This window comes from Quercus lobata, chromosome 4 (assembly GCF_001633185.2).
Source record: "Quercus lobata isolate SW786 chromosome 4, ValleyOak3.0 Primary Assembly, whole genome shotgun sequence".
Classification (NCBI taxonomy): Eukaryota; Viridiplantae; Streptophyta; class Magnoliopsida; order Fagales; family Fagaceae; genus Quercus; species Quercus lobata.
The window spans coordinates 49402337-49474425 of NC_044907.1; the positions used below are offsets into that span (position 1 = coordinate 49402337).

Genomic DNA, 72089 nt, shown 5'->3' on the forward strand with positions numbered 1-72089 from the left:
GTTTGGTGGTGACGCTAGGTTTGGTGGTTATTTTCTTCTTCCTTCTTCTTATTCTGGCGCACTGGGTTGTTGTAAATGTCGGGGAAGAGAAGTAGTTTGATAGAGGAGAGAGAAAAAAAAAGAATAAAAAAATCATTTACACATGAACAGTAAACGTGTATATATGCACGGTTATTGTTCATTTACACAGCTGTAGTATATATTTGCACATTTTTACACAGATTGATAGAGGTGTTTTTTGGGTTAAAATATGCAAAATTGAGCACTTTTTGCATTTTACACATTTTTGCAACCACTGATGTGGTTGCTCAAAGCAAAACGAGAAAAACGGAGCCATATCTTTGTTGAAGGTTTACTCAAAAGTCAGCATCGCTCTGGCAGCTCTTTGTTCATCTCTACTTTTGTCACTTACATTTGTTTTATTGCAAAGTTCACATTAGCATCTAAGGTCTGTTACGTACTGTTTTAAATTTGGCAATCTTTCTCCTACTCTAGCTGTTGTTTGTAAGGAAGATGCCCCATCTTTGTCTGTTGTTTCTTGAATAATATATTGCAAATTATCAAAATAAATAAATAAATAAAAGCAATGAAATATTTCAGTTTGGTTGAACATTCAGCCAAAAAAAAAAAAAAAGTTTGGTTGAACAAAAATAAATTTGTTACGCCCAAAATATTATTCCTTCCAAACATGCGTGTGCGGTGATATTTTGTTTTAGGAAACTATTTTTTGAATAACTATTTACCTATGCAAATACATCAAAAATATGTTGCATTCACTCTGAGAAAAGAGATCTTCTCCAAAAATAAATAAATAAATAAATAAAACACTGAAAAAGGAGTTATAGTTAATATTCCATTACCTTAACAACACAAGTATAAATATACATTACTTATGTAATAGCAATTTTTTTTTTTTTTTTTTTTTAAATGTCCATTGTCCATCAAACTTCACACCAAAAAATAGGTGGTGAGTCTTATCATCATTTTCAAACAATTATGGCTTTAGATTTATCAAAAGTCCTAAAAGAAATTCTACTCTAGCATAATCTAAGTGTATATATGTGTGAAACTCCCTCCTAGAGATTTGAACCCTGCCCTTACCCCCCCCCCCCACACCCTACAAGCACTTATACTTGTGGAGTGACCATCGCATTAAGAGTATGCGGCGGTAAAAAGCCAAAAAGTTAATTCAACTAGTTTTGTTCAAGAACAATGAATTTTTTTCTAGGATTCCATTCCAGATTTTAACAACTACATTTATTGATTGAGCCTTCTACTCCCAGTCGCAAAAGGACTTGAGTTCCACTTCAAAAGCCCGAAGCATAAATTTGACCAATGTTTGTTCCAGCACAAGAAATCTATCCTAGACTCCATTCTGATCATTGACACCTAAGAAAATAGGCTCAAATGGGCTCAAGTTTCTCCTCAGAAGCTAGCCTAGAGAGCAAATTTGTCCAATTTTTGTCCATGAACAAGGAATCATGCTTGGGACTCCATTCCGAAGCTTACAACTTCAACTAGGGTCACAATTGGGCTCAATTTTGAGGGGAGGGCTTCAACATATGAAAGAAAAAAAGGGGAAGTTCAATTTAATGGAACACCAAACATCTATGGAGAATTGTAGTGCAAAAATCGTGTAGTTAAAGATTTGTTTTTGCTCCCAATTTTTACCAATTTTAGGGGTTTTATCTTACCAAATTGGTGCCTAGTTTCGGTTGAACCAGTTCAATCGTCTAGCCTGGTTTTTAAAACTATATATGGGCCTTCCCAATTCAATCAAAGATTGCAAATTGATGGGGTTCAAGTAATAGTCAGTAGTGATGGTATTTTTTTCCGAGACATCATGGTTATAATTCTAACTCCACCTTCCACTCCTTGTTGTCTACCTATCTGAAATTCTCAATTAACTTTTAATTCAACTCCTACAAATATCTTTAATAGTTGACAATTTATTTAAATATTGGGATCTGGATTTGGTACAATAGTTAGGGTTATTTAGGGGTGACAAAATCAACCCAAAGCCATTTGCCCATCCAAACCCACTGTCAGGTGCAGTTTTTGTGCGTAGTCACGTGTCTTCCGTTGAGGCGTGACTCTGCTAGACCTGGATTGGTTTTGGGGAGTTCAAACTGGAACTCGACATTGGGCCATATAGACCAATGGCTTTCAATGCATTTTTAAGCCTACAAAATAGATAAAGCCCAAAGTCTTAGAATCATGATAATGGTTGAAAAAAATAAATAATATATTTAATTGAATAGCTTTGATTAAATGATTAGTTGAATATCATTATTATGTATATTAAGTGATGTCCAATATTAGAAAGTAATTAATTAAGTGTCATATGTCCAGTAATGAGATGAGTCCAAAATAGTCCATATCTAGCAACGGTTCATGGTTCATGTTCAACATAATAAGGTATGTTCAACAGTGGTCTATGTCCAAATAATATATGTCACATAGTTTATATCCAGCTATGGTTTATATCCAAATAATTTATGTCCAACGGTGGTTTATGTTCGAATAATATATGTCCAGCAGTGGCTCATGTCCAAATGATATATGTCTAGTGGTGGTTTATGTTCAAATAATATATGTCTGGTGGTGAGATAGATTCAATTTATCATTATATATGTTCATTAATGAAGCATTAGTGAATCCATGCTTATTAAATAGTTAGACAATATTGAAGTGGTTTGCGTCCAACGGTGCAATAGTGATGAGTTAACGTATACTTAATAATGTAATCTTGAAGGTAGAGAAATATTGACTTATCTTGTATGTTTCTAACTCCAGCCGTATAGCATCACTTTATTTTTTATATGATTTGTGACTCCAGCCGTATAGCATTGATGAGCTGATAATATTTCAGTGGCATAATAATAAGAGTACAACGGTATAATGATAATGAATTAAAATATACTCAATATTATAATTTTGGAGATAAAAATATAATGACTTATCTTCATAGTTTATGGCTCCAGCCGTATAACATCAGTGAACTTATAACATTTCAGTAGCATGATAAAATGAGTCCAGCGGTACAATGTGTTATTATGAATCCTTTCATGGTGACTTTATAATTGAAGGGGAAAAATGGGTGCAACTGGAGGGAGAGAGAATATGTCTAGCTGTGTGCATAGGCTGGTTAAGTTTATCCACTTTATCATGCACTTAAATGATTTTCCCCATGTAATACTCTTTTAGTTTTTAGTCAAATACGAGTGATATTGCCTTCCATAAGAAGGACTTCTAGTATTAGAAATTTATGTATTTCGTGATGAAGTTTTAGAACAAGAGAGTGAGAGTGAGAGTGAGAGAAAGATGAATAGTGGGTGTGTTAGTTTGTGGCTTGGTCCTCTTTATATAGAACCAAGAATGTAATTAGATTAGAATTAGTTGAAGGAAAATTTAGCAAATAAGGAAAAGTATTTGACAAAGTAAGTGATTTCATTAGTGGGTTTTTGGTTTTTAGCCAAATAAAGAAAGTTTGAAACTTTAAGGTTGTTGTTGGAGCTATACAGCAGTTGACATAGCAGTACATCAGTAGCTGCTGCAGCTGATAGCTTTACAGCAGTAGTTATCCTGACAAAGCTGGATGATGTCAGCTATGTGAGGTCTTCTACTGGAGAAAATATTTTGCATTAAATTCATGGGTTTGGCTAAAAATGGTAAGATAAACCTTTATGAGATCTTCCTATTTCTGGTACTACAGCTGGAGGCTAAGGATCTTAGCTTAAAATGGTAGGATTTCTTTTATTGGATATTTGCTTCTTTGGGTATGGCAGCAAGCTGCTGGGAATGGGCATTAAAGGGTTGATGATGTCGCTTTGGACATGTGTCAATTGCCTAAGCTGCTCCTAGAACTATTGCGGTTGCTGCTAGAGCTACTGTAGCTTTTGCTGGAGTTAAGGCAATTTCTACTGGAACTATTGTTGGTATTTTTGGCTAAATTTCATCTTTTGGAAAATTATATGATTAGTCCATGGTTTTATTACAACATAATTTGGTAAGTAATAGACTCATTGGTTGATATTTGATGAAGTTTTAGAGATGTAATTATGGTCTCTTTGTATTGTGACCAAATCTTGGAGAGCAAGGAGGGCATTTAATGTTGGACGAGACATTATATAGAGATAGTTAATAAGATTTAGGGATGTGTTTGGTATTGATTTAAATAATATAATTTATATGATATAATATAATTAGATTATATGATGAACATTAAGTTTTAGGTAAAGAGCAATGGGGAGTATTATCATTTTAAATATTATATGATATAAGAGGCTTACCAAATGTTATCTATTGCACATTGACTCGTCAGAGTTTAGGGAATTGGAGAAGACACGCTAAGTAACATGTTTCCATTATCAACTTTGAACCGCTGGAGTTTTACTAAACATACTTCTTGGCCCTCCAAACCATGACTCTCAAAATTCCCCCGATGAAACTCATGAGCTTGGATCATGAGCCGAAAATGATATGATGTGCCATGAGCTTGAACCATGAGTTTTGATGAGATAATATCACCATGGGTATTGGATCATGGGCTTTGGCTTCGTTTTTGGTAATTATGGGCACTTTTGGGCTTTGAAATAAATTTACCCAAAATCCATGATAATATTGATGTGGTGCAGGTTGCCAATGAAATAAAGTCATGTGGTGTGAAAATTTTGTCCTCAACACCCACCCAATAATTAATTCGATTAAATGAGTATTAACCTAATTAAACTCAATTAACATTAATGTTAATTGAGTTTTAAATAAGTACCCAATTAGACCCAATTATGATCCAAGTATCATTTTTACAAATCACCAAATTCTAAAATACCTCAAAACCACCCACTAAAAAGACCAAAATACTCATGAAACCTAAAAAATTACCAAAATACCTCAAAAACTATAAAAAAAAAATTGATATAAATATCCTCAAAACCTAAAATTTATCAAAATACCTCCCTAAACCTAAAAAATGACCGAATACTTCCTAAACTAAAAATGACCGAAATACCTCCAAAGCCTAAAAAATGACCAAAATACTTCCGAAACTTAACAAAATAACCAAAATACTCCCGAAACCTAAAAAATGACCAAAATACCCCCGAAACCTATAAATGACCTAAGTACGCCCTAAACCTAAAAATTGACCAAAATACCCCCTAAACCTATAAAATGACGAAATACCCTCGAAACCTTTATAATGACCGAAATACCTTCGAAACCTAAAAATGACCAAAATACCCCCTAAATCTAAAAAATGATTAAAATACTCCCAAAACCTAAAAAATGACCGAAATACCCTCAAACCTACAAAATGACCAAAATACCCCTAAACCTTTAAAATGACCAAAATACCCCCTAAACCTTTAAAATGACAAAAATACACCCAAAACCTCTCAAATGACCACAAATAACCCGAAACCTCTAAAATTACCAAAAATACCCTGAAACCTTTAAAACGGCTGAAATAGCTCTAAACCTCTAAAACAACCAAAATACCCCTCAAAATATCTAAAATAACCAAAATACCACTAAACTTATAAGATGAACAAAATAAACCCGAAGCCTTTAAATTATCAAAATAGAGGTTTGGGGTATTTTGGATGTTTTGAGGGTATTTTCGTCAAATTAAAGGTTCTAAGAGTATTTTGATCCTTTTGTAGGTTTCGAGGGAATGTCGGTAATTTTGTAGGTTTTAGGGGTGTTTCATTAATTTTTAGATTTTGGGGCTATTTTCGGTAATTTTCTAGGTTTAGGAGGTATTTAAGTCATTTTTTAGGTTTCAGGGATATATTGGTCATCTTTTAGGTTTTAGGGGTATTTCAGTAATTTTTTAGGTTTCAGGGTATTTTGGTCATTTTTTATATTTTGGGGTATTTTAGTTATTTTTAAAATTTTGGAGGTATTTCGATCATTTTTTATTTTGTTTAGGTTGTATTTTTATCATCTTATAGGTTTAAGGGGCATTTTTGTCATTTTCTAGGTTTCGGGGGGGTATTTTGGTTATTTTTTAGGTTTAGAGGGTATGATGGTCAATTTTTAGGTTTCAAGGGTATTTCAGTAATTTTTTATAGGTTTTGGGAGTATTTTGGTAATTTTTAGGTTTCGGGAGTATTTTGGTCATTTTTTAGGTTTTGGGTTATTTTGGTCATTTTTTAGGTTTTGGGGGTATTTCGATCAATTTTTAGGTTTTGGGGGTATTTTGGTTAATTTTTAGGATTCGGGTTATTTTTTTTTTTTTTTTTTTTTTTTTTTTTTGTCGTTTTTTAGGTTTATGGGGTATTTTGATCATTTTTTAGGTTTAGGGGGCATTTTGGTCATTTTTAGATTTCGGGGATATTTTGGTCATTTTCTAAGTTTCGAGGGTATTTCAATCATTTTTAAGTTATGGGGGTATTTTGGTAGTTTTGTGGTTTTTGAGCATATTTGGTCTTTTTTAGGTTTAGGGAGTATTTTGGTAATTTTAAATGATTTTACGAGTACTTTGGTCATTTTCAAGTTTTAAGGGCATTTTGGTAATTTAGATTATTGGTTAATTGGGTGGGTTAGGGTTTATCCAAAATAAATGGGTTGGGTTAGGTGGCAAATGAGTTTTATGTGCCCAACTCAATTATTCCAACTCTAAACCTACCCAAACCCACCTATTTGACACCCTTATGTGGTGTTTGGTATTGGGTAATATTTTAGGATTCCCAAAAATGTTTAAAGATTTTCATGTTTGGTTACAAATCACGCTAGGGATTTAGATGCCAGGGGAATTTGGATTCCCCCTTTAAGCCCATCTTAGTAGGAATGTAGATTCCCTTTAAAACAGGTGAGTATCCAAATTTCTAAGCTTAAAGGAAATTGTATTTTTTATAAATTGACAATGTTAACCCTTTTTCCTTATCATTTAAGCAATTAAGATAAATATAAAACAAATCATCAATATCTTTTCCCTTGTCTTTATCTTTTCCTACCAAAACAAGATAAACAAGATAGACAACTCTGTTGATATATTCTTTAACAAAGTTCTATTTAGGTTTCACCTATGGGGAAAAAAAAAAGTTTGGAGGGGACCTTCCATTATTGCCATGTATTCACTTTTACTGTTGTGTGTGTGTTGCTCAACAAATTATTAATGGATTTATTTTCATGAAAATTTGTTAATGTATCTATTCATATCTCAGATCTTGGTTTTGTTTAGTTGCTAAAAATATAGACCTGGATTGGTGGCTTCATTTGTTTTTTTTTTTTTTTAAATAATGTTTTTTTATTATTGATTAATGGCTTTATTTCTAGATTCATATGTCACAGTACATGTCAATAATTTGTATCCTATTTGGTGCTTTTGATGTTTGTTATACAATGATACAAAATGTGTAGATTTTTAATTTTTAACAACCCATCATATTTGTATGCGCGTTTTGGGTTTTGAAATGTATTGGAAGGTCTTTTAAAAATTATTATTAAGAGTAAAGCATTTGAGAATCTAAATAGTTATTTTTGTATTGTACTTATCATTTTGAAATGTTAGACTACAGTTTTAATGAATTTGTCATAATTAATTGTTTATATTTTGCTTTTCATTATTTATTTAGAGGAAGATTTTTTTTTTTTTCAAGGCCTTGATAGTTAACACATTCAAATATAAGGATAGAATGGGAAAAATAAATAATTCATTTAAAATTCTTGGGAATAAATCAAATATTATTATCTCACATTCCTAAGAATCTTAAAATTGTTTACTAGTTAGAATGACGTGGCATGGATGCAAATGGAACATCAAGTTTGATGCTACCCACAGCAACAACAAATTTATGTAGTTCATTGAAACCATTATGGCTATCCCCCACCAACTCTAGTAGAGTTTTTTTTTTTTTTTTTTTTTTTTTTTTTTTTTTTTTTTTTATAGAAAATTCACATTTGTTTTGGGTAGTAATAAGTAATAACTGTTGGATATTTTTATAAAAAATATTATATTCATTTTAATACTCATTTATGTGTATCAATTATCCCTTAATGTCAGATACGTTGATTGCTAAATGTTGAAATTCAAATATAATTTAAAATTTGAATAGCTTTTGTCAATGGTTTTAATTAGGAAATTTATGAACATTAACGTGATATTAATATCATAATTGCCAGCATATTTGGTTTTATTATCTTATTTGAATATGACATAATAACGTCATATATGAAAGAATTTCAGCATTTAAATGTACAGTTATTGCTGAATTATTTTATATTACCATATATACACAAGTGTTTACTATATTTATGTATATTTGAAAATTGTATTACACGGTTGGCTTTTAGTCTTCAGCCACTTTATGAGACATTAAATGCATAGATCATGATTCCTTCTTTTCTTGTTCTCAACGTACAAAAGGTTGGCAAAGACTTGATATCCAGTCTATATAATATTATATATATATATATATATATATATATATTAAGAAAACCATTGATTACATTATTAATTTCAATAACTTTATGACCATTTAATCGATATCAAACCCTTTTGATTGTTTGGCTAAAGATAAGTTATAAGTCCGGCTATCCATGTATATGGAAAGAAAAAAAATGTTTCAGATACACACATTTTAATTTTGAATTAAAAAGCTGTAGGCTTTTCAAAAACAATTTTTTGTCTTAAACACTTACTATCTATTGCTTCTTACTACTCACAAAATATTTTATCTTTTACAAAATTTTATGGGAAAAGAAAGTACTATAGAGAGTTTATATCCTACGAGCAGTGTAGGCTCGCAAGGATAATCAGCAAAGGTGGCTGGGTTGTTGTATCCTGGGGACAACGTGCAAAAACTATTTGTCTAACTACATCGGATATACCGTATACGGCACGATTTGTCTCAAGACAGTGACTTGGTCCACGCCTCATCTCTGCCACCTATTTTTGGTAAATCAAATTGTGTAATTTTCAAGGAAAATTCAGGTATTATCTCTTCTTTATTTCCAACAATAACTCTTGACATTATTTGGAATTTATGAAACCAAGTCTAATGTGACACTTTGCCACTAAATATATGGGGGAAATAGTGCAGAAATTAGAGAGTGATGACTAATGAGTAGAATTGAGTGAGCAAAATTGTGGTGCAGCCATGTGCACGAACAAGGCTTGTCTAGCTATTATTACAACGAATTATATAGGTTAGGGAATTAAAGCTTGGGCTAAAATCATTGGCAAAATTGATGAGGATAAAAGGAGAGCTTAAACCACACGGACATAAAGCCGACGGTTTAATACTTTTTCTTTGGGCGTAGCAGACGGTGCTTATGCTGACGGTCATAGTATCAGCTGACTCCGTGGTTGACGACTCAAATGCTGACGGTATAACAAAGGTGACGGAGGAAAATTGAGGCTGACGAACCGGGCACAAGTTTACTTGCTTTCCACGCTAGATAATATTTAAAGGATCCCCATAAGGAAAAGATCCCGTAAAATACGCTCAAAAGGACTCCTATAAGGAAAGGACTTCTACTCCAAGGTAAAGAGGTCAACCTTCTACTAGTATAAAAGCCCAAGCATCCTCACAAACTAAGGTACGCATAATTTACCCTCTCTAGCACTCTAGAGCAGTGAGAATAGTTCTAACTTGACCTTCGGAGGGTGTTTGGCCGGTACCACACCGGTACTCTCTGCTAGGTTCTTCCTTTTCGTTGTGCAGGTGCCGTTTGATCGTACGAGGAACGTGTGACTCACTGGTGATACTATTTTCGGCATCATCAGTTGGCGCCGTCTGTGGGAGCGTAGCACGTTCTCGCTTCCTAGACAAAAGAGTTACATGGTACTCACTCGCTCAATGGCGACTACCAACGACGCTCAAGAAGAAGAAGCCCCTACGACTGCTCTTGAAAGACAGGTGAGGACACTCGCCGCTGCCGTAGAGCGCCTCACCAAACAAAATCACGACCTAGAAGAGCAACTGAGACAGAAGAATGCAGCCCCCAACAACCAAGGAGCAGATCAAGAGGGAACTAGCGCCGACAGGAGAAATCAGGAAGGCCCCCAGGCCAGCAACGCCCCGAGCAAACCAGAACGGCAGAACACGAGCATCCCCTCCCTCGCAGAGATTGCTCCGCCACTTGTTATCGCGGAGATGCAGGCCATGAAGGAACAAATGGAGGTCATGATGAATGCTCTCAAGGGACGAGTATCAAGCGACCTGGACGACCTTGTCAACCGAACTGACTCGCCGTTCACCGCCACCGTCAACTCCTACCCTTTACCAAGCAAATTCCGCATGCCACAGATAGACAGTTATGACGGGGTCAAGGACCCGCTGGACCACCTGGAGACCTTCAAGACCCTAATGCACCTTCAAGGAGTAGCGGACGCCATCATGTGTAGGGCCTTCCCTACAACACTGAAGGGCGCAGCGAGAATTTGGTTCAGCCGACTGGCACCAAACTCCATCGGCACCTTCAAAGAGCTCAGCGCTCAGTTTACCGCACACTTCATTGGAGGCCATCGATACAAGAAGTCTACAGCGTGCTTGATGAGCATGAAACAGCGAGAAGATGAAACTTTAAGGGCTTACATCTCCCGCTTCAACAAAGAGGCACTCTCAGTCGATGAAGCCGACGATAAGATCCTTGTTGCGGCATTCACGAATGGCTTGAAGAAGGGAAAGTTTTTGTTTTCCCTATACAAAAACGACCCTAAGACCATGTCGGAAGTGCTTTACCGCGCCACGAAGTATATGAACGCTGAAGATGCCCTATTAGCTCGGGAAGAGAAGCCCAGGAAAAGAGAACGACAAGAAGACAATCGGCAAGACCAAGGCCGCAAGAAGACAAGAACAGGAGACCGGAGGGAAGAAAGACGCCCTAGACCAATGGGGGGAAGGTTCACAAGCTTCACTCCGCTAACAGCCCCGGTGGATCAAGTCCTTATGCAAATCAAGGACGAAGAGGCTCTGACGTTCCCAGGAAAACTGAAAAGCGACCCCAACAAACGTTCCAGGGATAAGTATTGCCGTTTCCACCGCGACCACGGCCACGACACGGCTGATTGCTATGACCTCAAGCAGCAGATTGAGGCCCTTATCAGACAAGGAAAGCTGCAGAGATTCGTTAGCAAGGAGAGAGCGGATCCCCCCGCACAAGACCAGCACCCCCGACGGGACAATGAGCGACCGAGGCCTCCGATCGGGGATATCAGGATGATCGTAGGAGGAACGGCTGCCGCCGGGTCATCCAAGAAAGCCCGCAAGACCTATCTTCGGATGGTACAAAATGTTCAGCTGACGGGAGTCGTGCCGAAGATAGCACGGAGAGAAGGTCCCATAATCGGATTCTCAGAGGAAGACGCGCAACGCCCTCACCATCCACATGACGATGCGCTCGTCGTCAGCCTGCGTGTGGGGGACTACAACATGCACCGGGTGCTGGTCGACAATGGCAGTTCAGCGGATATTCTATACTATACAGCGTTCCAGCAGATGAGGATCGACAGAGAGCGGTTGATCCCAACCAACGCCCCGCTTGTTGGCTTCGGCGGGAGCCGGGTATTCCCATTAGGCGCAGTCACATTATCCGTCATTGTAGGCGACTACCCTCGACAAATAGCCAGGGACGTGACATTCTTGGTGGTCGATTGCTCATCAGCCTACAACGCTATCCTCGGGCGACCCACGCTCAACTCATGGAAAGCAGTAACCTCCACCTATCACCTAATGATCAAGTTCCCGACTGATTACGGAGTAGGCGAACTGCGCGGGAGTCAGATGGCCGCACGCGAATGCTACATAGCCATGATGGAAATGGAGGATCAGGTTCAGGCTTTAAGCATAGAAGAGCGCCGGACGGTAACAGAGCCGGTCGAGAAGTTGGAAGAGATACCCCTTGACAATTCCGATCCTAGTCGAACGACCAAAATTGGAACGCTCGCTAACACCACGATCCGTCAGGAGCTCGTAACCTTCCTCAGACGCAATCGGGACGTATTCGCGTGGGATCATGAAGATATGCCGGGAATAGATCCTTCAGTCATGGTGTATAGGTTGAACGTATCGCCCGCCTTTCCACCTATCAGACAGAAGAAAAGAGTGTTTGCCCCCGAGCGAGACCGAGCCATAGCAGAAGAAGTCAGAAAGTTACGGGAAGCAAGTTTTATTAGAGAAGTATACTATCCCGACTGGTTAGCAAATGTGGTGATGGTCAAGAAGGCGAGCGGGAAATGGCGGATGTGCGTGGACTTCACCGATCTCAATAAGGCCTGCCCCAAGGATAGCTACCCCCTCCCGAGGATCGATATCCTAGTAGACTCCACGGCTCGACACCAGCTGCTGAGCTTTATGGACGCCTTCTCGGGGTACAACCAAATCCGAATGCATGAAGCCGACCAAGAGAAAACGTCGTTCGTAACCAGCCAAGGCCTCTTCTGTTACAAGGTGATGCCCTTCGGCCTAAAAAACGCAGGCGCAACGTACCAGAGACTCATGAACAAAATGTTCCCGCAGCAGATTGGGAGGAATGTCCAAGTCTATGTGGACGACATGTTGGTGAAAAGCCGAAAGGAGGAAGATCATCTAGGAGATCTCAAAGAAACATTCGACACACTTCGCTCCTACAATATGAAGCTCAATCCAGGAAAGTGTGCCTTTGGAGTAACGGCAGGAAAATTCTTAGGATTCATGGTGTCTCAGAGGGGCATCGAAGCAAATTCGGACAAGATCCAGGCCATCCTGGATATGGCACCACCAAGAAATGTGAAGGAGGTACAAAGCCTCAACGGAAAGATAGCGGCACTAAACAGGTTCGTGTCAAGGGCTACGGACAAGTGTTTACCCTTCTTCCGAACATTGAAGAAGTCCTTCGAGTGGACTGACGAATGCCAGCAAGCGTTCGAAGAACTGAAGGTTTACCTTTCCTCCCCACCATTACTAAGCCCGTCGCAGCCAGGAGAAGAGCTTTTTCTCTATCTAGCCGTCTCCCCCGCGGCAGTTAGCGCGGCCCTGATCAGAGAAGAGGAGAAAGTACAAAAGCCCGTATACTACGCAAGCCGAGCGCTTCATGGGGCCGAAGAAAGATACCCGCCCATGGAAAAACTTGCCCTGGCATTGATCACGGCAGCCCGCAAGCTCAAACCGTACTTCCAAGCCCACACGGTGAACGTTTTGACCGATAAGCCTTTAAGGCGAGCAATGAGCAGTCCCGAGGCTGCGGGACGATTGGCATTATGGGCTATAGAACTGAGCGAATTTGATATTCAGTACCGCCCGCGGACTGCCATCAAGGGACAGGTCGTCGCCGACTTTATAGCTGAGTTCACTCATGATGAAGACAAGGAAGCAGCAGAGTCCCCTCAATGGAGTATATATACGGACGGGTCATCCAACAGGCAAGCCGCAGGGGCCGGCATTGTGCTATTATCGCCCGAAGGGGACACCATCGAATGTATGGTCCGTCTCGACTTCCCTGCCACCAACAATGAATCAGAGTATGAGGCTCTGATAGCAGGGCTCGACCTCGCCAAAGCAGCAGGAGCCGCGAGGGTAGTCATCTACTGCGATTCACAGGTCGTCACTAACCAAATCAATGGAGACTATGAGTGCAAGGGCGAAAAGATGAAGAAGTACCTTGGTGAAGTAAAAGCGAGAGTGGCTGACCTAGAAGCTAAAGTTGTCCAAATCCCTAGAGAAGAAAACGAGCGGGCCGATCGCCTAGCGAAAGCCGCCTCAGCAGAACAAATGGTCATCCCTGGTAATGTACTCTCCTTCATACAGCTTTCTCCGCTAATAGACCTCAGCAACATGCAGGAAATATGCTCCGACAAAAGCTGGACGACGCCGTTAGTTTCATACTTGAGGGACGGGGTCTTACCAGACGAAAAGGAAGCCGCAAGAAGACTTAAGGTCCAGGCAGCGAGGTTCGTCTTGATAAAAGATGTCCTTTACAAAAGAGGTTTCTCCCGACCATATCTAAGATGCTTGGGTGTGGAAGAGGCAGACTATGTCATGAGAGAGGTGCATGAAGGAATCTGCGGAAACCACTCAGGGACCAAATCGTTGGTACACAAGCTTGTGCGAGCAGGATACTATTGGCCCACTATGCAGAAGGACGCCGAAGCCTATGTCAGGGCCTGCGACAAGTGCCAAAGGTTCAGCAACATTATTAGGCAACCAACCGAAGAGCTGACCCCAATGACGGCCCCATGGCCGTTCGCACAGTGGGGCTTAGATATCATGGGACCCTTCCCTACAGCAGCACGACAGCTAAAGTTCCTGGTGGTAGGCATCGACTATTTCACAAAATGGGTGGAAGCTGAAGCATTGGCCACAATCACGGAGAAAAACGTACGAAGCTTTGTTTGGAGATGTATCATATGCAGGTTTGGCATTCCTAGAGTCTTCGTCTCGGACAACGGACGGCAATTCGACAACGACCCCTTTCGAGATTTCTGCTCACAACTAGGAATAAAGAACCACTATTCCTCCCCCGCCCACCCTCAGGCTAATGGCCAAGTCGAAGTAACGAACCGATCCTTGCTCAAAATTATCAAGACCCGGCTCGAGGGGGCAAAGGGTATATGGCCCGATGAATTGCCAAGCATATTATGGGCTTACAGGACGACAGCAAGGACACCCACAGGAGAAACACCATTCCGACTGACATATGGAAATGAAGCGGTCATTCCAGCAGAAGTTGGGCTCACAAGCTACAGGGTGCACAACCACGACGAAAACAAAAATGATGAGGCCATGCGACTACAGCTGGACCTAATAGACGAAATCAGGGCAATAGCAGAACAAAGGCTCGCTCGATACCAGGACCGTATGGCTAAACACTACAACTCTCGGGTTCGACACAGGGACTTCCAGGTTGGAGACCTTGTTCTTAGAAAGGTCATGGGCGCCGCTAGGGACCCTACCCAAGGGAAACTCGGCCCCAATTGGGAAGGACCCTACAGAGTTACGTCGTGGCTAAGGAAAGGCACATACCATCTAGAGACATTGGAAGGAAAGAAACTGCCGCACCCGTGGAACACCGAGCACCTACGAAGATACTACCAGTAGGAGCGACAGCACAAAGTTCAATTTTTTATTTTACATTCCAGCAAGACTTTAGTCTCACTCCTCATAACTATCATTTACTTTAATCTTTTGCAACAATTCTTCTTTTTAGCCCAAGGGGCAGGATTTGGTTTTAATTACTTTCATTTGAATGCATGACAATAAGAGGAGTTTTTCAGAAATTACTGAAGTGTATTTCTTCTACGGTCTACTAGGTTCGCGGCCAAAACCGCTAAGTCCATAACATACGGACCAAAAAGACGTCAAAGACATCAAGGCTAAGGCCGACGGTCCAAAAGATGAAACAATCATCGTATGGACGAAGTCCTAAAAAACTAAGGACTAATGAAGGTGTTAAATACACCAAAGCTTAAAAAGCTGACGAACCAAAAAAGATGTCAGAGACATCAAGGCTAAGGCCAACGGTCCGGGAAATCTAAAAAACCGACGGTCCAAAAGATGAAACAATCATCAAATGGACGAAGTCCTAAAAAACTAAGGACTAATGAAGGTGTTAAATACACCAAAGCTTAAAAAGCTGACGGGCCAAAAAAGATGTCAGAGAAATCAAGTCTAAGGCCAACGGTCCGGGAAATCTAATAAGCCGACGGTCCAAAAGATGAAGCGATCATCAAATGGACGAAGTCCTAAAAAACTAAGGACTAATGAAGGTGTTAGATACACCAGGCTTAAAAAGCTGACGGTCTAGTGGATGAAAATATCATCATATGGACCAGGACTAAAAAACTGACGGACTAATAAAGGTGTCAAAAACGTCAAGGCTAAGGCCAAGAAAACAACGGTCCGGAAAAACCAAAATTAAAAAGTGACGGTCCAACAAAGTCAACGATCCAATAGATGAAAATATCATCATATGGACCAGGTCCTAAAACTAACGGACCTATAAGGCAGACGGTCCAATAGATGACGGTCTAACGAAAAAGTAAGACCCTACTTACAAACGTGGTTCTCAAACCAACAAGCCCGTAGAAATGATAAAAAGGGGCTAAAAAATCAAAAAAATAACGATCTCATCAAATAAATGGGGCCATAAGAAATTAGAATCAGTATACATGTTCAAAGCGACGAATTCCAAGTGCCATAAAAAGGGGCAAATAGAGTTACAGGTAAAAAGCCCAATAAACAAAAGGACATTTAAAAACATTGTTCAAAAATTACAATAGAAAAGCTATGGTTAAATGGCAGGAACATCCTTGGAGACCCCGTCAGCTTTATCCTTGGCAATTTGTGCCGCATCTGAAGACTCGGCAGGAATAGTGACGGCTGGCTGAGCCAAAATAACTCCGGCATCATTAAGCAAAGAGTCCAAACTAATAGGTCCGTCACCTTTGTCAGCAACAGTTTCACGAGCAGGAGTCATCGGCACGGAGGCGTCCATGGTAATTCCGGATAGATCCAACTCTGGATAAGCTGACGCTACCTGCCTCAGACAATCGTCGAAACCTGTGCCGTAATAATCAGCGCAGGAGTCAATAAATGACTGGGTTGTCTTGAATTTTTGGACCGCATCAGTCCCAGCCGTCTCTACTTGTGCACGTAAGGATGAAACCTCCTCCTCAAGCTTCTTCTGCTGACCCTCAGCCTCTCCCAACTTCTCCTTTACATCCTTCAGCTCTGAGTTTAAGAGACGGACGGTCTCCTTATATTGCGCTTGCTGATCCATCAGATTGGCGTTATGCCTCCTAACCCGAGAAACGACGCCTTCTTTGGCCACGCACCGGTCTTGAAGTGCTTTTACACGAACCAAGGCCTGAAGGAAGTACAACCGTCAGCCATAAAGCAAGGCAAACATTAAATTAATCAAAGTAAAAAGCATACCCGTGCTATGTCAAAGAAAGCTGACGCCCCCAGGTCTTCCGTCCCTAGCTGAGCACAAGGGTCAAGATCCGTCTGTTTTATGAGGGATTCTACCCCCTCAACAGCATAATCCTTGTGGGTCAGCAAGCAACGGGGTCCCTCAATGACGGGACCAGAAGAGGTCATCACTCCTTTCCCAGCACCGTGACCAGACTTGGGAGGCGACTTCGTGGAAGGCACATCCCCTGCACTGACAGCTACCTTCTTAGAAGGAGGATCGTCCTTTCCGTCAGCCTTCCTCTTAACTGAACTCTTCAAAGAGGAATGAGGGGTTGACGCTCCTTCTTTTCCCTTAGCTTTCTCCTCCTCCTTCTTACGGGCAGCAGCGGCCCTCACCCTTTGCTTCGCAGCTTCCATCTCTACACAAAATAAATTGACGGATCAGTAATAGCCGACGAAAGAAATAAACCGACGGGTCATGTAAGGCTTCGACTTACGTTTACGAGAAAATTCTTCCAACTTCCGAGCTTCAACCGTCGGCTCTGGACCCCCACAATACAAATGGAGGGTGTCTAGGGTGATCAAGTCCCTACACTTCCGTTGCTCAAGCGATATGCCAAGTATCCGACGGATAAATTCCCTTTGTTCGTCAGATATCTCCGGGCGAGCACTAGCTGAAATAAAAGGGAATAGACGGTGTTAAAGGAGACGGACTCAAGAAAACTCCCTGATAAATGAAAAGAGACGGTAAGACAAGGGGGCAACCTGACTCCCTAATATAGGCCCAAGTGTTATCAAAATAACCGCCAGGCAGTGTATCCCACTCACCTGGACGGCACACCCAATCCGTCCCTTTAACAAAGAAAAATCTATTCTTCCAATTTCTATTGGAGTCTGGCATATCAAACACTAATCTTAAGCTCTTCTCACGTGGAGCAAAATGGTAAGTCCCCTTGGCAGATACTTTATGCTGGGGTCTGTAGCAATAAAAGAACTCGTCTAGCGAAAGCTGACGGTTCCCCCCACTCAAGCGACCCCAAAGGATCTCAGCACCAATAAAAATCCTCCAGGCATTCGGAGCAATTTGGCTGACGGACAATCCCAAGAAATCCGCTAGACGGTGTAAAGCCGTCAGTGGTAATCTAAGGCCAGCAGCGAACATGGCATCGTACATCCCCACATCAGCAGTCCTCCCTGTATAACACTTCTCATTTTTTCTAGGGAGACGGATAGGAATGTGGTCTGGGATTTGGAAACGGGTACGCAACTCGTTAAAAACTCTGTTGCTCATCTTTGGAAGGAATTTATTGACGGCCCACTCCTCCGGGAGGATGAAGGGACGGTTACCTCCAGAACTCCCTGAAGTTCCATCACAGGACTCGTCGTCACCTTCATCCTCATTTCCGTCACTACTAACCTCGTTACCCTCGTCCCTACTCCCGTCACTATCCGACTCCTCGTCGCCTTCATCCCCGTTCCCGTCAACACAAATTTCCTCGTCTCTCCTCTTGACCTCAACCTCACTTAACACTTTATCCCTAACTTCCTCAACTTGGCCTTCTACATCAATACTAAGGGACTGGGCTGACGTTTCCTTTCCTGACGATTCAGAAAAGCCGTCGGACTCTTGACCTGAGCCAAAGAATTCGTCGTAGCCCGCTCCATCGCGGACTAACGACTGATCACTCGACGCGTCACTCGACATCTGACTACCTACAAGTGACGGATATGCTCTAAGTTCCTAGACTGACTTTGTTTTTTCAGGAAAAAATAAAAAAGGGAGAAAAAAGCGAAGAGAAGGAAAGAAGAACTTACAGGTGAAGCAGATCTTGAATGGATGGAACGACCTTGAAAGTGACGGTGTTGATAACAGCTGACGGATCAAATTGGAAGTAAGGGTGACGGATTCTCTCTTGAAAAACCAGCGAGGTTGAAATGATGAAATGAGTGAAGAGGCGTGGTATTTATACAAGAGAGAAAACGCACGGAAGACGAGGCGACGCCCGCGCCCAGAAACGAGGCCAACGAATGAATGCCACGTGACCTTGCATTTAATAGCTCGAAGATCGAGGAGTCGTTCATATTTGATTTTTCCCTAGTCATCTTCTAACTCCACATGCTGACGGTCTTATTCGTCGAACATGTAGAGTAGGGGGCAACTGATGAGGATAAAAGGAGAGCTTAAACCACACGGACATAAAGCCGACGGTTTAATACTTTTTCTTTGGGCGTAGCAGACGGTGCTTATGCTGACGGTCATAGTATCAGCTGACTCCGTGGTTGACGACTCAAATGCTGACGGTATAACAAAGGTGACGGAGGAAAATTGAGGCTGACGGATCGGGCACAAGTTTACTTGCTTTCCACGCTAGATAATATTTAAAGGATCCCCATAAGGAAAAGATCCCGTAAAATACGCTCAAAAGGACTCCTATAAGGAAAGGACTTCTACTCCAAGGTAAAGAGGTCAACCTTCTACTAGTATAAAAGCCCAAGCATCCTCACAAACTAAGGTACGCATAATTTACCCTCTCTAGCACTCTAGAGCAGTGAGAATAGTTCTAACTTGACCTTCGGAGGGTGTTTGGCCGGTACCACACCGGTACTCTCTGCTAGGTTCTTCCTTTTCGTTGTGCAGGTGCCGTTTGATCGTACGAGGAACGTGTGACTCACTGGTGATACTATTTTCGGCATCATCAAAAATGTTCACCTAAAATGGTTGAAGCTCAAACTTTGAATTGAGTTGTGTATGACTGTATCTCTAGCTGGTCAAGAGGGATTGTCAAAGATTGTCATTGAAGGAGATGCTATATCACCATCTTGCAATTTATGTCAAAATGCTCACAAATTTCGTTGAGTCTTATGCCTTGGGAGATTGATGCTTAAGTAATTGGGCTGGCTCATAACCAAGGCTTTGTTTAGTAAGATCGTCTCAATAGAACAACATGAGCTTAGCCAATGTTGGGCCAATTATTTATCTTGTTGTGGGTTCTTAGGTTAGAGGAATCTCTCTCTCTCTCTCTCTCCAATTAGCTTATATCATGATATGAAATATGAATAGATGGGCCATGTTCAACATACTAGTTTGAACTTATAAACCACATAAACTATATACTAAAAGTTTCATTTCATTAAAAAAAAAAAAAAACTAATTGTCAGTTGGATGGCCCGGGTTATGATTGGGCCGTGTGTATCTTCAAGGGGTTGGGTCTGGGCTTAAAAAAAAAAAAAAAAAAAAAAAGAGAGGCGGCGGACACCATATTTTTATGCAATGGTTGGGTCCCACAGAATTGCAGAATTGCCCACAGACAAATTCGCCAAGCAAAAAAGAAAAAGTAATCAAGCTTATTGGTTTAGACTTCGGATGCAATTTCTTGCTAAAACTCTTACATATATATAAAGTAGACTGTTATTACAAATTCTACTTCTATTTTTTTATGTTTGGAAATGAAATGAACTACATTTACAAATTAGAGTTACTAGCTAAAGATTTGGTGAGTAAAAATAAAAAACTATGAATCCTGAACTTGAAAAAAAAAAAAAAAAGACCTAATAAGAAAAGCACTACAATATTCAATTATTCACAACAAATATTATGTAACACATTTTATTGCTGGTTCTAATCTGAATCATCAAATAATTTTTTTACTCACTAATAACAACTTCTCACCTAAAACTTACCTAAAATTTGTTGTGAAATTATTATGAATATATATATATATATATATATCATGTACGTAAGTCTTTACTTCTTTCTCCTTTGACTCTAATAAAGTATAAGAAAGGCTATTGCAAATTCTACTTGCTAGTTAGAATTGGTGAGTAAAAATCAAAAACTCAAAATCCTGAACTTGCAAATTTCATAAAAAAAAAAGGGTAAAATGTAAAACTGATCTTCTAAGTTTTTTCAGATTTTATTTTAGTTCTTTAACTTTATTTTTGTTCATTTTAGTTCTTTAACTTTCAAGTTTATTTAATTAAGATTTTTTCATTAACTTTTATTATATATTGTGGTTAATTTTTCAATTTTATAAATTTTTCTTCAAAATTTTAAATTTAAAAAATTCAATTAATGATTGAAAAATATTTTTTAGATTTTTTTTATAAAAATTTTAACAAAAATTAATGAAAAAATTTTAATTGGATAAATATGAAATTTAAAGGACTGAAATAGGGGAAAGCAAAATTAAAAAACTGAAATGAAATCGAAAAAAAAAAGAAAGAGTGGGTGAGTTTTACATTTTAACCCACAAAAAAAAAAAAATTCCTCCGTTAGTGGCTTTTTTTTTTTATATTAAATTCCGAAAGTGTCCTCTTTTACTTTTTGGTCTCGAACTAAACCCAGTGTCAGTCGGCCTTTACTTTGTTCATCCCCATTCCATCTTTCTCTTTCTTTTCTTTTACTTAACCTGTTGCAGGCTCTTCTTTCTCTCTTTTTCAGTCTCTGATTCATCGATCGACCACCACTCATGACTCTGATGACTCCTCCACCGTTAGATGTAATTCCCAAATCCACAACTCTCCCTCTATACATAATCTTTTCAATTCAATTCAATTTTGATCCATAAAGTCACAACTCTCTCTTTCGGAGCTCCGGATCCGAGTACTTGATATTGAATTCTTTTGTTGTTTGCTTTTTTTTTTTTTTTTTTTGCAGCAACAGTAGCCTCAGCCTCAGCCGCAGCCGCAACAGGAGGATGATGAGATGTTAGTTCCGAACACCGACTTGCTCGAAGGCCTTCAGCCCATGGAAGGTTCGATAAGTTAAACGCGATTTTTGATTTTTAAAGTATATAAAAGGGGATAGTGTGACATATTGAATTAATCTAATTGAGTCGAATTTTGATTGAAAAATGTATTCGCTATATGTTGTTCATTTTCAATAATCCAAATCAATGTTATCGGTATCGTCGTCTTTTATAGTTTTTGATGAATACAATGAATTTATTGATTAAAAGACAAGTTAGATTGTGCTGGATGTGTAACCAACTGATCCTAAGCTATTGACATCAAAATTCAATAAAATTATGGAATCCTCATCCAATCCATTAATGCTCCATTTGTTTCGACGTAAAATATTTGTAGAGGTAAAATATGTAAAATACTTTACTGAAAAAAAAATATTTTCATTTTCATTTTACCGTGTTTGGTTTATATTCTTGAAATTGCAAAAAAAATGAATATATTAAAAGAATTTTAACAGTATCACAAAACAATATTGAGCAAGTCCAGGTCCTCCTGAAGACAATCCTGGAGGGTGTCAGTGGTTTTTTTGGAGGAATATCAACAACTAATGGCTACACAGGTTTGAACGGGCTGAGAATAATGTTTCTGGGGTTGGGTTTTTCATTGTATTTCGGTGCTTTCTCTGGGGACACCACTGCATGTAGTTGGTGTCCCCCTACACTAGCGTTAGTTACTAGCTTTACATGTAATTTCTTCATTCAGTTAAATAAAGACTTTCTATAGTTTTAGCTAAAAGAAAACAATCTCACAAAACCAAACCACCACCACTCCCCCTACCTCCCAAACCACCACCCCGACACTCCACTGACCACTCAAATCCACAAATTGGAGAAGGAAAAACAAAAAAAGAGAGGCCAAAGCCGGCCAACCACCCACCATAACCCACAAACCCAGTCCTCACCATGGTCCACAAACCATTCCAGCCACCCAAAAACTCAGCCATCAACAGACCTACAAACATCCCAGCCACCCAAAAATGCAGCCACCCACTGCAACTCAAATACCTGGCCACCCACCACAACCCATAAAACCAGCCAGAAGCCCAAATCAATAAACCCATATAGTGGTAAAAAAAAAAAAACTAAATTTGAGAACCAGTGGGTGAGTTGATGAAGGTGGAGGTAGAGCTGGTGTGATGGTGGTAAAAGAATTGGTGGAGTTAGAGTTGGTGTATGGTCAAATCGAAAAAAGAATCGGTGGGTTTGAGTGGTTGAACCAAACTCGGTGGGTGGAGGCAAGTCAGGCAATGATGACGGAGGTGGAGCTGACGATGAGAGCTGCTGGAGATTAGGGATGGAAATTTTGCCCTACCCCGCTTAACCCACCCCTCCCCTGCTTCGCCCCGCGCGAGTTTTCCCCGCCCTGCAAAGGTGATGGGGGCAAGATTTTAGCCCTGCACCACGGGGCGGGACGGGGATGGGTTTAGACTTTTTAGGCCCACCTCGCCCCGCCCCCGCCCGAGTTGCTAAGAATTGTAATTGTAAATTTTTCATACCCTAAAACCCTACTATTTAAATAACATATCAATATTAGCTTATTGTATTTTACCTAATGTGGTTTTCTGTCTTTATTTTGTTATATGTGTTATACTATGAGGGTTTTTTTTTTTTTTTTTTTTTTTTGTAATTGTCTTGTTAAATGCTTGGATATATTATTCAATTTTTTCTAAAAATTGATTTGATTTGATGAGATAAATTTAGTTGTAATTTCAAGTATATTTTTATTAATGAAATAGGTTTTATTAAAAAAATTGTACTAATTGTAGGGCAAATTAACAAAAAGTAGAGTTTTACGGGGTGGGGCGGGTCCCCAAGGGGCAGGGATGGGGTGAGAAAGTTTTCTCTGTTATGCGGGGCGGGGCGGAGCGGGGATGGGGCAAGACAAAACCATTCGGGGCAGGGACAAAGATCCCATAATTCGGCCTTGCCCCATTGCCATCCCTACTGGAGATGAGTGGCGCCAACGAAACCGAGAGTGGCTTGGTGGCTCTAGTTTGTGGGGAGGGAGAACTTGAGAGTGAGAAGGGAGAGAGTGTGAGAAGGACTGAGGAGTGAGGTCTGATGGAGCATCGGGGTGAGAGCTTGAAAACAAATGTAAAATGTTTTACCAAAATTTTAAGTGTAAAATACTTTACATAAATTTGCCTAGTTAATTTAGTTGGTTGAAAATATTTTACTTTTGACTAAATATTTTACTACAAAATAAACACAATAATCGTAACATGGATTGTTTACTGCAAAATAGGAAAATATTTTTTTGAAAATATTTTATGTTAAAACAAATAGAGCATAAATAATCGTAACGTGGATTGTTTGATGACATTAATATGGCATGCCACACGGTTGTAAGGGGTGTCAGATGGGTGGGTTTGGGATGGACATAATTAGGTTGGGTACATAAAACCCATTTACTCATTTATTGCCCATTTAACTAATTACTCAACCCAAACCCAACCCAACCCAATTATTATGGATAAACTCAACCCACCCACCAATTACCTAATAATCAAAATTACCAAAATGCTACTAAAACTTGAAAATGACTAAAGTACTCCTAAAATCCTTTAAAATTACCAAAAGACCCCTAAATCTAAAAAAAGACCAAAATATGCCCAAAAATCACTAAAAATTACCGAAATACCCCCAAACTTAAAAAATGACCGAAATACTCTTGAAGGTTAAAAAATGTCCAAAATATCCCCCAGACTAAAAATTGTCTGAAATACCCCCGAAACTTTAAAAATAATTAGAATACCCATGAGACCTAAAAAATGACCGAAATACCCCCAAAACCTAAAAATGAAACAAAATACCACCTAAACTTAAAAAAATGACCGAAATACTCCTGAAACCGAAAGAAAATGGCCAAAATGACCTCGAAGCTTAAAAATTGACCAAAATAACCCCAAAACCTAAAAACGACCAAACTACCCCCAAAACCTAAATAATGACCAAAATAACCCCGAAGCCTAAAAATGGACCCAAATAACCTGGAAACTTAAAAATGACCAAAATATCCCAGAAACGTAAAAAACGATTAAAATAACCCCGAGGCCTAAAAATTGACCAAAATAACTTGGAAACCTAAAAATGACCAAAATACCCCCGAAATCTAAAAATATATTAACCCTGAAGCCTAAAAATTGACCAAAATAACCCCGAAACCTAAAAATAATCAAAATACCCTCGAAACCTGAAAATTGATTAAAATAACCTCGAAGCCTAAAAATTGACTAAAATAACCCCGAATTCTTAAAATGACCAAAATACCCTTAAAACTTAAAAAATTGCCAAAATAACCCTGAAGTTAAAAATTGACCAAAATAACCTGGAAACCTAACAATGACCAAAATACCCCCGAAATCTAAAAATATATTAAAATAACCCTGAAGCCTAAAAATTGACCAAAATAACCCCGAAACCTAAAAATAACCAAAATACCCTCGAAACCTGAAAATTGATTAAAATAACCTCGAAGCCTAAAAATTGACCAAAATAACCCCGAATTCTTAAAATGACCAAAATACTCTTATAACCTAAAAAATGGCCAAAATAACCCTGAAGCCTAAAAATTGACCAAAATAACCTAAAAATGACCAAAATACCCCCGAAACCTAAAAAATTGTCAAAATAACCCTGTAGCCTAAAAATTGACCAAAATAACCTAGAAACCTAAAAATGACTAAAATACTCCTCTAAACCTAAAAAATGACCAAAATACTCCTGAAACCTGAAATTGACCAAAATACCCCCGAAACCTAAAAATGACCAAAATACCCCCTAAATCTAAAAAATGACCAAAATACTCCCGAAATCTAAGAAAATGACTAAAATACTCCCGAAACCTGAAAATGACTAAAATACCCCCAAAACCTAAAAATGACCAAAATACCCCCTAAATCTAAAAAATGACCAAAATACCCCTAAAACCTAAAAAAATGACCAAAATACCTCAAAACTATAAAGTGACGAAAATACCCCTAAACCTTTAAAATGACCCAAATAAACCCAAAACCTCTAAAATGGCCACAAACAACCTGAAACCTCTAAAATTACCAAAAATACCTTGAAACCTCTAAAAGGACCAAAATAGCTCTAAACATATAAAACGACCAAGGTACCCCTCAAAATATCTAAAATGACCAACATACCACTAATCCTATAAGATGAAAAAAAAACACCTGAAGCCTCTAAAATTACCAAAATAGGGGTTTGGGGTATTTTGGATTTTTTGAGGGTATTTTTGTTAAATTAAAGGTTCTAAGAGTATTTCAGCCATTTTGTAGGTTTCGAGGGAATGTCACTAATTTTTTAGGTTTTAGGGGTGTTTCGTTAATTTTTAGATTTTGGGGCTATTTCGGTAATTTTCACGGTTTTGGGGATATTTCAGTCATTCTTTAAGTTTCTGGGGTATTTTAGTCATTTTTTAGGTTTATGGGGTATTTCGGTCTTTTTTTTTTTTTTAATGTTTATGGTGTATTTTGGTCATTTTTTAGTTTTTGGGGGGATTTTTGTAATTTTTTAGGTTTAGGGTATATTTTTATTGACTTACAGGTTTAAGGGGCATTCTTGTCATTTTATAGTTTTCGGGTTATTTTGGTCATTTTTTAGGTTTCGTGGATATTTTGGTCATTTTTAGGTTTAGGGGTTATTTTGGTCATATTTAGGTTTCATGAGTATTTCGGTTACTTTTTAGGTTTTTGGAGTATTTCGATTAATTTTTAGGTTTTGGGGGTATTTCGATAATTTTTTAGGTTTAAGAGGTATTTTGGTCAATTTTTAGGTTTAGGGGGTAATTTGGTCATTTTTAGGTTTAAGGGGGGGTATTTTGGTCAATTTTTAGGTTTTGGGGTTATTTTGGTCATTTTTAAGTTTCGGGGGTATTTCATTCATTTTTCAGGTTTAGGTGGTATTTAGGTTTCGGAGGTATTTCAGTCATTTTTTAGGTTTAGGGGATATTTTGGTAATTTTTAGATTTCTATGGTATTTTGGTCATTTTTTAGGTTTATGGGGTATTTTGGTAATTTTAAGGTTTAGGGGTATTTTGGTAATTTTTTAGATTTCAGGGTTATTTTGGTAATTTGTAGGTTTTGGGGGCGTATTCGGTCATTTTTTAGGTTTAGGGGGTATTTTGGTAATTTTTTAGGTTTAGGGGGTATTTTAGTCTTTTTCTAGGTTTTAGGGGTATTTTAGTTATTTTTAGGTTTAGGGGGTATTTTGGTATTTTTTGTGGTTTTGGGGTATTTTAGAGTTGGGTGATTTGTAAAAATGATACTTGGGTCTAATTAGGTACTGAATTAAAATTCAATAAACATTAATGTTAATTGGGTTAATACCCATTTAACCCAATTAATAATTGGATGGGTTTGGGTGGACAAATGAGTTTTTGTTGATTTACCACCCATCTTATAAGTCACGTTTTTCATTTCTCATGTAGTCCACAAAATGTGTAAAGGAGTAGCCTTTTAAGCTTTTTTTTTTTTTTTGGGTTAAGTCTTTTAAGCTTTTATAGACTAACACCCCAAAGCAAATTGCACAAATGTATTTGGCATAATTCAAGAAACTACAAATAAAACGAATGCAAAGGACCACAACTTTGTAGCCATGGATGATCCTTGTCTCTCCCCTAGACTTATGCATACAACACCAATCCAATATCATAATGTGTTGCTTTTGCAAATTATCAATAGTAAATATCTTATCGCCAATGAGCTGTAGCTCAATTGACACCTCCTCTACTTATAAGAGTTAAGAGGTGGGTGTGGTTGTGGGTTCAAAACTCATTGGCTAAGTGTGTAATTTACCAACTAAAAAAAGAGGGAAGGCTTGTAGTGGTTGGAGGCTTTAGATGAGCTGTAGACCTAGACATCCTAGGTTCGATCCTCACTTGGAGTTCTCCTAGATTACTTGATACACAATTCTAATGGGTGGGGTTGTGTGTTCTTTTAAAAAAATACCTATAAAAAAAAAAGAGTGAAGATCTTACCCAAGGTTGTTTTCCATGTGAAAAAAGTGACCCTATGAGGCATTCTAGATCCTTCAATGCTTTGCATTGAACCTCTCAAGACATCATAATACGATTCAACTTCATATTTTCTACTCTAAGTTAAAGGCAGTGAAAAATTTGATCCTTTCCTTTAGTGGCTGTGAATTAGAGTATAACAAATTACGGCTGGTTTTGTGTGTTTCCTTTTCTATTCTTATTTTTAGTTGGCTATTTTTTTCTTTGATTTGTATACGTCCTGTATACTATTACGATTTTTTATAAATTTCAATTCTGTATTAAAAAAAAAGAGAGGGTAAAGCATGCCTATTAAAACCTAGAAACATGCAAACAAGTTGTGGTATGATCCTTCACCATGGAAGGCAGGGTACACATTCAATCATACAAGGACTGCAATATATGATCTTTGGTTACAAAAGTAGGACACCGAATTCCATCAAATACCCTCTTGTTTCTTTCATTCATCAGATTTCACATAACACATAGAGGTATGGCTTGCCACAGCTTAGCTGTTATGTGGCAATGAAATTGTCTTTGCCAACACCTCAAAAGCTCCACACAGATTTAGGCATCAGCCAAACTAGCCCAAACAATGCAAAGATTGACCAGATATTTGTTGCCAAAGAACAATGAAGTAGCTGGTGATTAATAGATCAAAGCTTCTTTTTCACATATAACACCAATAAAAAAAATGCCTTTTGTGAAAGTTATCAATATTCAAGATTTTCCCTAGACCTGCACAAAGAGTGACAACACCTTTTGTGGGACCTTGGCTATCCTAATGCTCTTCCATGGAAGGAAACCCATGGAACCCCTAAGGGTATTATAGTACAAATGAACCTCAAGCAACCTTTTTTTGTTTGGGATTTACAAGGCTCGGTACCTATCTGGCAAAGAAGAGCAACTCAGAAAAAGAAGCAACTGATTCCAGTTCCCAATCTTGAAAAGTCTAAATGAAATGAGGATTCCGATGTTGAATCTCACCATTAGAAGGGTTACCTAGATAAGATGCTACTCAGGCCTCCTCAAGCTCAAGTGTAATTATTGCTCGAGTGAATATTGGAGTTATCCAAATGAAAACTACCCAGCACTAACTCATAAAGATGTTAAACCATGTTTTAAGCTCCTGGATCATATTAAAAAACATATTGCCAGACTTTTAAGGAAAAAAAGAGGAACTGATGATTTTAATGTCTTCAAGAAGAAGTACAAAAGATTCAATATGTATTGTTTGATATGTGTTTATTGTCTGATACTAACAACTATAGTTGCTAAGTGAACTGATGAAATCGGAGAACTATGTATTTGCAATGTAATCATTTAAGTTATTTTGGCCATTAGTCCCTTTTGTTGAGTACAAACTGCTACAAGATTGAGGATTTTATTCTTGTATTATAATTTCTAGGTTTTCCCATGCTTTCTCCAGAAATAATTGGGCCGATGGTGTTGATATTTTAAGGGTTTATGTTTGACTTTCTATTTTTTTTTTAATTAATTTGATTGAAGTATACCCTTTGTTTAATTGATCCAAATACTCCACATGCATCAAATTTAAATCTTTGTACCAGGCTCAGCTAACACTAGTTATTGTAAAATACAATATTTGAGATGTATTATCTTAATTACTTTTGGCTTTGTACTTTTGTTTGTGTATGAATGGGAACTTTGTGTTTGAATATGATTTTTAATGTGAATTGTTTTAGTAGCTCAAGCAGAAACCACAAGCACAGTGGAAGCTCAGGCCATGGATGATCCACCATCTGCGAGGTTCACTTGGACAATTGATAATTTCTCAAGGCTTAATACAAAGATGCTCTACTCTGATGTGTTTTTGGTTGGAGGCTACAAATGGTATTTGGATCTCTCCATTTGTTACAGTAATTACATCCATATCCCTTGCATTGGATTATGTTTGTTAACTGATTATTGTGATCTGCGTTTAATTGCCCTTGGCAGGCGAATACTGGTCTTCCCAAAGGGGAACAATGTCGATTATTTGTCTATGTATCTAGATGTTGCAGATTCAACGATTTTGCCTTATGGCTGGAGTAGATATACCCAGTTCAGCTTGTCTGTTATCAACCAAATCCATAATAAATACTCAATTAGAAAAGGTATACTCTCTCCACTGTTCTCATATAGAAAATTGATTTTTGTTTAGTAAATTGATAAAGTTGGACACTACTGTATTTTGTCCCTCTATGATCTTATTATCATATCCTGTGCTAGTTTAGAGGTACTTTGCATGCTTGTTTTGAACCTTGATGAACATTTTGGAGAGGATTTAGGATGGTATCATACAAATTCATTTTCTGTGGTTGGTTGGGGCATCCACTCTTGTAAATGGGTCATTGTATACTAAAAAGAAGTTTTTGTGTGGGCGTGAGTGTTCATGAACTGGTGTGGCTTTATGCATCAAATATGGTAAGTGTATTAGTGGTAAAAAGAAAACCTCACCCAATTGCATCATTTTGTATAACAATGCCGCCCAACTGCTTAGGATGCGTTGCTCCAATGTCAATGAACTGTGATTTGATCTGCATGCCTTTGTTTATTGTCTTTTCTACCAATTACGAATGAAAAAGCATTGTGTCCTCTTGTCCACTTCTTTAGTGTACTTGGTCTCACCAATATTGCCTACAAGACCCGCTCAAAATATATCCCTAACCCAATATCAAAATCCTAAATTAACTTTGAAATGAAGCAATGCAACAAAATAATAATTTTATTAAGGTGTTGGTGCATTTAACTTTCAAATTGCAAAGATTGAGGATTTCTCTACTTTAAAAAAAATTATGAATGTTGAGATTTTTCTCATGTGTTCAATAGTAGACCGTTTGTTGTCATTGATTTGAGTCTTTTGATGGTGAAGGTTGTTGGGCTACTAGGTTGAGGGCAGACTTGTCTGAGTTGTTGCCTTGGTGGAAGCGTCATTGGAGGAGAGTGCTGGACATTTAGGAGCTGATTAGATTGATTAGATTTTTGAGAGAAGAGGTGGACAGTCTTCTTTAATGTGCATCCACTAGGGGAAACTGGTGGGTGTAGCTCTTTGTTTTTTTTTTTTTTGGGAGGGATAGATTTAAAAGATATTTAGTAATGAATTTATGTGACATTCATAATGTCATTGATTTTACTAATTAACACCTGTGTGTGTGTGTGTGGATGGAGCTTAAGGATGTGTGTCCACTTGCATGCACAATTGGATGGTTCTGAACGATATGTACTGTAAATAAATTTATGTTACGTTCTTTTGTCATTGGTTTAAGTAATTGACACCTCTCTTTCTCTCTCTCTAGATGGACCTTAAGGATATGTGCGTGCATGTGCATGTGTGCGCACAATTTTTATTTCTTTAGATCATTACTGTCTTCAAACAAAGCCTTGGCTAGTTTGTTGTTAGTGGTTGGTTTTGGCGGGATGACTTCAAAGTAGTTGCCATAAATTGAGATAAAGTTTAAAACTTCTTCCCTTTGGTGGCTTCATTTTGAGCATTCATATCACTAGTAGTTGTGAAGTTCATGGATATTCCAATGGAGGGAGGCAGCTTCACATTGTCTAATAATCTGTCAAGGTCCAGAATGGATAAATTACTGTTCTCCCCCATCTTTGGAGGATAATATCTCTCAGAAAGTGCAATGAATACTCCCATGTTTGCTTTCTGATCATTTTCCTATTATCTTGGAGTGCGGGTTTATACAGAAGGGTAAGAGTCCTTTTGGGTTCAAAAATATGTGGTTAAAAGCTGAGAGGTTTGTTGGATGGGTTACATTTCTCAGCTATTGATGAAGAGGAGGCAGGTTGGCTTAGATAGACTGAAGTTTGGATAGTAGACTGAGGATTGGCATGTCAGGGGTATTGTGTAAGCTAGATTTGGAAAAAGCTTATGATCATTTAAATTGGGATTTTCTCATCTATATGTTGTGATGGTGTGTTTTCAGTGCTGCGCGAGGGAGATGGGTTTATTATTGGTATATTTTCTCTGTTTTCCTGTACTAGTGAATGTTAGTTTGAGTGGTTTTTTCCGCTGTTTATGAGGTCTGAGACAGGGCAACCGGGGATTATATTTCGGGATTCACACTTAGAAATTCATATGATACTGTGTTTATGACCTAACATCTACTCTCTATGGTTGATATGTGAATATTTTGACGGGCTGAACCAGAAATGATGTGGCATTTGAAATGTGTTTTTGTTATTTCAGGCTATTTTAGGTTTTAAAGATAATCAGAATTGGTCTTGGTGGGCAACGCAGATGTAGAAGCATTGGCAGATATTTTGGGATGTAAAGTATCGGTGTTTTCTTTCGCATACTTGGTTCTCCCAGCTTTCAATGAAGTTATATTACTTATCATAAAAAAAAGGGGGGGGGGGGAGGAGGTGCAATATTTCAAGGGTCAAAGAGCAACTTGGCCAGATTATTTACATCGGGGTGTTAAAAAGAAAATTAAATGAAATAGAATAACATATTCTCATGCTAGCTGGATCCCTAATCTGATAAATCCCCATTCACACTGATACTTAATGTGCCCAGCCAACTTTCAATGAAGTTATATTACTTATCAAAAAAAAGGGGGAGGAGGTGCAATAAACTTGGCTCGACATTATTTAAGTCGGGTTGTTAAAAAGAAAATTAAATGAAATAGAATAACATATTCTCATGCTAGCTGTATACCTAATCTGGAAAATCCCCATCCACACCGATAATTAATTTTGTCACAAAGATCTAAATGGGGGATGGGTGATTGGGTTAAATGCAATGGTGATTTATTTTGTAGAATGGATGGTGCTGATAGGTTTTGACAGTGGTTGAATTTTGATGGCACTAAGATGAGCTTGATAGTGTAGGATTGGTTCACCAACAATTTGTTATAGGAAAGGCAAGACAGGCTTGCACCTTGATGGTCTTGGCTGACTTTTTGATTGAGGATCTAGATTTAGCTTCTTCTCTGTGTTTCTTGCTACACATGTAATTTGATTTATATTTATCAGTATTCTATCTTTTCTTTTTTGTATCTTCTATTTATTGTGTGGAAATTTAAATTTGAGACATTTCTGTGGATAAAAGTGTCTATATTGAGCAAGGAAGGTTTCTTCTTAGAGGTTAGTTGCAAGATTTGGTGCTGTCTGCTTTGTTTTACTTTTTTTGCAAGAGCCTAATAATCAAGTGTTCAAAATTTAAAATGTGTTGAATTCAACCAGAATTTACCCAAGTCTTTATTTTTAAGATCTAATGATTGGATAAAAGCACTTGTAAGCCTTCAATGTAATGCTTTTTAAAATTTCTCTATGTTTGAACCACTTAAAAGATTCTAATTTCTAGGTGAAGTATGTATATATGGTGTATGTACTTGTTCTCTCTCTCTCTCTCTCTCTCTCTCTCTATATATATATATATATATGTATGTATGTATATATGATTTCTATAATTATAAAAGAAGTAAATCACCATAGAGACAGTGACTTGGTGGGTTACATAACTAATTTCAGTTTAGCTAATTAGCAAACCTATAATTAACTGAAAAAAACAGATATTGTTATATTGTAACTAACGCTGAGATCATGGCATGGTGACAAGGTTTGTGCATGACAAATACGTTGAATGTAATACCAAGAGATTTAGGATGCCAAGGACAACAAATAATGATTATTTTGCGTGTGATGAATTTACCTAGGTTTTGAGGGCCCTCTCCTAGGGTAGGGTTGTGCTTTTTATTTCAAATTTTATCCATGGTGATAGTTACCCTCTTTTTGCATCTTGCAGAAACACAGCACCAGTTCAATGCACGTGAGAGTGATTGGGGTTTCACTTCATTCATGTGTCTTGGTGAACTTTATGAGCCTGGTAGAGGTAATCTTGTGAATGACACATGCATAGTTGAAGCTGATGTTGGGGTACGTAGAGTTGTTGATTATTGGTCACATGACTTGAAGAAGGAGACTGGTTTTGTTGGACTTAAAAACCAGGGAGCTACATCCTACATGAATTCTCTTCTTCAGACTCTGTATCATATACCTTACTTCAGAAAGGTTAGCATACTTGGTCTTCGTAACTTGTCTTATTGCTGTTATTTCACAATGATACTTCATATTTAATATAAATCTATAAATTTTAATTTCAGAATGTGTATCATATGCCAACCACCGAGAATGATATGCCGACGGGGAGCATCCCTCTGGCTTTGCAGAGTTTATTTTACGAGCTCCAATACAGTGACACTAGTGTAGCAACAAAAGAGCTGACAAAGTCTTTTGGATGGGACACATATGATTCATTTATGCAGCATGATGTGCAAGAACTTAATAGGGTTCTTTCTGAAAAGCTGGAAGATAAAATGAAGGTATACAGAGGTTCCATGGTATTGAACTTCTGCACTTTTTCTTATATGTTCACTTTGGTGGTTATTTGAATTGAAAATTGTTTTGTTAACCCAGGGAACTGTTGTGGAGGGTACAATACAGCAGTTATTTGAAGGGCACCATATGAATTATATTGAATGCATCAATGTGAACTATAAGTCAACAAGAAAAGAATCATTTTATGGTACATATTTGGGGTTACAGCGAAGTACCATATTATCATAGATGGATTTATGGGCCTTATGGAACTTTTTCACATATTAATTGTAGATCTTCAGCTTGATGTCAAAGGTTGTCGGGATGTTTATGCATCTTTTGACAAATATGTGGAAGTGGAACATCTTGAGGTTGATAATAAGTATCATGCTGAACGGTATGGTTTACAGGTAAATTCCTCTGACATATTGTTGTTTCCTTGTGAATTTATGTTTTAACACATCTGCTTTTTCTTGCATTAACCTTTACTGTATAGTCTGTATTCATATCCTTCTTTTGGATTTCTCTAAATGTAGCTAGCATTTGTTCTTCTTGAATTGGATCTCCTAATCCATAGATGTGTTTGCCTGAATGACAAATCCTAGAGGATTGTTTTTAAAGAATGTTTCCAACTTTTTGACCTTTCAGGATGCTAGGAAAGGTGTTTTGTTCATTGATTTTCCGCCTGTCCTTCAACTTCAGCTAAAAAGGTTTATGCGGGATACCATGGTAAAGGTGAGTAGTAGAGTAGATTCAAATGATTTTAACTTTCATGGTATATTTGTTTGATTCCTGTTTATGCTTTGCAATTTTGTTTTCATAAGTAGTTTTGCACAAAGAAACTTAGGTGTCCAAATGCACAAAATAGAAAGAAAGAAAACAAGGGTATCCCCCCCCCCCCCCCTCTGGGGCATTTCAGTTCCTACAGTTTCTACAGGATGTGCATACTTGAATATTAGTTCACCACTATATTCACATGAAAATTAACTTGGCTTCTGTACTGTAGTTGGTATCACTGACAAAATCATATTCTGGTTCATAATCCTCAAGCCACACGTCTTCGGGGCCACATCATGTCGTTTAATTTAAAAAGAAAACCAAGTGGAAAAAAGTCATACTCACTATACTTTTTAAATTTTTTTTTAATTTTTTATCAGTAAGAATAATTTTATCGAGAAGAGACTTCTTCATGAAAAAAACATGAAGTAGCCTAAAGAATTACAATTGAAGAATATTTACATATGAATTGACTCTATGAAATTTTGAACCAAAGTACAATTTGTGAGACCCAAAGCAAAAGTCCACTCATAAAAAGAACTAATGAAAGATGCTAGCAACTGAGTTGCTGTGCACTCCACATCTTCAAAAGTACATCCATTTCTTTCCCGCTAGATAGTCCATAGCACATCCAAAAGTACATCCATATGTAGAAGGGCACATGGATGTGGTCTGTGGCGTGGTATTCATGATGGTTGGGAGAATTTCTCCAAACATGTGGCCCTAGTGGTGGGTGATGGCACTCGTATTCTTTTTTGGCATGATAAGTGGGTGGGAGATAACTCACTTAAAAGGCTCTATCCTCAATTGTTTGTGTGTTCTAATGACAAGAAAGCTTGCATTTCTGATGTATTATGCTTCCAGGAGGGTGGAAACGATAGAATTTGGAATTTGAGATTTCATAGAGATTTTCATGAAAGGGAATTAGAGGCTGCCTTCTCTATCCTCATTCAATCTCATTGGTGTCTCAACGGGAATGGCAAGTTTGATACCCGGTCCTATTACCATAACATGAGGGGTGAAGCTGCCTCCAATTTTCCATGGAAGGGTGTTTGGAAAGCTAAGATCCCTAAGAGGGTGGCATTCTTTGTGTGGACAGCGGTTCATGGGCAGATCCTTACTTTGGATAATCTTATGCTTAGGGGGTGCATTTTGGTGAATCGGTGTTGTATGTGCCATAGGAATGAGGAAACTGTGGATCATCTCCTCCTCCATTGTCCTGTAGCTCACTCTCTGTGGGTTTATATGTTTAAGATCTTTGGGACCCAATGGGTCAAGCCAGGCTCTGTGGAAAGCTTGGTGTATTGTTGGAGCTATTGGCTGGGAAAATTTAATTCAGCCATTTGGAATATGGTTTCTGGCTGTTTGATGTGGATTGCTTGGACGGAAAGAAATCGGCGCTCTTTTGAGGATACCGAGAAATCCTTGACTCAATTACTAGCTCTATGCCAGAAGACTTTATTTGATTGGTCTAGGTGTTGGGGTTTCTCGAATTGTTCCACCATCTTGGAGTTTATTTCTTCCCTTAGTATTGCACTTTAAGTTTTTTCTTGTTGTTTGTTGCTGTTTGTTTGTTTGTTGCATTTCCTTGTGTTCACCATCATGAACACCTTATATTTGCTTTCTTCTGTTTTTCAGTTTGTTTAATAATACTCTTATTACCTATAAAAAAAAAGGTTCCAAACAGCTAACCAATTATTAGAGCCTTCCCTTGGAATTTGATTCTAGGCTGTTTGATGTGGATTGTGTTGGATGGAATGAAATTGTTGTTCCTTTGAGGACACTGAGAAGACATTGGTAGAGGTAATAGATCTATGCTAGCGTAGTCTTTTTGATTGGTCTTGGTGTTGGGGTTTTATAGATTGTTCCTCTCTTTCAGAGTTTATGTTTTCTCTTAGAATAGCCTCTTGATTTCTTTTTCTTTGTTGTTTGTTTTTGTTTTCTTGTGTTCATCATCATGAACACCATGTATTTTTTTTCTTTCCTTTTTTCATTAATAATATTAATCTTATTGCCTATCACCAAAAAAAAAAAAAACTATTAGAGCCTTCAATCCGCCATCTACTTAATAAATCATGAATCTTCTCTAGTAATACCCACCGAATCCCAGACATCCAAAAAACATAACACCATAAACCTTAAGCCACACTGCACTGTATGAAAAGGTGGTCCACAGCCTCCCCATTGCATTGACACATGCAACACCAACTCACCATTGTATAACCCCTCTTCATAAGATTATCACAAGTAAGAATTTTCCCCAAAGCTACTGTCCACACAAAAAAGAAACTCCACAAAGAGCCTTAACCCTCCATACGGCTTTCCAAGGAAAAGACATAGAAGATGAACCCCACAAGGTCTGTAAAAAGATCTAACAGAAAATTGCCCACTGCTTCTTAGTTTCCATCTCACCTGGTCTTCCCCCTCCCTATTGGGAATATCAGATTCTAGCAAATGGAGGAATGAAGCCACCCTATCAATCTCCCAATCATTAAAATTTCTCATGAATCCCACACTCCAATTCCTCCACACCACCACCACCACCCCGTCCCCCTCCCCCCACCTCCTGTATCTCTAACAAATATTCCATAGAAGCATCCTTATCGAATGCAGTTTCAAATAGCATCGGAAATCTCATCTTCTAAGGTTGATCCCCACACCAACAATTGTGCTAGAATTGGATTCGACTACTAGAGCCCACCTCAAAATGAAGGCACTGTAAACATCGATCTCCCCACATTCTGATACTTTTTTTTTTTTTTTTGATAAGTAAAGAAATTTTATTTAGTCTTAAGGAGTCACCCAAGTATACAAGAAGAATACAGTAAGAGTAAGGGGTTTACAGTTAGTGCGTATTACCATCTTCTAGTTGGCCACAGTGATCAGTTTTTCCCTTGGAAAAACATTTGGAAGCAAAAGATTCCCTCTAGAGTGGCTTTCTTTGTTTGGACCGCTACCTTGGGGAAATGTCTAACAATTGACAATTTAAGGAAAAGAAAGGTTTGCATTTTGGATTGGTGTTATATGTGCAAGTGTAACAGTGAAACCATTGACCATCTATTCCTTCATTATCCGGTTGCTATGGAGTTGTGGGATATGGTTTTTGGTTTATTTGGAGTTTGTTGGGTTATGCCAATGTCTGTTGTTGAGCTTTTTGCTTGCTGGCAAGGTCGATTTGGTCGCCATCGCAACGAAGATATATGGATGGTTGTCCCTCATTGTTTGATGTGGTGTATTTGGAAGGAAAGAAATAGTAGGTGTTTTAAAGACAATGAGCGTTCTATGCTTGATCTCAAGCTTCTCTTTTTCAGAACCTTACTAGAGTGGTTCTCAGTATGGAGAAACCATCATTTTTCTTCTTTTTTGGATTTTCTTGATTTATGTAATCTATGTAATTGATTTGTGCACCCCTGTATACTTCCTGTGTACTTGGGTGCCTCTCTCTTTTCGTTATCAATAAATCCTTATTACTTATCAAAAAAAAAAAAAAAAATACATAAATTACAAGCATCCATCAAATCATAGACCCAAAAAATAGAATGACTTCTTATGATAGACATCCAATCCGATAGAGTTTTAAAAAAGAACAGTTTTATATCGGCTATACCACTATACTCCTTTTAGAATCTTCAAAACACTAGTTGTTTCTCTCTCGCCAAATGCACCACATCAAACAATGAGGGACAGCCATCCAGATAACACCATTGCGATGATGACCAAAGTTTCCTTGCCAACATGCAAGGAGCTCAACCATAGTCTTTGGCATTGTCCAGTAGTACCAAACAAGGTGAACGCCATAGACCACAACTCAAAAACAATAGGAGAATGTAGTAAAATATGATCTATCGATTCTCCATTACTTTTGCACATATAACACCAATCTAGAATCAACACCTTTTTACGTAAATTATCAATAGTCAAAATAGTTCCCAAAGCTACAGTCCAAACAAAAAACACGACTTTGGAAGGAACCTTTTGCTTCCAAATACTTCTTCAAGGAAAGGATTGAGTACATACACCCAACAAAGTCTAATGATAATTGCTTATCTCAAAGCCCTTGCTCTTAGCAGGCGTCCAACACATCTTATCCTCGCTAGTACCCCTCAATGAGACTCCATATATAAAATGCCAAAAAACAAATAAAGATTCTGATTCCCTATCATGAATTGCTCGCAAGATTTCCAAGTCCCAAAAAAGAACCCCATTGGGAAACTGCATGAGATCAGCGACATAAGCCTCCTTATCATTGCTGATTCTAAATAAATCCGGAAAACACACACTCAAAGGATTATCCCCACACCAAACATCATGCAAAAATTTCACTCTAGTCCCATCTCCAATCTGAAACTGAATGTAACGAGAAAAAGTAGACCAACCACTACTAGTAGTTTTCCATAAACTCACCCCATAGGAGCTTGGAACAGAATTAGAGCACCAATCTCCTTCCTTAGTTCCATATTTAACCCTTATAACCCTTCTGCATAACGCTTCTTTCTCATACTGAAATCCCCACAACCATTTTCCCAAAAGTGCTTCATTAAAGTATCTCAAATTTTGAATTGCTAGACCCCTAGAATCAGTTTCAGATTTTGCAAGATCATTAGAGCTTCTTGTCTTAGTATATAGGAGCTTAGAATATACAACCTCTTATATTTTGGGCTCCGTGGATGGTTTTTCTTATGTCTCATATTTCTATTTACTTGCCTTTGAACACCTGTAATTGGAATTGCCTTTTCCACTTATTGGTGACAGATAAATGACCGCTATGAGTTCCCTTTGGAACTTGATCTTGATAGAGAGAATGGAAAATATCTATCGCCATATGCAGATAAGACTGTTCGCAACCTCTACATTCTTCACAGGTATTAATATTCTCAGTTATTGGGTTTGATAATATGTCCTTTACTTATTGGGAAAAATCTTTGCTTTATTTGGTAAAATTTTTCTAGACAGCTTCGTAGACGTAATGAAGTAATTCTTCTATTGGATGACATCTCATGGGAATATAGTCTGGAATACTGATGAACTGGATTAATGACATTCTTCAGTTTATTTACTCATTAATTTGTTCTAATGAAATGAAAATTGCCCATCTTATTAGCAGTGCTTCTTTCAAGCATTCTTCTGCCAGAAGTCCAAGAAGGGTGTTGTTTAAAATTTGGTGATTCACTCAAAGTCCTCTAGACATTTGAATGTATGATCTAGATTGGTTAGCTGTTAGATGGAGAGTTTCATCTATATATATTATGCTAAGATTGAAATACTAAAGTGGTGGTTACTATGTGTCTGTACTTATAATTTCTTAGCCTGGTCTAGTATATTATTAGGTAATTACTTGAACATTGCTACCATAATGCTATGCCCCTCACCAACTCTAGTTAAACATTTTTCTCTCTATAAAAGCAACTGAAGCCAATGTGGATCTGGATCCATCTTTGTAGTAGTAGATCTATCTACATTCTTAGATAGTGACAGCTAAGAAGCATTTACACTCCAAACTATTTGTCATGTTTGTGTCAAACACTCAAGGGACACTATTCCATGCGTGTCCTTAGTATGTCACTATGTTGGGAGTTTTTTAAAAGTTTTTTATTTATTTTTTTATTTATAATAATTTCCTTTGAAAGATTTTAACAGTTGTTATTTATTTTGCAAACTTAAAATGAAATTGTACTTAAATATATTAATTAATTGTTGTATCCCCACCATGTTGTGTCCTAATTTTTCAAGAATTGCTGTCTTGTGTTGTGTTGTGTCCATGTCCAGGTTTTTTTAGAGTGACAGTCATACTATTGCAGGTTTTGGTGACTACTGTCTGTAGACTCTTTCTTCATTGATGACCTTACCTATCTCTGTAGGAATGACATTTGTATAATTATAAATTTTCTTTAGAGGGTACTCTTTTATTTCTGATGAGTTGTGTATTTTGTATTAGTATTACCTAGAGTTTCCCGAGACTAAGGGATAAAACATAAAAAGTGCACCAACAGCATATGATACTTTTGTGCTATTCCTCTCTTTGATTGCTTAAGATAATATTCATTGATGCATTTACAGATGGTAACATCCACTATTCTTTCTTTACAGTGTTTTGGTTCACAGTGGTGGGGTGCATGGTGGACACTACTATGCATATATCAGGCCAACCCTATCTGATCAGTGGTAATGCATATCGGAAATTTTTAACTACATTCAACACTCCCAATACTAATTGTTATCTCATTAAACTTTTGTTTTATATTTTTGTTTATGCAATTGACTTATTGACCTTATAAATGTTTACTCAAGCTTTGTTTGTTAAGTTGTTATGGAAATTCAATAAGGAGAGTCAACATTTTTGGAGACTTGCTTTTGATAAAAAAATATGGGGAAGCATGTGTTGACTAGACCTTTGAAGTGGTAGTAAGACCTTATGGGTGTAGCCGGTGAAAAGGTGTAAGACATGGATGGATAAATTTAATGTCAATATTTCTTCTACTGTAGGGTTTTGGCATTACTGGACCTCTGATTGCGAAGGACAGAGATGCATCTTCTATATTGAATTCAAGATGGGAGGATGGACCGTGTTATTGGAATTTGAGATTCATTAGTGCTAAACTTACACATACAACTTCAATGGATTTTTTGTACTCTCGTTTCAATTTTGATTGTATAGCAGGTCATATTAGATGGGATTTGAACAAAAAATGGTAAGTTCCGTCTGTTCTAACTATGAAAGGTTGAGGGGTACAACTAGATGATGGTTTCTTTGAAAGAGCTTTTGGTGTAGCTAGTTGCCTAAGAATGTAGATTTATTTTATTTTATTTATAATCTAATTTTAAATTATAAATTTTTTATGGACAACCACTTTGGTTAAAATTTAAACTGGTCAATCTTATTAGATGGAATGTGGTCATGGTCCATTGAAGCTGTATGTGTAAGTTTAGCAGTCTGTGGATCACTTGTTGCTACATGGTTCATTTGTATATGAAATGTGGTCCTTTGTATTCCTTGCATTTGGGATTCAATGGGTGTTGCAAGAGAAGTTGATAGATGTCTATGCATGTTGGAGAGGGCTTTATGGATGCTAAGTCTGATTCGGAAGGCGATTCACTGCATTATGTGGACAATTTGGGGAGAGGATAATTAATCTTTTGAAGGCGTAATGAGAGCTATTGTTGAGATGAAATCTATATTTTTACATTCTTTGTTCACAGTATTATGGATCAAGATTTGCATTAAGGATTACTTTAAGTTCATCTCTTTGCACTAGTTAAGGATGAACTTACTAGACTGATTCAAGATGAAAGACCCTTGGTGTATGCTTTTTGCAGATTATAGTCTTAGTGGATGAAAGTGAAACTAGACACGGAGTCGATACCAAGCTGGAAATTTGGAGGGATGCTTTAGAATCTAAATGTTTTTGTTTAAGTAGATAGAGTACATGGGGACAAGGATGGAGATGTTGTAAAATTTGATGGTCAAGAGATATTGAAGAGTGAGTGTTTTCTATATCTTTGATCAATGATTTGTAAGGATGGAGAGATCGAAGAGATGTGAATCATTAGATAAGAGCATGGTGGATGAATTGGAGAAGTGCATTAGGACTATTGTGTAATTGAAGAATACCTTCTAAGTTATAGGTAAAGTTTTACAAGACTAGCTACGCTATATGGTATTGAATGTTGGGCTATTAGGAAGCAACATGTTCATAAAATGAGTGTGTGCAAAAAATAAAATGAGCGTAGTTGAAGTGAAAATGTTAAGATGGATAAGTGAAAATGCATAGAAAGATAAGATATGAAATAAAAAAATTCATTAAAGATGGGTGGTTTATATTGATGAAAAGATGAGGGAGAGATATTGGAGATAGTTTGGTCATGTGCAGGGAGGGGAATTAATGCACCGATAAGGAAGAGTGGTTTGATTCAAGTCGAGCTAACTAGAAGAGGTAGAGGAAGGCCTAAAATAACAATAGTAGAAGTAGTATAAAAAAAACAAGTTAATTAAGGTGGCAATAGAGACTATAATTTTGGATAAGAGAAAATGGCAGAGAACAATGTATGTGCAGACCTTGATTAGTCTATTGAGGATCTATAGTTGACCCCAAAGTTTTGAGACTATTTCTTTGTTGTTATTTGAATATTATACTATGTTTTGGTTATCTTATAACTCTTCAATATAGATTCCATGGATCTCTTTGATCTTGGATTTTAACTCTTTAGTAGATTCTTACCATCTTAGAATTTAAAAAAATAAAAATAAAATCATTCATTACTTATTAAAAAAATGGTTTAGGAAAGTTTTCAGCTACAGCCATTCTCATTCCTCCATAAGGCTTTATCTCTGATTTACTTAAAATGAAAAAGTTCTTATTAATTTATTACACTGCTTGCTATGCGACTATACTAAGATGATAGCAGGGCAGATTCCCCCACCCCCCCCCCCCTCCCCTTCTTTTTTCAATTGAAAGGAAAGATAATCTTTGCGGTGTTACTTCTCTTATCTTCATTTTTTCCTGGTGACTTCTTTCCGTGCTGGGTTTTAATTGGTTCAAGGTTTTTGTCATTGTTAAATGAAGTGAGCTGTGGATTCTTGGAACTGGAGTGATTGAAGATCATTCATGTTTTTTGATATGTAGTCAAGCAGCTTTGGTTTCCTTCTGTCAATGATCCTCCCAAATATTTCTTGATATTTCCATTGATTTGTTAGATGTAATACACCTTGATTTGTTGCTCTTAGGTTTAAATTTGATGATGAACGAGTGACAAAAGAAGATGTTAAGAGGGCACTAGAGGAGCAGTATGGTGGTGAGGAAGAGGTAATGTTTTTCTCCACATTGCTTCTATGTAATTTGTATGTTTGTGTATTCTAATTTTTTATCGATTTTTTAGTTGATGCATTTTCTATTATTTACTACGTGCAACAGTTGCCATCGGCAAATCCTGGGTTCAACAACTCTCCATTTAAGTTTACTAAATATTCAAATGCATATATGCTTGTATATATACGTGAAAGTGAAAAGGAGAAAATAATTTGTAATGTGGACGAGAAGGACATTGCAGAACACCTTAGGGTAAGGTGTTTGATACACTTATATTTGACTTGAAAGTTTTAATACTTCTTTGTCAACAAAGTCTTGCTTTGAACATCACATACCAGATAAGGTTGAAGAAAGAACAAGAAGAAAAGGAGCAAAAGAGAAAGGAAAAAGCAGAGGCACACCTCTACACCATCATAAAGGTTACAGCTTCAGCTTTTGAAAACTCCTGCATGTGTGTGTGTATACTACATACATACATACTGTCCTCTCTCACAGTTGTTGCTTTTTTCTGTTTATATGTATATGCGTCACTCATGGAACATTATTCATTAGTTCCATTATTGCCTGTAGGTTGCACGTAATGAGGACCTACTTGAACAGATTGGAAGGGATATATATTTTGACCTTGTAGATCATGACAAAGTTCATAGTTTTCGTATTCAAAAGCAGATTTCGTTTAACCTTTTCAAGGTACTTTGTGATTTGTTATTTTTTATTTTCTTTAAAAAATGTAGTTCTTTTTTAATAGATGGAGTTGTGTCTGCTCTGTTTGGGTTCTGATGTATTTTCGTTGACTTTTAACTGCATTTGACATCTTATTTAAGTTAGCGTGCCATGTTTACATGTAAACACACACACACACAGACGCATATACAAGTAGTATGACTGTGCAACGCATGGCTCAATACAAAATCATCTGTAAATTAAAGTGAGATTTCACTAACACCATTGAAATTTAACAATAAAATAGATAGTGAAATAAAAGAATCAAATTTGCCTAAGTTATATGACAGGAAGCATATCATGTTACACTGAATTTTCATCAAAACAAAAATTTATTGTAGATTAAAACAATATTAAAAATAATGAATTTTTTTAATCTCTTGAAACTTTTGATAAGAGATATATAATTGGAGTAGTATATTAAATTTCTTGGAACTTTGATAATAGATTTTCACATATAGTGAATTTTCCTAAAACATTTAATGTACTTGTAGTGAGCCACATTGTAGCATGACATAAGACTCAACTTTCATTACATACAATATCCTTTCAGTCACTGTAGATGACATTTGGTGAAGTAATTCCATTTTAAATATTGATGCTTTGATAAATAAATCTGCTTATAGTAGTTTTCAACCCCTATTGTCTAAGTATGGGGTGGTGGGTGACTTGATTATCAATTGTTTAAAAAAAATTCATGCAATAGCTCGTTTTCAGATAAAGTTGAAATTCTGTTTTACATGTTATAATTTTTGGGGTAGATTCATTCCCTTACTCCAATAGTAGATTTTTATAAGCAAATTCTGGTTAGATTTGGTGATCAGTATAGTTTCCTTCCCCTTTAGTAAGCAGGGGGTCTTGAGTTTGACTCTCAATTTGGCATTGGACTTTACTGATAATAATACTGATTACTGATAAGTAACATTTTTTCGTTCTTAGATCTTATAGTTGCTTATGATTATTCTGGATTTCTAATTGAGGTCAATCTAGAGCAACTGTTTTTTATGTTGTTTTGAATGACCTCCATACTAGATATATGTTTTTCTCTCGTAAAAAGCATATTCAAGATTAACCACAACAAGATATTCTATAGATGTTATTGATTAACTACCACTTGTCTCAAAAACTTAAAATGTTAGTAAATGGTGAATTAATCATTTACCCATATTATTCTAACATTCTTCCTCGCACATGGGCCCAACCTTCCCCTTAATAAGTGAGGTCCAACACATGTGATTTTTAACCTTTTAAAATGGTAGGCAGTGTGCAGACGAAGTTTGAACACATGGCCTCCTACTCTTATACCATGCTAAGCTACCACCTTGTCCCAAAAGCTTAAGTTGCTAGAAATTGTGAATTTAATCATTTAATCATATTATTCTAACTCTTATTGTTAAACTACCTTTACTTTTTTCAAATTTTATTATTAGATTATAGTTTATACTTAATTTTTTCTTATGCCATGCTAAGCTACCACTTGTCTTAAAAGCTTAAACTGCTAGAAAATGGTGAATTTAATCATATTATTCTAACTATTATTGTTAAACTACCTTTATTTTTTTCAAAATTTATTATTAGATTATAGTTTATTCTCAACTTTTTTTTTTTTTTTCAGGAAGAAGTTGCCAAGGAGTTGGGTATACCAGTGCAATTTCAACGGTTTTGGCTTTGGGCAAAACGCCAAAACCATACATACAGGCCAAATCGACCACTGACACCTCAGGAGGAAGCACAATCAGTAAACACTTGTTGACTTTTACCTTCATGTGTCATGGATTACACTTGAGTAATGTTTTTTGAGTTGTGGTTGTTTATAAATTTGTCGTTTGACCTCTTTTTGATCTGCTCAAAGACTCAGGATATAGCTCAGATACATCAAAGAGTGTGAATCTAGGAAATATTGTGGGTGTGATGTGGGCATATTGGGGATTAAATCTCTTTAATAATGATTGAGGACTCCAAAGATGTCTAAGGAATGGAGGAAAACTGCTTCAAGACCAATGAATTAGAACAAAAGAGATATTTGAAGTTGTACCAATTGTCATGGGGTAAGATTTATCAAACTGGGAAGGTTTGGGGAACAATGAATGTGTATAGTTTAAGGTTCACCACTGTTGTTTATCCTAATCATGGATTTACTTAATAAGATTATTAAGAAGGCAATATTGGGAGGAAGGTTGTTGGGGTTTATGGTTGAGGGTAGAAGTGGCGGTGTGTTGAACATGTCACATTTTCTGTTCATAGATGATACTATTATCTTCTGTGGAGGTGACATGGAATGTGTAAGGGTCTTGAGGTGTATGCTGCTATGATTTAAGTCAATTATGGGGTTGCAGGTGAACTTGAGGAAAAGTGAGATAGTGCTAGTGGGGGTTGTTCAAAGAGTGGAGGAATTAGCCATGGATTTGTGTTGCAAGGTGAGCTCATTACCCGTGAACTATTTGGGTTTACCATTGGGTTCTTCCTTTAAGGCTTGGACAGTGTGGAACAACATTGTAGAGAGGATGAGAAAAAAGATTAGCTGGGTAGAGGAAACTATATCTTTTTAAGGGTAGCAGAATCACTCTTTCGAAGAGTGAGAGGATGGGAAAAAAGATTAGCTGGGTAGAAGAAACTATATCTTTTTAAGGGTAGCAAAATCACTCTTTTGAAGAGTATGTTATCTAACGTACCCATTTATTTCTCTCTTTATAATGTCAATTTTTGTAACCTCATTTTTTTTTTGGATAAGTGAATAAGCATTTTATTGAACTAGACTACTTTGTGTACAAGAAAGTAGACATGAAGTGTAAAGAATGATAAAAGATTATGTACAAAAAGATAATGATACTAAGAACTTAGGAATTGAATTGCTATTAGTAAAACCCTACGTCCAGGACCAATCAAACAATGATATAGCAAATCTCAATTGTATCCATGAAGATTCCACACCCTCAAATGTATGATGATTACATTACCGCCACAAAGTCCAAATCAAACATAATGTGACCATGTTCCAAATATATCCAAAGACTGCATGCCTACCCAATTTTGCCAATCAAACAAAAGGTCAGCGACTGTTAAGGGTAGCACCCAATAAAATCCAAAGGAATGAAACACAAAACTGCACTACTCAAATGCAACACTACAATATAACAAAATAACAAAAGATGCTCCACTGTCTCCCTGCTATAGTGACACATACTACACCACCCTACGAATGTGTATCCTGACTTAATGAGATTATCACAAGTGACCCATGCTACAGCCTATAGTCCAAATAAAGAAATAGATCCTTCCAAGGAAAAATCATAATACAAGGGGCCTTGATTGAGTCATGGAAGATTAATATGCTACCTTGCAAATTCACTTATTCAAGAATTATTTTTGGGTCCTCATGTGAAGTCCTATTGAAGTGAAAGTCTTGCCCTTTTAATGGTCTAAGTATGAGTCTTTTAGGGTTAAAACAGTTTTTAATTTGGGTTTTTATTTTATTAGTTATGGTCAGTTTTATATTGAGGGGCAAATCTGTAATTTCAGCAATTACTGCGAATTAAGGGTATTTTGGTAACTTTCTTGAATCTAGAATCTTCTAGGGTTTTAAGTATCTTAGGTTTATTTTACTTTGGGTCCAAGTTAGTCTTTATTAGGTTTTATTAGTAGTCCTAATACTAGTAAGAATCCTATTACTACTAGTACAAGTAAGAGTTTATATATATCTTGTGCTCAATCTATTAAAAAAAAAATAGAATGAGTTGATTAATAAAATTGACTGTTTTGAGCAATAGGCACGTTGGCCTTTGTTGTTTCTTTCTCTTTCTCTCTTTTCTTTATTTTCTCTTCTTTCTTTCTAGGGTTGCTGTTCATGATACTGTTCACACAACTCCTAAACAGCCCTGACTTCTCTCTAATTCTTCTTCTTTCCTAACCCTAAACCCACCACAACTAAATGTAGGCAAATCCCTAATTTGTCCTACGTCAATTTGGTTTCAGAGCAAAAAATCCTATCACAAGCCTTGCCAAAATCTTCTTCAATCACTTGACAATATTTATCATCTATGATCATGCTGATGCACGAAGATGCATCTCTTCTTTCAATTGTTAGGCGTATTCAAGCTATACCCAAGCAAGAGGTGGATTGGAAGTGTACTTCAATATTTAGGACCATAGTGCGTTGTGAAACTGAAAATTGAATGCTTATTATTGATGGTGGCAGCAAAATGAATGTTGTTTCTGAAGCTATTGTTGAGAGGTTGATTCTACCAATCGAACCACATCCGAAACCATACAAGGTAGCGTGGATAAATAGCACCTTTATTCTGGTAACAAAACGATGCTTGGTTTCTATTTCTTGTGGGCAATATAATGATTCTATATGGTGTGATGTTATTCCTATGACTGTGACTCATATTTTATTAGGTTGCCCTTGGCTTTATGACCAAGATGTGTATCATATTGAAGAGTACAATACATATAAATTTATGTTCAATAATGCACAAATTATGTTAAAAGTCTATGAGTGCAGAACATCTAGAACAACTAAGGCAAAAACAAAAGGTCAAGCCTAAGGATGCTGCTGAAACTCCAAAACAAAGTGCTATATTGCCACAAAAGGGAGTTGGAGAGCTGGAGCAAGATGAGAATAAGTTTGATCATGGGAAAGTTGATACCAAGTAAGATATTGGTGTTCTTGCAATGGAGATCATAAAGGAGCAAGGTGAGCATAAAATTGATCTTGGAGAAATCAAGATGAAGGAAGACATTGATGTTACTACCATAGATCAATCCAAGAAAAGTTTCAAGTTGAATATTCCTTTGGTTATTGATTTCATCATTCCAAATTAATTTAATGATACGATGTGATAGAAAAATTCTTTTTTCTTGGTGCTTCCAAAGGTGATTAAAGAGTTGGTGCAAGTTTCAAGTTTGAAGATCCTTATACTTCAACACTTTAAAACTTGAGGTCGAGTTTCTTTCAACTAGAGGAGTATGATGGAGTCATGGAAGATTAATATGCTATTACTTTGCAAATTCACTTATTCAAGAATTATTTTATTGGGTCCTCATGTGAAGTCCTATTGAAGTGAAAGCCATGCCCTTCTAATGGTCTAAGTATGAGTCTTTTAGGGTTAAAACAGTTTTTAATTTGGGTTTTTATTTTATTAGTTATGGTCAGTTTTTTATTGAGGGGCAAATCTGTAATTTCAGCAATTACTGCGAATTAAGGGTATTTTGGTAACTTTCTTGAATCTAGAATCTTCTAGGGTTTTAAGTATCTTAGATTTATTTTGCTTTGGATTCAAGTTAGTATTTATTAGGTTTTATTAGTAGTCCTAATACTAGTAGGAATCCTATTACTACTAGTACAAGTAAGAGTCTTTATATATATTGTGCTCAATCTATTCAAAAAAACATAGAATGAGTTGATTAATAAAATTGAGTGTTTTGAGCAATAGGCACGTTGGCCTTGTTCACGGTACTGTTCATGGGTACTGTTTACACACCCCTAAACAGCCTTAACTTCTCTCTAATTCTTCTTTTTTCCTAACTCTAAACCCACTGCAACTAAATGTAGACAAATCCCTAATTTGTCCTACATTAAGCCCTTAAGGCATTATAAAATGAGTTTATGTCAAAATCCTTTTTCCTTTTAGGCTGTGTTTGTTTTGGCTGAAATTGATTTCAAGAAATCCTTTTACATGAAACCGTGTTTGGTTGCGCATGGAAAATAGAATTTTCCGGAAAATCATTTACTTTGACTGTAAAATAGCCCCTTTGACCTGGAAAATATTTTCAGCTTCTGTTTTACCTTCAAATCATTTCCGGAGATGCGTAAAGAGAGAAAGGCAAAGGCCTCACAGACGCGCAAATAGAGAGAGTTTGAGATCGCGCCGGTCAGATCGCGTCTCCTCGTCCCCTCCACGTGACGGTGAGATCGCGCCACGAACCGATCGACCCACCTCGTCCACCGGCGAGATCACACCATGAACCCACAAATCGATCGCCGTCCTCGTCCCCTCCACGTGATGGTGAGATCGTGCCACGAATCCACGAACCGATTGACCCACCTCCTTCACCGGCGAGATCGCGCCACGAACCCATGAACCGATCGACCCATCCCTCATCCTCACCGACGAACCCACAAACCCGTGAACCGATCGCGCCACAATTGGTCCTGTGATTTTGATTTTTGTTTCTTGTTTATATATTTTGATTCTCTATAATAATATTTGTTTGGATCCTAAGAAAATGTGAGAAACATGATAAAAATGGGTTTTTTAGAGCATTTTCAGCAACACAACCAAACACTAGAAAATATTTTCCAAAGTATTTTTTGGAATACAACCAAACACTTGAAAATATTTTCCTTTCCCGAAAATATTTTCACCTGAAAATATTTTCCACTCGGAAAATATTTTACATCCAACCAAACACAGCCTAAGTCTCCATCTCAACTGATCTCTACCCTTCCAATGAGCATAGTTATCAAAACCGAATTGGAGATTAACTTGAGTCACTCAATTGAAAGACCAGTTCATTGGTTCACTAGTTTAACCAGTGGTTCATTGGTTGAATTGTAAGTTTATTAATTAACTAATTAATATATTTATAATTATAAAAAATAGCTAAAATAAGGAAAAAATGGACCATTCATTTAAATTAAAACTAAAAGAAAAAGAAACGTTAACACTACAATTTGGAGTAACCTGTATCCCAATTCCGATCCATTAATAATTTTAATTGTATAAAAAAAAATTCCAGAATTAAATAAAATCATAATTTATAAAATATAAAATAATTTTAAAAAAAGTTTATGAAGCAAGAAAAAGTACTTGATAGAAGAGATTAATAATAATAATAATGGACAATGGAGAGTCAAAAGTCCTGACAAAATTTTCTTCATTGTCCTATTGCTTATGAGCTATGGTCTATGGTATGGACTCTATTTGGTCTTTATGGGTTATGCCGGGAAGTGTTACTAATTTACTTTTGAGTTGGCAAGGTTCCTTCGATGGACATTAGAGCATTGATTTATGGAGGGCTGTACCACATTGTGTCTTATGGTGTATTTGGCGAGAACGGAACTCAAGATGTTTCGAGGGGAAGGAATGGTCTATTTTGGAACTTAAATCTCTCATTTTCCACACCTTACTGGAGTGGAGTTTGTCCTCTAATCGTTTTTCTTGTTCTAATTTTTTAGAAATGTTTGATCATTGTAATTTAAGAGTTTGATGGACTGTTATCCATGTCCACCCCCGGTGTACCTGGATTTTTGATTAAATACAATTCTGTTATTTATCCAAAAAAAAAAGTCTTGACAATTTTAACTCAAAAAAAAAAAGTCTTGACAAATTGACCATGCATGTCGGTCAGCAGGTGGGGCAGTACAAATTGACTATTTTACTAGGGTAGAAGCTAGTTACTATTAGTATTAGCCATTAGGCACTCTCAAATAGTAAGAAAAAAAGCATCTGACACTTCTGAAAAGTTTAAAAATTTGTTAGCAGCTTTTAGATTGGTTGGCTACTTTGCGAAACCAATCATTCTCTTCATTTCTTGATTTTCTTGATTCTTGTAATTTTTGTTGACCCCCTGTACACTCCTTAAGGACTAGGTGTCCCTTTTTTGATTTCAATAAAACTTATTATGTATCAAAAAAATTTGTTAACAGCTTTTGTTTTCCTTACCTTTAGGTATCCTATATGGCGAGCCTTTTATCCGTGGGTCAAACAAGTTACATTTTATTTTGCGGTTACATGGGTTTAAGTGGGATAATTGTGTAAATGGTATGTAAGTGTAAACATTTTGAGATATATCAGGGATCATGGAATTTCTGTTTAAACTGATGGTACAGTACGGTTTAATAACACTGCCAATTAGAGATATTAGAGTAAAGAAGATTGAATAAGGACATTACCACCTATATCTCTCAATCATTAAAATCTCTCTTAAAACTCACATCCCAACTCCTCAGTCCCCTGTCACTGTAACAAGGAATTTACTGAAGCATCTCACTATAATGAACAAATGTACAAGTCAGGAAAGGCCATCCTAAATAGTTGGTCACCACACCAACTATCATGCCAAAATTGAACTCAGCTACCCTCCCTACCTTTTAGTGGATATAGTGTAGGAACCTTTTTGACCCCACACTCTAAGTGGGCAGACTTGAGAATGTACTCTTCAATAACATTAACCTTGCCCTTTTTGACAAACACAGTTTCTTCCAACCTAATAATCTGTGTTCCATCTTCTCTAATGCTTAAACTCATCACCCATACCACCCCAAAGAAAACCTTTAAAATTTCTCAATTCTGTTTTCCACACTAACAAGAATGATGAACAATGAGAGATAATAAGTAGGTAGACTACAGAATGTCCTCTTCAATAACAATAACCTTGCCATTTTTGACAAACACAATTTCTTCCAACCTAATAATCTGCATTCCATCTTCTCTATAATAGGATTTCAAAACGACTTCGGCTTGAAGGACACCCCAAAGGCATACCCAGGTAAGTTGTTGGTAAACACCCAATCTTACATCAGAGGGTATTTGCAAGTTCTGGCCTATTCTGAACCTCACCGAATACCACTAGGAACCATCTCACTCTTACTTTGGTTTACTTTGAGGCCTGTCACAGCTTCAAAATAGGTCAACACCATTCAAATATAAAGAATTTGCTCATAATTTGCATCACAAAATAATATTCTATCATCAGCAAATAATTAATGCAAGACGCACAAACCAACAACAACATTGGAGCCCACCTTGGAACCCCAAATATAGCCTCTCTTCTTAGTTCTCCTTAACATCGTATTGATGACCTCCACCAAAATGAATAACAAAAGGGGATAATGGGTCATCTTGTCTTAGACACCTCGAACTACTGACAAAGTTAGAACCCCAGATAATATTGTGTTAATTAAAAGACAGATCAGACTATAACATGAAATTGGACTGAGAGTTTAATATAATTAGATGAGATGAGGATAATAAAATATGATTTTCAGGACGTATCAAAGAATGTTCACCCTAGTTATTTCTTTGTTCAATCATCCATAAAGATGGTCTAATCAGAAATGAAAATAATTTCTGTCATTTATCTTGTGAAAATTGTAATATTTGAATGGCTGATAATTTTTTTGGGTCTTGTCTTCTATATTTTCAAACGAAATCAGAGGAATCTTTCATCATGATTTAAAATTTCATATATCTAGATTAAATCCTTTTCTTTCATATTTTTTTGGAGGATGTTATCCATAGGATTAGGGTAGGATGGATGAAGTTTATGAGTGTAATTGAGATACCATGTGACCTTAGAATACTTATTAGGTTGACAATAAAGTTTTGTAATGTTATAGTACTGGCTATGCTTTACAATATTGATGTTGCGTTATCAAGATGTGATTTTCATAATTATAATTAAAATGAGAATACCATGGTGTGTGAGGCAAAATTCCAGAAATGATAGTCATGATTGAAGATATTCATTGAAAGTTGGGAGTAGTAGTACCTCCCAAGGAAAAGTTTATGTTGAGTCTACTACGATGGTTTGGACATGTTCAACAAAAACTGGTGAATGCATTATGGTTTTTTATTTTATCTATTTTTTTTTTAAATTAAGTAAAATTTTATTGAAGAAAGGAAAGGGGCTGACACAGGCTGTGAACTGTCCCATTTCAAAGAATACATATCCAAAAGAGAGACTAAAAAAACAAAAGACATCAAAGGATGCCCCCCTGGGCACTCATCCAATTCTTATGCTCTTTGATTAGAAAAGTAGGATTTTCAATTCCATCAAAGGACCTCTTGTTTCTTTCATACCACAAATCCTGCATGACGCCAAGAGGCAGGACTTGCCACACCTTAGTTTCTTTGTGGCAACGAAAATGTCCTTGACAACATTCCAGTAGATCAATCATGGATCTAAGAATCACCCCCCCAAAAAAAAAAAAAAACAAACAAAGCAAAACAAATGACCACATATTTGGTGAATGCATTAGTGTGAAAGACCGATTTTGATTCAAATGATATTATAGGTTAGAGGGAGGTTTAAATTAATGAGTGAAAGTCGCAAATTTGATGGGCATATATATGATGAGGAGCACGTTCCCAGATAGTTGAGAGAGACTTAAGGGAAGTGGGATTTTAGGTTGTACATCTATGAAGGTGGATTAATATTAATGCATTTGGTTTCTATGGCTTATTTTTTTGGATTTTGTAGTCCCTTTAGCTATCAGCTGATGAGTCTCAGCTTGCTTTTATTTTTTGCACTTTTTTGTTGCTTTGTTCCCTCTGCATGTGTTTCCGGTATATTGTTCTTGAGTTTTAATGAAATCTCATTACTTATTAATATATAGCATTGAATTTGGTTAATCTGATCTTGTTATTTGATGGCATGATGATCTTGGGCTGGGCTAATGGATATTCCTTTGGAGGGAGGTCTTTTATCATGGTCTAACTCCACCTCAGCCTCTAGAATAGATCGATTTCTCTTCTCTCCGGTTTTGGCAGAATACTTCACTCATTTCTCCCAAAAAAGGCTTCCTAGAGTGTTATCCGATCACTTCCCTATTCTTTTGGAGAGTGGGAGTCATCGAAGAGGAAGAATTCCTTTTCACTTTGAGAATACGTGGTTGAAGGCGGAGGGGTTTTTAGATAAGGTGAAGTCTTGGTGGGAGAATTACCACTTTCAAGGGACTCCTAGTTACATTCTTGCCAAGAAGTTGATTGCTCTAAAATCAGATCTAAAGAAGTGGAACGAAACAGATTTTGGCAATATTGCAGCCAAGGAACAGCTTATATGGAGTAAGCTGAAGGTTTTAGATTTAAAAGAGGACCACCATCCTCTAACAGAGGAGGAAAAATTGGAAAAAATAACCTTGCGTTCTGAACTTGAGAAGGCAACCTTGTTAGAGGAGATTAGCTGGAGACAAAAATCCAGAGTGTTGTATATAAAGTAGGGCGACTCCAATATGAGGTCTTTTCATAGGATGGCTAATTTTAATAGAAGAAATAATTGTATTGAAAACCTTATGATTGATGGGGCTTTGTCTTCCAACCAAGATAGGATTGCTGACCATATTGAACATTTCTATATGAACCTATACTCTGAGCAGCAAGTGCAGCATCCTTTCCCAGATGTATTGGATTTTCCTAGGATTTCAGGGGATAATTTGGTTTGGTTAGAGAGACCTTTTGAGGAAGCTGAGATTTTTGAAGTCATCAAGGAGTTTAATGGGGATAAATCTCCTAGGCCTGACGGTTTTCCGATGGCTTTCTTTCAAGCTTGCTAGGGGACTCTCAAATCAGACATCATGGTTGTGTTCCACCATTTCCATGTTATAGGTCAGTATGAAAAAAGTTTGAATGCAACTTTCATTGCTCTCATTCCTAAAAAAGCTATTGCGGTGAAAGTAAAGGACTTTCGGCCTATTAGCCTTGTTGGGGGGGTTTATAAAATTCTCGCTAAAGTTTTGGCTATTCGTCTTCACATGGTTTTAGGAGAGATCATCTCAGCTCCTCAGAATGCCTTTGTTCTTAATAGGTAGATTCTTGACTTCGTTCTTATTGCTAACAAATGTCTTGATAGTAGATTGAAGTCTGGTCAGCCAGGGTTGTTATGTAAATTGGACATTGAGAAAGCCTTTGATCATGTGAACTGGGGATTTCTTACTTAGGTGCTTGAGCGTTGTGGATTTTCTGATAAGTGGAGTATATAGATTTCTTTTTGTTTATCTACGGGATGTGCATAATCGGGAATTGGAAGCTTTCAGGAGCTTCATCAATACCATTTATAGCACTCCTATAAGAGGGATCGGGGAGGATAAGAGATGTTGGCTGCCTTGTAAGAGTAAGGGGTTCACGGTTAGTGCATACTATCATCTTCTAGTTGGCCATAGTGAGCAGTTTTTCCTTTGGAAAAGCATTTGGAAGCAAAAGATTCCCTCTAGAGTGGCTTTCTTTGTTTGGATTGCTGCCTTGGGGAAATGTCTGACAATTGACAATTTAAGAAAAAGAAAGGTTTGCATTTTGGATTGGTGTTATATGTGCAAGTGTAATTGTGAATCTGTTGACCATCTTTTCCTTCATTGCTCGGTTACTTTGGAGTTGTGGGATATGGTGTTTGGTTTATTTGGAGTTTATTGGGTTATGCCAATGTCTGTCGTTGGGCTATTTGCTTGTTGGCAAGGTCAATTTGGTCGCCATCGTAATGGAGATATATGGATGGTTGTTCCTCATTGTTTGATGTGGTGCATTTGGAAGGAGAGAAATAGTAGGTGTTTTGAAGACATTGAGCGTTCCATGCCTGACCTCAAGCTTCTATTTTTTAGAACTTTATTGGACTGAGTCTCTGTGTGGAGGAACCATCCTTTTTCTTCTATTTTGGATTTACTTGATTTTTGTATTGTTCGATCTTGATTTGTTCACTCTTGTATACTCCCTATGTACTTGGGTGTCTCTCTCTTTTTATTATCAATGAATCTTTATTACTTATCAAAAAAAAAAAAAAGATCTTGGGCTGGATTACTATGCATTTGCTTTAAAGTTTGAATAGTTTTTTGACAGACTGAATGAATCTATCAGATCTATGATTTGTAGGACTTCTGTCTTTGAAAATTGGCACATCACACAGACATACATCTAGCACGCATTTTGAAATGTATTATGGAATTTCCTTCATTTGCCAAATTTATGTACAGTGTTTTATATGTATTTTGCGTTTTTGTCAAGAAACTTTATATACAGCTCTTATCTCTGACCTAAAAATCATGATCTAAATAGTTCTGCAATTTATGGTTCAGCCGCATGCAAACAGACACTAAAGAACAAATGAACATATATTTAAAGTGTGTGATATAACTGTTAATTGTTCAGCTATTCATGTTCATTTGATATAACTATGCTTAAGGGTTTTGCCGAGAATTTGTTATTGAGATAATTATAGATGTGGAAGTTGTATTTACTTCATAAGAGCACATGGTTGCCTCTGCCTGTCGATGGTAGGATATATATGTGTTTTATGACACTTCTGTGCATTGTAGGTTGGACAGTTGAGAGAAGTTTCCGATAAGGCAAATAATGCAGAACTTAAGTTGTTTCTAGAAGTAGAACTTGGGCAGGTAATGTTGTCTTTCATATCTGATGAGGTGATCCCCCTTTGGTTGTTTGAGTAGATCTTTTGATAAATATTATTGGAATTGGTTTATCATTGAGTGGCATGGATTCTCTCTTTTGTGCTGTTACTGATCTGCATAATCACTCAGGATTTGCAGCCTGTTCCTCCTCCTGAAAGGACGAAAGAAGATATTCTGCTATTCTTTAAGCTATATGACCCATCGAAAGAGGAGCTCCGGTAGTTTCTCTTTCCTTCTTCCCTCCTTGTTAGAGTTGCAGAAAGCACTCATGCTTTTCTTCTATAATGTCAGATATGTTGGGAGGCTTTTTGTTAAGGTTAGTGGTAAGCCAGTGGAAATATTGCCAAAACTAAATGAAATGGCTGGATTCAGTGCTGATGAAGAAATTGAACTTTATGAGGTAAGTTTAACTTTTTCTTTCTTTCTTATCTAATTTCAGCAGTTACCTTACTCATCCTACTTGATATTCAGGAAATAAAGTTTGAACCTGCTATCATATGTGAATGCATTGACAAGACGTTCACTTTCCGTGTGAGTCAGGTATGTTATAGATGACTAATTGCAAATGCTTTTCTTTGGGAATTGTTTTCAGATGTAGTTCACAAATTTTCTGTTTGTTTGTTCCATAACTTTTCTCTATAGTTGTCTTCTGTATCAAATTGCTTATCTACTTTCTTTTATGGCCTTATTTTCATTTGCATTTTTCAGCTCGAAGACGGGGACATTGTTTGCTTTCAGAAATCTCCTCAAGTTGGAAGCAGTGATCAATATCGCTATCCAGATGTTCCTTCATTCTTGGATTATGTGCAGAATCGTCAGGTACAGAGTGAACCTTTACAATTCGGAGATCAGGATCTCCCTGTTTTTATGCTACATGTTGAGCTTTTGCACTATTGTGGGTATGTGGTCTTCATGGTGCACCAACCTTGCATGTTACATTTGCTTGTGTTGCCAAGTTTGAGCACTTGTTTTTTTTTAAAGTACATTATCAATTCGTAAATTAAAACAGTCAGTTAACTACTATAGACAAGCCCAAACAATATATAACGACTATGGTAGTGTTTTGGAATCTTCCAGGGGGCTAATATTTGTTCTATGTCAGTAGAATTGGCATACAGTCATGTCTGGTTAATCATTTGACTCATGCTAAACCAGCTTATGTATTGGATTGGGTTCTAGTTTACACCATTTTGTTGGTTCATAATGATGTTTTCCTGGTAAGTAACTTTTTCTTCTTTTCTCCCTTTTGACCTTTGACAGGTTGTAGAATCTGTTCCCCGGGCTCAAACCAAAACAAAAGTCACTCCTTCCACCCAAGAGGCTTCTGTACAAGAAATGACTTCTAATGAGAAAACAGAATCCAATGCTGAAAGCGGAGATTCAAATCGAGTGTATGTCGAAAATCCTCAGAAGAAAGAAGACTTTGCAAGAGCTACTTCCAAGGACCAAGAGGGTGAAAGCACCCAGACAGACTCTGATCCACTGTTCTCATTACTTTCTCCTGATTTGAGAGCAACATGTTCTCAGTTGCTCTCAAAATATCCTGAGATGATGAAGGATACTAACAAGTGGACACTGTCTCTTAGGGGCTTTCTTTTGGGGCAAATTGGGTTTGTAGTGTCCCAACTACAATCAAAAGGCAAAGAGAATTGTCTAGATCTTCCCTTTGATGCCTTCCTTTCCACACTAAGTGAGGCTGAGGGCTTAAGTGTCAATGTCGGTTGGTTAAAGAGCCGTGTCACTACATTGAGGGACTTAAAGAAGGCTGGATCCTCTGTTCATTCTTCCTTGTCCTCACTCCGCGAGTTGAGAGCTAAAGAAAGCTCTTGTATCAACAAAGCGAAGGAAACAGAATCAGCTTTAGAGGTACATGGCACTTCAATCACTCAGCTCCAAGAATCTATTAACAGACTTAAAGTGGAATTGACATCCAAGCAAGAAGTTAATTCTGCCCTTCAGGCTCAGTTAGAAGGTGTCACAGCAGAACGCAGTTATTTAAGGAAAGAAATTGAAAAGTTGGAAGGTGAGCTAGGAGCTCTGAGCCACCCAGACTTCTCTTTTGAAAATATTAGTTCTCTCACAAACATTATTTAATTTTCAAGTTGTAATATTTTATGGTCTTAAAAGGCCATTTGATTGTATTATAAACTTTTCTATGCTTTATTTAGTTAGGATATTAAACTTTGCATGCATATCATAAACAGTAGAATATAAAGTAACTGAATAGAAAGACTTTGTTTATAATGATATAAGTATTATGAAACATAACATTAGTTTGATATCATGGAAACAAAAGATATTTTTACAAGATTAAGTATGGTATTTCTTAAGGTGAGCTCTGTTAATGGGGTCATATGCCTTTATACTTGCCTAATCTTTCAGCCAATAATGTCCAGTCTGATGTGCTTCTTCCACTATGTTAGATCCTTCCTACTTTGGGGAAAACTTTGTAGGGAATTTAACCAAAAATTCCTAACCTGTGAGAAACAAAACAAATAGAGAAAACACACGTCAAAGAAAAATAATCACACGCACAAGACAATATTTACGTGGTTCGGCAATTTGCCTACGTCCACGGAGTTGCAGGGATTTCACTATTATCAGGGAAAATACAATAGTGCACAAGAACACTCTCAAGAAACCCAAATCCCAATTACACCCTAACATTCTTTCACAGAAAAAAAATAAGAATAGAAACTGGTTGCCTCTCTTTTCTCTATTTTCTCTCATGCGGCTTGCTCACTAGGTTAGTTGGAAATCTCTCTATATTCTCACGGCTGCACATATTTGTCAAAACCTAATATATATATATATATATGTCAAAGTCGGCTAAAAGGTGGGTTACTATTCCAAATAGGATTTGGTTAAATAAGGTGGGCTTGTGGCAATTCAAGCCACACACGGGCCCACTTCAACAAATCTCCACCTTGGCTTGAATTGATCAAGCTACACTAGCAAACTCCTCCATCAGTTCCACCTTAGCCCTTAAAGGTTCACAAGCTGCAAACATCAACCACAATCCTCTATAACACAATCCCTCATCCCTGCAACTCATCCTCTTGTCCTTAAGCTAGAAGACCAATTGAAGTTGCGCACAGCTTCAACTTCTCAATAGTGACACCCTTAGTCAACATGTCTGCCGGGTTCTTAGATCCACAAATCTTCTCAAGCATTACCAGCTTATCTTCAACAAGGTAACGGATAAAGTGGTATTTTGTCTGTATGTGCTTCGACTTTGAATGAAAAGCCGAATTTTTGGCAAGAAAGATTGCACTCTGACTGTCACTGTGTAGAATGCCCATCTTCTGCTTCTTACCCAATTCATCTAAGAAACCATGTAGCCAAATCATCTCCTTTCCAACTTCAGTTGCTGCAACATACTCAGCTTCTGTACTAGAGAAAGTAACAATTTTCTGTAGATTTGAAGCCCATGATATAGCTGTACCACCCAGAGTAAAAACAAACCCAGTAGTACTCTTTCTACTATCAATATCACCAGCAAAATCAGCATCTACATAACCCTGCAGTTTCAAACTTGCACCTGTGAAGCAAAGACATGTATCTGATGAACTCTTCAGATATCTCAGAATCCACTTAACTGCCTCCCAATGCTGCTTTCCAGGCCTACTCATGAATCTGCTCACAACTCCCACTGCATGTGCAATGTTTGGCCTTGTACACACCATAGCATATATCAAGCTGCCAATAGCTGAGGCATAAGGCACCTTGCTCATATGGTCCCTTTCTACTTCTGTCTTTGGTGACTGTTTTTTGCTTAGTTTGAAATGACTATCCAAGGGTGTGCTCACTGGTTTAGCTTCATTCATGTTGAACCTGCTGAGAACTTTCTTCACATACTCTGACTGTGAAAGCTTCAATGTACCATTAGCCTTGTCTCTAATGATTCTCATACCAAGGATTTGCTTTGCAGCTCTCAAATCCTTCATTGCAAACTGTTTGGACAATTGCTTCTTCAGATTATTAATCTCTTCAATGCTAGACCCTGCAATAAGCATATTATCCACATACAACAGTAATATGATGTAAGAATTGTCAAAAGACTTAACATAGCAACAGTGATCAGTTTCACATCTCTTGAACCTAATTCTATGCATAAAACTGTCAAATTTCTTGTATCACTGTCTTGGAGCTTGTTTTAGGCCATACAAGCTCTTTTTCAGTTTGCAAACTAGATTCTCGTCCTTGAGTAATGAACCCTTCTGGCTGAATCATTTAAAGATCTTCCTCCAAGTCACCATGAAGGAATGCTGTCTTCACATCTAACTGCTCAAGATGTAGGTTTTCTGCAGCCACCATTCCCAGTACTAGTCTGATTGTTGACATCTTCACAACTGGAGAAAATATTTCTGTGTAGTCAATGCCTTCCTTCTGCTGAAACCCTTTAACGACTAATCTGGCCTTGTAACGTTTGCTACCATCATACTCATTCTTTATTTTGTATACCCACTTGTTGTGCAAAGCCTTCTTTCCTACTGACAATTCAGTCAGTTCCCATGTCTGATTCCCCAATAAAGAATCCATCTCATCCTTCATGGCTAACTCTCACTTGCTTGAATTCTCATCTTGCAAGGTTTCTTTATAACACTCTGGCTCACCACCATCAGTCAACAAGAGATAATTTAAAGTGGGTGAATAACGCTGTGGAAGTCTAATGTTCCTGGAAGATCTGCGGACTTCAACTACAGGTGTACTCAGATCTACCTGTGAATTTACATTCTCCTTATCTTCTTCACCCCTTTTCTGGACAATACCTTCAGTCAATTCATCTAAGTTGACAAACTCAGATTTCTTTTGATCTATCTCTGTAACATCTGACACTACAGTTGACCTGTCCTTGTACATAACCTGTTCATTAAATATCACATTTCTACTTCTGATAATTTTCCTGTTTTGTTCATCCCAAAACCTATAGCCAAATTTCTCATCACCATAGCCAATGAAAAAACATATTTTAGACTTTGCATCAAGTTTACTACAAGCATCAGAATCAATATGAACATAGGAAACACAACCAAAAACTTTTAAGTGTGAAAACTTTACCTCTTTACCGCTCCAAACCTCCTCAAGAAGTCTGAACTCCATAGGAACTGAAGGTCCTCGGTTTATCAGGTAAGCTGCAGTGCTAACAGCATCAGCCCAAAAAGTTTTTGGTAGTCCAGCATGCAACCTCATACTCCTAGCACGCTCATTGAGAGTTCTATTCATGCGCTCAGCCACACCATTCTGCTGTGGTGTCCCAGGAATGGTCTTCTCCATCCTAATTCCCTGTGCAGCACAATACTCACTGAACCCTCCATCTATGTACTCTCCTCCATTATCTGACCTCAAACATTTTACTTTCAAACCTGTTTCTGTCTCAACCATGGCCTTCCACTTCTTAAAAGTTTCAAATACATCTGATTTATTTTTCAGAAAATAAACCCATACCTTTCTACTTGAGTCATCAATGAAAGTGATGTAGTACCTTGAACCTCCAAGGGATGCAACCGAAGAAGGCCCCCACAAATCAGTGTGTACTAACTCCAATTTTTCAGCCTTCGGTGTCCTGCCAGTTTTCAAGAAGCTCACATTTTTCTGCTTTCCTAAGATGCAACTTTCACACATGTCAAAATCAATGGACTTCAATTCTGGTAGTTTTCCTTTTGACAGCAGCATCTTCATCCCTTTCTCACTCATGTGACCAAGTTTGCGGTGCCATAGGCTTGTATTAGTACTTGCATCAGCAACTGCAATTGTGTCTCTTGGACTTAAGGTCATGTACAGAGTACCAGTTTTCTTTCCACGAGCCAATACCCTAGCTTCCTTTGTAACCTTCCAAGTACCACCAACAAATAGTATTGCATGCCCTTCATCATCAAGTTGTCCAACAGAAATCAGATTCCTCCTTAGGTCAGGAATATGTTGAACCTTCTCCAGTAACCAAACAGACCCATTGGGCAACAATATCCGAACATCTCCCATACCCACAACATCCAAGGCTGAACCATCAGCCAAATACACCTTACCAAAATCACCTGCAACATAATTCTGTATGATTTCTCGGTGTGGAGTGGTATGAAACGAAACTTCTGAATCCAAAACCCAATCATCAAGTCGACTGTTTACTGCAAGAAGTAATGCATCCTGTACCTCTTCTATTACAGCATTAGCAGAATCATCTTCATTCTTCTTCTTAGGACTTTTGCATTGATTCCTAAAGTGACATGTTTTCCCACAATTCCATTGTACTTGTTGGCCTGATCTAGATTTACTTCTATTCCGATTAGAATTTCTGGATTTTGATCTACCCCGATTTGAATTTCTGTTATTACCTCTGCCTCTTGTCTCAAGGTTTAGGGCAGAACCAGATCCTGAGGATTCACCTGCATCTCTTCTGCGAATCTCCTCAGCCAGAATTAAATCTCGTATATCATTGTACTTGAGTTTTTCCTTTCCGGTAGAATTGCTTACTGCCATCCTCATTGTCTCCCAACTGTTTGGCAAAGAAGCCAAGACGATCAGAGCACGAATCTCATCATCAAAATCAATTTCTACAGATGACAATTGATTTGTGATAGTATTAAATTCATTCAGATGTTGTGCTACTGTTGCATTCTCTGCCATCTTCAGATTGAACAGTTTCTTCATCAAGTGCACCTTATTGTTTGCTGACGGCTTTTCATACATACCAGACAAAGCTTTCATCAGATCTACTGTGGTCTTCTCTTTTACAACATTGTGTGCAACAGACCTAGACAGAGTTAACCTGATAACTCCTAGTACCTGTCTGTCAAGAAGAGCCCATTCCTCAGCCTTCATAGCCTCAGGTTTTGTCCCTAAAAGAGGCAGATGCAATTTCCTCCCATAGAGATAATCTTCAATCTGCATCCTCCAATACGCGAAGTCTGTGCCATCAAACTTTTCTATTCCAGACGCCTTTCCTGCTTCCTCTGCCATTGCTCCCACTCAAACCTAACCCTAGGCTCTGATACTAGTTGTAGGGAATTTAACCAAAAATTCATAACCTGTGAGAAACAAAACAAATAGAGAAAACACACGTCAAAGAAAAATAATCACACGCACAAGACAATATTTACGTGGTTTGGCAATTTGCCTATGTCCACGGAGTTGCAGGGATTTCACTATTATCAGGGAAAATACAATAGTGCACAAGAACACTCTCAAGAAACTCAAATCCCAATTACACCCTAGCACTCTCTCACAGAAAAAAATAAGAATAGAAACTGACTGCTTCTCTTTTCTCTATTTTCTCTCATGCGGCTTGCTCACTAGGTTAATTGGAAATCTCTCTATATTCTCACGGCTGCACATACTTGTCAAAACCTAATATATATATATATATATATATATATATGTCAAAGTCGGCTAAAAGGTGGGTTACTATTCCAAATAGGATTTGGTCAAATAAGGTGGGCTTGTGGCAATTCAAGCCACACACGGGCCCACTTCAACAAACTTGTGCGTGACAACTCCAGCCACTTCTCGTACATGAGGAGCAATTTTCCAAATAAGTTCTTCAACTTGAAACCTTCTTTCTTTAACTTGGCCTTAATGTCTAGCCTTCATGTTAGCCCAGTAAAGGCGTTTATGAGAGGCAACATTATCGCGCTTTTCTTCAACAATTTCCAAAGCAGCTTCTTTGGGTACTCTTGAGATCATTGCGAGCTTCACTGCTGGCTTCACCAAATCTATTGGGAGGACAACCTCCGTGCCATATACTAGAGAAAAGGGTGAAGCTCTTGTAGCTTGTGATTTGGTTGTCCTATGAGCCCATAGAGCCGTAGGAAGCTCCTCTTTCCATCCCTTTCCATTCTCTTTAATAATTTTTCCCAATATTTTCAGAAATCTTTAATTGGAGGCCTCAGCATAACCATTTCCTTTGGGATAATAAGAGTATGTTTAGTAATTGTTTTTTTTATCAGTTTTTTGCTTTCAAGGGCTATTTTTTGTTTCCTATCACAAATAACTTGTTTGGTAAGCTCAAAACTATAGAAAAGAGAAAATAATTTTTGTTTCTAATTTATAAAGAAAAATGAAAACAACCGAATGGCTCTTTTCAGTTTTGTGTTTTTTTAGGCTTATGAAAACACGGGAAAAACATGTCATTTTACAACTTTAATGAACCAGCTCTCTGGTTTGAACTGTGCAACTAAACTTACTTTGAATTTTATTTATATTTTTTTTTCTCTTTGCCACTACTTCACATAATTTTTTCTTTATTTTTTGATGCACCTCTAGTTCATCATAGAGAGACTAGAAAACGAAACCAAAGACAGGGGTACCAGGTACAGTAAAACCCACAACCTTTCTCTCTCTCACTTCCAGTTTTATTCTTTACGCCTCTAATTTATCTCTGTCTCTGTCTGTCTGTCTCTCTCTCTCTCTCTCTCTATTCCTAATTTCATACTTCTATTTTCTATTAGCAGATTTACTCAATCTTTTACAGCTTTTGGTGATCCATCAATCAAAGGTACACATCTAAAATAATATTTTACCATCTATATAAATAAGACTTACTTTAACTTTGAATAAATTACTATTACAAGGACAACTAGCTTTGCAAAATCCATCTTAGGGATTGATGTGATAAAATAGTACGTTAGATTTATTTTTATAGGTATATAATAGTATTAGCACATTTGGTTTATTTTATAGGCATGTAATATTGTCCTAGTTTATAGGATTCTAATTTTATAGGTATATAATAGTGCAATTGCAGTGTGAGATTTAACAAGTGCCGTATGGTTCATATATATATATATATATATATAATAGCAGAAGCTGAGAGAAAATGAGTTCCTAGAATTAAGGAGGTAATGACAAATAGGAAAAGTGTCTACCTAATATTCAGACATGTATAACTTTAAAAAGCGATACATTATATTGTTTTCAAAAAATTAACATCATTTGGCTATAATTGTTTATATTAAAAAAAAAACTGTTAAAAGAAAAAAAAAACATAGAAATTAAAAAATATCTACCGATCTTTTCAGACTACTTAACATTTTCTCTCTCTTAAAAAAAAAACTGCCAATATTGCGATACACAGAAAGGGAAAAAGGAAAAAAACCTACCCTCTTCACATCAGTCTTCTTAACATTTTTTCTCTCTAAAAAAACCCTAGCCATACTGCGATAGAGGCGATCTCTTCACATCAAACTCTGCTAGGAGAAAAAAAAAAAAAAAACTTGCGCCACACTGGAGATTCGATTGGCCAACCATCGCTATCCCCTTTTGAGTTTTCTAGGTACATTCTTCTCTCTCTCCCTCTCCCTCTCTTTCTCTCTATGAGTTTTTGTTGTTTTGATTCGGTTTTGAAACTTCTCTGTGATTTCGGGATAAGTTTCCCCTGTTTCCGTCAATTTACGGAATATTCTAGATCTGTTTTGCGATTAAAACCCTAGCGATCTCTTCTCTTCAGACTCTGCGAACCAGTGGATATTCGTACGGCCGGCCACCGCCATACCCTGCCGGACTTAGACCATCACAATCGGCATCTGTCAAAGCTAAATACGATCAAACGTCCCATAGGTTTTGAGATACGGAGTTAGAGATCAGCACTATTCTGACGAAAGGTACGCATCAATTCTCTGTGTTCATTCTTCCCCTTTTGGTGCTTTGTTGTGAAAATTGGACGAAAGGTACGCATCAATTCTCTATGTTCATTCTTCCCCTTTTGTTGCTTTGTTGTGAAAATTGATTCTTATGGCATGGACAATAATGCAAAACCCTAGAATATTGATTCTTCAAATTTCTGCATTAATTTTCCTGCATAATTTCGTTTAAGAACTATTGTTCAATAAATCTGTGTGCTGTGATTGATATATGTGATATATTAATTCAAGTTTCGGATACTGTGGCTTGCCATATATATAATTTTATATGGGTACAAACTTGATTCGTAAAACCTATGGTTACAGATGCACACCGCCAATAAATTTCTAGGCTTATTCAGATATGATATAACTTCTTTGTTTTATCATATAATATTTGAAGCACTAGAATCTTTGTTATGATTCTGATATATCTATGACATTATGTGCTTTGCATTGTTCGTATGCTTTTATGTCCTTAGATTAAATGAATATATATATATAAATTCATGTGCGGATATTAACTATTGTTTTTTAACTATAGGTTTTTTGATATCAATTCATGATTAAATGGGTTAGATTTTGTTTTAACTAAGGTGTTTGGGTTACAATTGATTTTGTTTTGGGTATTTGGTGTGAGATTCAATTCTTATGTATATTTGTGCTGTTGGTTAGATTGGATTGGTGTTTAGTGATCTTCTTCAACCTAACTTAGAAAAGTCTTTTAATAATAATATTAAAACATATTTATTCCGCCTTTTCCTACATCTTCATGCCTGCTCTATTATTATGTATGGATTCCTTGACAATAAGAACCCCATATAATGAAATAAAAATTAAAATTGTTTGTTCAATGTTGTTCAAGATTATATTTTGTAAGAGCTGTATCTGTTTTCACCAAAATGTATAAATATTGTCTAAATTTGTTGGATTCTTTTTCATATGCAAAGTTTATGGTTCTTTGTTTTGATGTGTTAATGTATTTCTTTCCTAATTGTTTAATTGCACATTTGTTAGTAGAATAGTGACTATATTTATCTGTAAGCTCATGGAATTAAGTTAAAGCACTAAATACATATTAAAATTTAGAAGTTGGCATTTACAATTTACCTTAGGCTATATTGGTTATTGCTGTTATTTTGAATGTGTGTAAATATATACTAAGTTTACTTATTCATAAAAGTCACTGGTCATATGACATTGAACTATTATGTTTTATTTACAAAATATAGTGTAAATTTTGCTTTAAGCTTTACTGTTTGATGTGCTTTAAGTATTTATTTATATATATCCTTGGCTAATGGAAGCCAAATTCTTTACCATCATCATATTGGAAATAGGCAATAGATTATTAAAAACTAAAACAATCTTTCATATTTTTTGCAACTCAAACCATATTACAATGTTTGCTTCCGCTTCTTTTATAGTCTCTCTTTCATCTTTCTTTGTTATGATTCTTAAAAACTTATTTAGAAGAACCTTTTTATTTTAAAAGCCAATAAAAGTATCATGCAAACGTTTTTTTTTTTTTTTAATTCTTGGTTCCATCTGAATGACCAAAGAACAACAATATTTTGCGTCCTTATATTGATTCACTAATTCATTTATTCTTTAATTAATTTTTTACATTAGTCCATGAATCTTGATTATTATGTTTGCTCGGCTTTGCAATTAATTTTGGCTTATTTGTTTTTGTTAAATTTTACTATTCAGTGTAGCTCAATGATTACATTGTGTTGGTTTTGAAGGATTTGAATTTCTATTTGTGATGATTATGTAATCATTAATTTCAATTCTTATTTCACATCCTCACCGCTATTTTTTGTTATTTGAATTTGAATTAAAATCCGAACGTTTATTCTCTTTCTTTCAATGTTTTGGCCTCAAGTTATAATCTTTAATTATTTACTGTTATTAGGGACAATCTAAGTCATTAGATGATTTGTATTTATTCATTAGGGACAATCTAAGTCATTGTGTTATACTCTTTATTTAGATGTTTTCTTCTTGATTTATCATAATTCAGAGTTTTTGGGGTGGCATCATGAGTTTTAGCTCTTGAATATGTGTAGGAAAAAACATGTTAGTTGTTCAATAATGATTGATTTCTAAACCCTTTTTTTTTCAATGTTTGTAGGTTTTTGTATTTTGGGCTGCTTTGAATAAGTATATAATAGTTTTCTTATAAGATTTTTGGTGTTGGCCTGTAATAATTTTTTTTAAGGGAATATTTGCCTATATATATATATATATATATATACATACACATAATATTTAACAATGCTTTTACTTGGTTCTTTTTTAGAATAGCATTTTGTTATTTCCTATTGGCTTTTCTTTTATATATGGTTGTTAGAGCCATTTCTTGGGTTCTTCTTTTATCTCAATCGAAAAATATATGAGTTCTAATTTTCTCCTTTATTATTATTATTATTATTATTATTATTTTTCCATTTAAGAGATTTTTGTTAGGATTTCACTTTTCTTTTCTAATTGTCTTTATGTTTTGTAAGATGGATGGTTTAAGATCTGAATGTTTGAGGAGTAAAATTATTTTGTAATTTTTAGTAAGTAAAATTTTTTGTTTTTAATGTTAATTACTGAGTTTTTAATGTAAATTTTATTGTTATTTCCTTATTGATATATGTCTTTAATTTACTAGAATGCTTATAAGACTTTGTTTCTTTTAATTTTTGTACTGCTCAGGCTATTAGACTCAGTTTATTGGGAGGCTTTTTTAAATGTTGTTGTTAGCTTTATTTATTTTGTTTACTTATTTATTTTTATTGTGTGTATCTTAGTGTTTTGGATTGAGTGCTTATAGATGCTTTAGTTTTATTTATTTATCTTATGAATAGAAGATTACATAATAGTGAGTGAAAAGTTTCATGAATTCCATTTATATAAAATACAAGAGGAAGGAATATTTGATTAAATAAAGGGTTTGTAATATATTTCATTTATATAAACCTGCCATGTTTTCTGAAATTTAAATAATTATAATTAATTTTGTTGCAGCTCATTTTTGACTTTAAAAAAAATGGAAAATGCAAGACAAGCGCAATTAAAAAGACAGATGCTAATGATTGAGAGGCGATTTGGCAGAAAATGGCATGAAAGGAAAAATAGTTTACAGAATAAATTTACCCAGGAGAGGAAATCCAGGAAAATGGTCATTGCTGAAAAGAGGAAAAAAAACAAGAAGGATAGAACAACATTAACTCATGACTGCTCTACGTTGCATTCAACTGGTACAAATATGGATTTTTATGCATCAAGAGGTTCGTTTCTCTTTTTGCCACATTCTATTTATAAATTCTTTAAACATTGCTTCATAAAAATTTGAAAATAATACTTTCAATTCACATTTGATTATTAGATATTGATGTTGACATGGATCATTCCTATGAAGAAACTAGATTGAACATAAGTACAGATGATACTTTGGTAGAAGATGGATTCAATAATTGTGATATACCTCAAGAAATCCAAGAATCAGAAAATGAGAGTGATTGTGAAGAATTTCCAAGTAAATGACTTAACTTAAATTTACAAGGAAAAAAATATTGATATTGATTTTTGTTTACATTATTATTGTTGTTCTTATATTTTAAAATTCATATAGGAAAATTTATTGAACCTTGGAATTTTGGCTCGCCTTCTTATGTATGCGTGCATTGCGGTTCAGTTTTATGGTATGAAGAGAGAACAGTCAAATCTAAGAGGCTTAGGAACCCAAAATTCTCTCTCTGTTGTATGGAGGGTAAGGTTAAGTTACCTTTGCTTAGGAAAGCACCTCCTCTTATTGATGAGTTTTTAGATCCTCTTGGTAGTGAACGATCTAAAATGTTCAGAACTCTAATCAGAACTTATAATGCAATGTTCGCAATGACATCTATGGGTGGTAAAGTAGATAGTAGAATTAACGATGGAAGACACCCTTACATTTTTAAACTTAATGGCCAAAACCATCATAGAATTGGAACCTCTTCTTCCTAATGATGGTCAGGATCCACAATTTGCACAATTATATTTCTATGATACTGAAAATGAAGTTCAACATAGAATGAACGTCTTTAGCAATGGTCAAATTAATAGTGACCTTGATCCATCTATTGTTGAAGCATTGGTCCAAATCTTTGATGAATCAAATACTTTGGTGAAGATATTTCGGATGTCTAGAGACTGTTTCATTGATACTGATGTTCTCCATTTAAGATTACGCCTTATTGGCTCCCGAACTACAGATAGAAGAGAATATAACCTGCCTACATGTTCAGAGATTGCAGCAATTATCGTTGGTGATATTGGTGCTGAAAATGCACATCGCGATATTATTGTTGAGTTAAAAGAAGGAGGGTTACAACGTATTAATGTGTTGCATCCTTCATACATGGCATTACAATATCCCCTTTTGTTCCCATATGGCGAGGATGGTTTTAGACTCAGCATTTTGTATAGTAATGTAGATGAAATCAGAACTGATACAACTAATTCTGTTACAATGAGAGAATACTATGCATATCGATTGCAAGAACGTGAACATGAGGGACATACATTGATATATGGTGGTAGATTGTTTCAACAATTTGATGTAGATGCCTACACATGTATAGAAGAAATCCGGCTTATGTGGGTAAAAGAGAACCAAGACAAATTAAGGATAGAATTGTATAAAGGACTGAAAGATGCAGTTATGAGAGGTGATACCACCCCTGCATCTTCAGGCAAAAGATTTGTTCTACCTTCAAGTTTCACTGAAAGTCCAAGGTATATGATTGAAAACTATCAAGATGCAATGACGATCTGTAGATGGGCAGGTTATCCGGACCTTTTTATTACCTTCACCTGCAACACAAGATGGCCAGAAATTGATCTTTTCCTATCTAGGAAAACTGGACAAAAAGTAGAAGATCGGCCTGATGTGGTTGCAAGAGTGTTCAAGATAAAGCTTGATCAACTCTTAAATGATTTAAAGCATGGCCAACACTTTGGGAAAGTAATTGCAGGTATTCTAAACTTTATATTTTAAATATTTTTCCCTTCTTCTTTACTTGGCTTAATAATTAATCTAAACAAATGTAACTAACTTACTGTTTTGGTGCCAGTTGTCTACACTGTTGAATATCCA

At 36.7% G+C, this 72089-nt stretch overlaps 2 protein-coding genes across 3 annotated transcripts; one reads left to right on the forward strand and one right to left on the reverse strand.

The window, feature by feature from the left end:
* Positions 1-16215: 16215 nt before the first annotated feature.
* LOC115985394 lies at positions 16216-19427 on the reverse strand. The gene is made up of 4 exons (XM_031108336.1): positions 19410-19427; positions 17336-17512; positions 16860-17257; positions 16216-16791 (listed from the first exon to the last, which is right to left on the reverse strand). Exons 3-4 carry the CDS (start codon positions 17253-17255, stop codon positions 16216-16218), a joined length of 972 nt encoding a protein of 323 aa, XP_030964196.1. The 5' UTR covers positions 17256-17257; positions 17336-17512; positions 19410-19427.
* Positions 19428-21177: 1750 nt separating this feature from the next.
* Positions 21178-59584, forward strand: LOC115983685 (ubiquitin carboxyl-terminal hydrolase 12-like). Of its 2 annotated transcripts, none has more exons than XM_031106423.1 (22): positions 21178-21337; positions 21496-21592; positions 29291-29438; positions 29544-29701; positions 33349-33614; positions 33707-33925; positions 34020-34128; positions 34215-34330; positions 34569-34655; positions 39450-39559; positions 40785-40859; positions 43420-43498; positions 43607-43753; positions 43840-43920; positions 44072-44191; positions 45840-45962; positions 57252-57329; positions 57474-57562; positions 57636-57744; positions 57816-57884; positions 58053-58163; positions 58605-59584. In XM_031106423.1, the coding sequence occupies exons 2-22, from the start codon at positions 21544-21546 to the stop codon at positions 59436-59438; spliced, it is 3177 nt and encodes a 1058-aa protein (XP_030962283.1). In that variant the 5' UTR covers positions 21178-21337; positions 21496-21543; the 3' UTR covers positions 59439-59584. The 2 variants fall into 2 exon arrangements, with proteins under 2 accessions (XP_030962283.1, XP_030962284.1); XM_031106424.1 differs by having other exon boundaries at positions 57483-57562.
* The last annotated feature ends 12505 nt before the right edge of the window (positions 59585-72089 follow it).

Bases quoted from the DNA above. Each gene is read 5' to 3' on its own strand.
- LOC115985394 (XM_031108336.1), bottom strand. From the start codon at position 17,255: ATGGAAGCTGCGAAGCAAAGGGTGAGGGCCGCTGCTGCCCGTAAGAAG. The intron at 16,792-16,859 runs GTATGCTTTTTA...TACTTCCTTCAG, and splicing joins CTTTCTTTGACATAGCACGG to GCCTTGGTTCGTGTAAAAGC.
- LOC115983685 (XM_031106423.1), top strand. From the start codon at position 21,544: ATGTTAGTTCCGAACACCGACTTGCTCGAAGGCCTTCAGCCCATGGAA. The intron at 34,656-39,449 runs GTGAGTAGTAGA...TATTGGTGACAG, and splicing joins TGCGGGATACCATGGTAAAG to ATAAATGACCGCTATGAGTT. The intron at 45,963-57,251 runs GTAAACACTTGT...TGTGCATTGTAG, and splicing joins CTCAGGAGGAAGCACAATCA to GTTGGACAGTTGAGAGAAGT.